This window comes from Thermobia domestica, chromosome 9 (assembly GCF_964235325.1).
Source record: "Thermobia domestica chromosome 9, izTheDome1.hap1.1, whole genome shotgun sequence".
NCBI classification, from domain to species: Eukaryota; Metazoa; Arthropoda; class Insecta; order Zygentoma; family Lepismatidae; genus Thermobia; species Thermobia domestica.
Genome location: NC_137462.1, coordinates 19,446,357 through 19,518,445, shown reverse-complemented (window position 1 = coordinate 19,518,445; position 72,089 = coordinate 19,446,357). Strand labels below are relative to the sequence as shown.

The window sequence follows — 72,089 nt, the reverse complement described above, 5'->3', positions numbered from 1 at the left end:
CTCGTGGCTACGCCCCTGAGCATTGCTAATTAGTCCCAAATTCAATGTGGCGTTCCTCATCATACAGTTTTATGTGGAAATTACCAAGAGTATAAAATATACTTATTTTATAAAAGAAATATGTTTATACTAAAATACTATCCACAGGGGGGGGGGGCTATTCTACATACTGACTTATTAATATTTGATTCACAAATTACTGTAGAAGAAGCCTTCATTATCAATATAAGCTAAGAATTAACTTGTAAATGTGGGTCTACTTTCATTTGTTTTCTCCTCTACTAGATATTTTCTTTCTTATTTTGTAATTTTGCAATCACTTTTTTTAATTGCCATTATATTGATTTACCTCAGTATGGTCCCGTAATTTAAAAATATGAATTCATAAAAACAAATTCCATTTGTTAATTGCTAGTGAAAGAAAATTCAGAAATCTTATTTAGCGTGAAAAACCTTCTCGTTCACTGGAAATCGTGCTGTGTTGCAGAAGCACTGCAACAACCAGTCCCTTTAACTTCTGAGATAGGGGAAAAGAGACTTAACATTTGCTCCAATCCCCGCGCTGAAGCAATCTGGTCGTTGCATGCTCGCTGCAACACAATGTAAATTAGAGACTCTGTGACGGATTATTTTTCGCTTTTTAAAATGGATTAACGGAACGGAGAGTTACAGAAGTAAAAAATATGTTATTTAAAGTGTATATATGCAAGTATTAAAAAGTATTTTTTCTGTTCTTTACTACTATTGATAATAATATTTTTTTCTTGAAATACTTTGGTCGTTGCGCAACGCTGCAACACTTACATTAGCCGCCACTGCTTATTACTAACTAAGATAGTCTTCCTATAGTAGTCTCTAGCTTATTTCATTCAACAAGCATATTCCATTTGTTTGGTGGACAAAACAATCACAAAAAGTTGACAAAAGTAAGTGTAAGAAAGAAAAATAATCTGCAGGCAGAAAAAGATTTGTCCCCGTGTTGCTCACGATGGACGTCGAGTGGTGTGGGGAACAGCGTTGCCACACCGAAGGCCGGGGCCTTCCTAAAGACGGCTATGATTCAACTCGAGAGCGTATCTACCTCAAACTGTTTTCCTTTTAACAGAAAGAAGGAAAGAAAAGGGATCATTGACAAAAATTTGGCAACAGTTTGGGTTCAGTTTATTGCCCGTCAGTCAGTTTTCAAGTGAGAGGAAAACCAAACAGGACAGTATGAAAAGAAACCGCACACGAGGGCGGCTTCCCTTTGTGAACAAGTGGCTACCTATAGAGTGAGGCTACTATACCACATCCAGCATAATGATGCTAGATCTAGCATAATTTACATGTCTTTAACATCTAGCATCTTGCTCTTAGCATCCTGCCCAAACCTAGCATAATTTCAGCAAGTTTATCAAAAAGCCGCAAAACCTGGAGATGAGAAAAAAGTTGGTCTTGGGGAAAAAAAGAACGGCAGAAATGTATCCTCTCCCATTGATTCATACAGTCGGTGAACCGTACAGACAGTCTTATTGTTCGAAGCAAGTTTGAAACGGTGGGAGGTCATCCCTTTTCCTATGCCTTTAGAGAAGGGGCGTGGGAGTAAAAACAATTTAGTGTTTCCGAAAATGAGTTAGAAAACAAGTATTATTGGAGACGGTAGCTTCTTGACGTTAAGGCGATGGATCACAGATAGGATTTCAGCACACTCTCTTGTGAGACATCTATCGACAAAAAAGGAAGTTAGACTGCACATGGGACGCACCGCTACTGATGAAATGGGAAGGATGCGCAAGAAAAAACTAGTACCTCCTACCGCTGTTCCTCCCATGTCAGTGGCCTTCAGTTCATTATTGAAAGCACATTCGGAAGCAAAGAAAGGGAGGGGGGAGAAGGAAAAGGGAAGGAGAACACATAAGATACAGCGGTGGAAAGGGACTTATTGCCTCGCCTATGGGGGTTGTTTCCTTTTTTTCCTTATGAAACATATAGCACACAAATGCAGGTGACTCAAAGGCCTTTCGCCATGTGTTTCACCAACTCCATCCCAGAGATGCATTTTTTTTTGTAGCTCCACCCAGGGTTTTTTAATCCTTACCTGTGAGGTCATTTTCTTTGAAAACATGTAAACAAACACTTCGCATTCATTTATACGACATATTTTTCTTTCTCCATTCTTCTTAGAAGCTAAGCTAACAAAACAGGAAAAAAAAAAAAAAGCTTTTCTACATCCTGAGTTGTTTTTAATTTTAGAGATTTGTTTTCTTTTGAAACTCCTGCATTAGTAATTATGAGGATCTAGCATAATTTGACCGAATCTAGTATAATTTCGATCAGGTTTTGGAATAATTCCAACCTGTGAGTCTGGCAACGCTGTTCTGCAACAAAGCGGCACGGTTTCCAGTCAACGTGAAGGTTCTTCGCGCTCAATAAGATTTCTGAATTTTATTTACTACCAATTACAAATGGAATTTATTTTTATGCATTTATATTTTTAAATTACAGGATTATACTGAAGCAAACTAATATGATGACAATTAAAAAGGTGATTGCAGAATTACAAAATAAGACAGAAAAGCAAAGCAGAAAACAAATGAAAATATAGGGCCTACACGCATTTACAAGTTACATCTTAGCTTATATAAATAATGAAGTCTTCTTGTACAGTAATTTGTGAACTAAATATTAATAAGTCAATATATAGAATTCCCCCCTCTGCGGATAGTATTTAGTATATACATACCGGTATTTGTTTTATAAAACAAGTGTAATTTATGCTCTTAATAACTTTCCACTTAAAACTGTATGATGGGAAACGCCACATTGAATTTGGGACTAGTTACCAATGCTCAGGGGCGTAGCCCCGAGGGGGGTCCACCGGGTCCGAACCTCCTCAAAATTTCGAAACTCGGCTAAAATTTGTAAAATTTGTTAACGAAATATACTTGTTTAACAGAGAAATGATTGATGTAGGCTAAATATTTTATTTTTCGCCTCATCATGTACTCTCTTTTTTCTTATAAAAATAATTGTTCTCTTTTTTTTAAAAAAAATACAAGGTGACAGTAATAAAATTACTTATCGTTTTTCGGGTGCCGAATAAGACAGGTTCGATATTGTGAAGAATGACGTCGTGATTGGGAAGTGAAATTACCCTTTTCTAGTTGTCGCCAACTTGAACTTCGATTGGCTAATTCAGCAAATAAACTTTTTTTTTTTTCATTTATGCTGTTCTACATATGTTTCATTATTAGTTATTTAATATCGGATTTCCGAAAAGAAATCTAATTGAATTTATTGACCGTGCTTATAGCGACAACTCCCAGTCACGGCTTTCTCTTCAGTTTTATTTAAAAGTAGGAAAGATTGAGAAAGAGATATATGAGTCAAGAAGGAAGATAGAAGAAAAGAAGAAGAGGCATAAAAATGATAGGAAGATGGTTGGAAAAGTTTCTAACGAAAGATATTATGTTGGAAGTAGGGAGAGACCAGAAGACGTTGCAGAAAAGGGATGTTTTATAGTCTATGATTAATATAGAAGAAGATAAAAGAGGAAGAGAAAGAAGAGATTAGAAATGAAGAAATACTGGATAATTACCGAAATATAGTAAGGAAGCTTAAATAGAAATTAAAAGGTGTTTCATATCCGGATTTTATTATTCGAAAATCAATTCTGAATTGTTCCTGATGAGACACATATTCCCTCATATTACTCCGACAATATACGATCAAATATTACCCGGACTATATATATATATATATATATATATATATATATATATATATATATATATATATATATATATATATATATATATATATATATATATAACCTTAACTGTAGCTGAAGGCTACAATTGGACCCCCTCAAATACTTTGGATCCCTCCCAGAATATATTTCTGGATGTAGAACTGGCAATGCTGTTTGTTTTGACGTTTTCGACTTTTGGCTTCTGTTACATGCTGATCCTACATCTGGCGGATTTCGAAGTCTGCTTTCCAGAACGTATCACATTGATAAGCATTGTTTCCTGTCGTCAAGGCTGCTTTTAACCTCTCTGACGGCCTAGGCATTTCAAATTGTTACGGCCCCCACTATTTCCAGAGCACCCTTTCCTTCAATTATTACCTTGCAAGTTTTGGTTCTGGACGGATTTTCCCTTAACTCTCTTACTTTTTTCTCTTTCTTTGTTTTTGCTCTTTGGAGAGTCTTTCCATTATCTACCACCTATGGACCCGCCGTGTCCTATGCATGTACAGGAGATTGACATTTATTGGGAGCGCTTTTAATAATAATACAATTGAACTCATCAAAAGTATATTATTATAATTCTTTCATCATGTTGATGTTCAGTTTATCATATTGAGTGGCAAGTTAGTAGTTTTAAATGGATGGGGGTTGCATTTGTAAGTTTCTCGTAAAAATTAAAAAGTGCACAAGGAATCATTTCTACAGTATCGGCTTTTGCCTGGAAATAGCAGAAAACACGTATCCCCCCCCCAATATTAGTACAGTTAATAGTTTGTTTTCATCCCCAGTTATCTTCACAAGGGACCATTCCGATTTGGTGAATTCAATTGCTGAAAATGGTTGTTAGTACTAGATTCAGCACCAAAAGAAACGGAGGGAAAAAATGGTGTTTAGTGGCAGACGGTAGGAGATAAATGAGGGCAAAGTACGAAGATAAAACGTAGAAAATGTCTAGAGATGTCATGTTAATAGTGAAACAAGTAGAGGGATTGAGGTCAAATATTGGTAATGAGGAATGCATGTAGAGCTCCACTGAATAGGCGTAATGTGAATCATAGTGGACACCTGAAAAGCCGCCATATTGGAATTAGCGCAAGAAGAATATACGGGAAAGGGGTCATGTGGCATATGGCTCTAGACGCATACCGTCTATTGAAATCAATAGTGGCCAATACAGTTTGAGAGCTCTGTTTAATTGTTACTGTTATGGACCTTAAGAATGATTGTGTGGTTGATACAAAAATGGAGACAATAGTGGGCACATTTGAAAAACGATAAAGATGGAAATCGGGCTCATCATAGCTGTCGCCAGTATTGAAATTGAAGCAAAAGTCGACAGGTGTGAATGCGCCAGGTGCTGTTTGGAAATATCCAGTTTTGTAGAAAGCATATCTGATCATAACTTTGTCCTGCCCTTCCTTCTGATGTTAACGCGCAACGGAAATAAATTTATTGCAGTAATGTATCCAAGTTCTCAATGTAGGGAGCCCGTACCCAAGGAATCGAATATAAACTAAAATTACTATTAGATATAACAGAAAATCAAAAATATCAAAAGTGTGATTATGATTCATTTTATTATTGAATTAATAGAAATTAGGTAACATAATACATGCATATACATATAGATATATAAACATAAATCAGTAAACATGAATCGATGACGTTGCTAAATCACATTTTCTGTACATGACATTAATACCAATTTTAGTCTTTTATAGATAGCAGCAGAATTCCACAATTCGTCCAAAGATATTGGAGATTACGATGTCGGTAAGTATCATATGTAAGTATCGTTTACTTTATTTTACTATTAGTAGTTTTAGAGTAGTCGTAGGATGTTCAATAAATTTTATGATCATATTATGTATAACTGTAGATTCTTTTCTTTTACGAGTATATGTACTTGGGATATGCTAGTATCAGTTTAATTGCTGTTAGTAATATATGATTATTTTTATTACAGTTGGCTGTACTGGTCCTACATTTGCTTAAGATAGCTTCAGATGAATATAATAGGTGACGTACAGCATATTGCTTTGGTAAAGAAGGTTGTATGTATATATTATTATTATTATCTTCTAAATATTATTATTTATATTCATAAAATTAATCATTAATGGTATTCTATATTTTGTACCATTATCATTAATAAAATTAATACATTATTTTACTATAATCTTGTTGCTTTTATATATATATATATATATATATATATATATATATATATATATATATATATATAATTAAACATACCTCAACACCCTTGTACCAAACAATTAATAATCTATAGCTCCAGTATAAAATAGTCAGAATGAATGTTTTAATTATAATTAAAATACCTCTACAGCATATCCTAGTAAACCTCAGACACCTCCACCAACACCAATGGTCCTTCAGCAGGCATACTTCCTTGGTTTTCATCGAAAATTATATGTGGAACTTCCAAAATCATTTGCTGATCCGTGGACAGATAATAGGTTATAATTACTAAAATTTAGACGAAGTCCCAAACAGAATTTAGATCATATTAAAAGACATCTGATTTTATTAGTGAGAGCCCGGAGTGGGTTCAACTATTAGCACTTCATTTCTTCAATTTCCATCTCGCTTAGATATGATAAATAAACTAGATATGGTTATGTGTAATTCTACGTTTAACTTTCAATCGTAATATTTTGGAACAATCTTGCAAACTTTTCCTATTCCACATTTTATTATTTGAAACAGTCAGCAAAAGATTTTTTTTGGGGGGGGGGGATTTCGTTATTATTATTTAATTTCCCTTGGAAGTAATATATTAGTCTTCTTTTCCTTGTGCCTTCTGTTAATTATTACGGGTTCACTGTGAGATTGTTGTTGGTTTTTTGGTTGTTTTATTTATTTATTTATTTATTCTCAAGGTTTGCACATTACTTCGTTGAATAATTTAGTTTGAAATGAAAAGAAGTTAAAAGGTAGATAATAAGTTTTTTTTAATTACAAGTCCTGATTTCACTATATATTGTATAATTGCTTTTATTCCTTTCCAGTTGTTAGATGCCAAAACCAGTTTGTAAGAAAAAGGTCCATGTCCCAGAGTAGAGTACAGTTGTTGGAGTAGATTAGTTCGGTGTGATTTAAATAGTTCGCATTCAAATATTAAGTGATTCAGGGTGCCTATACCTTTATCGCACCAATAATGATAAGTATCCTTTCTTTTTATTTGAAATAACTTAGACGGAGTTAGTGCGGTGTTAAATAACATGCGATAATATATTATTACTTCTCGTCTAGTCCAGGAAGATAGGTTTTTGGAGAAGACTGCAGTATTGTTTCCATGAATTTCCCAATAGAGTTTTCCAGATAGTGAAGACTTCTTTGATCTCCATTGCTTGATTTCTGATTTTTCGGACTCTGATATTATATGTTTGAAATTTTGTGGTGCTAATTTAATATTCATATTTTGCATATATTGACATGCGCTTTTGGCGGCTAGATCAATTATAGTTGAATTTGGATCGAGGTTGACATGTGCTTTACTGAATACAAATGATATTTGATATTTGATTTTTGACATATTTGCATAAAGATATTTGATGTTTAATATAGCCAGGTAGACTTTTTGTTCCAGTGTGTTGAGTTGAGAGACATTAATACACTTAAAAAGTCGGAACATCTTACTGTCTTTAGTATTTTATTTCTTTTTATGTACAGTAGAGACTGGGGTATCGCAAAAGCTTCTCCTTCAAATATGGATGTATATTGTGGTACTCTGTATTTAATAGTTTTGGATTTTTCAGGAATGAATATTGCGGCTCCGACTTTAGAATTTGGGAATTTAGAAGCATCAGTATATATAAATATAGAATCTTCGTCAAAGGAATGGATAATATCTTTCCAAATATTCTGGTAGATTGATTGTTTTAGATCTTCGTGGTAAATTTTTATATAATTTAGCATTATTGGATTGATCGTAATATTTACTTGATAATCACAGACGAAACAGCTTAGAGTGGGAACTTGCTGAATATGTGAATTAATGTTTTTTTAAATCCAAATATGCTTGAATGAACCATGGTTTGTTTTTCGAATAAGGAGTACTTCTTTTCTTCAGAATTAAATCTATTTGTTGTAATTTATTTGAGATTGAAGAATTTCATTTTCGAAGAACGTTTAAGATATATTGGTAAGCATATTTCGAAATAATTATATGAATTGGGTTACAACCAATTTCTGACAAAAGACCTCTTTTTGGGCAAAATGCCGGTTGTGAAAAAAATAATTTTGCTAGTGAGTAAAACATTTGATCCAGTTTGCTGATATGGGACTGAATATGATACATGAATATGATGATATGGGACTGAATATGATGCCGTAAAATACCTTTGATATAAAGCCTTGTTTAAGAATAGTAACCAGGGATATAGGATTAATTTCCCATTTTTTTATGCAAAGTAAATTTTGATATTTTATAAATTCAGTCATCAAGTATTGAATATGTTTCCTCCATATTAATTTCCAGTCGAGGTGCATTCCTAGGTATTTCATTTCACAAACAGGATTAATCTTGTTGTTCTGCATTTTTATACTATATTGTTGATAATTCCTCTTCCTATTAAAGATGATGAATTTAGTTTTTTTTTTTTCCATTGAGTTCTAAACCGTTCTGATTCATCCAATTGTTTATTTTGTTTACGTTCCTTTCTAGTGTAGAGAGACTACTTTTGATATTATTAGTTTACATGCTTATCAAAACATCATCTGCAAAGCGTATCAACTGGCATGGATGCCAGTTGTATTTCATTAAATCCGAGATGTATATGTTGAAAAGGATACGGCTTATTTTGCTTCCTTGTAATAGGCCAATGAAGTTTCCCTAGGAAGGGAATATGAATTGTTCCATTTAATATAAAGTTTCCTGTTAATTAAGGCGTTGTGGATGATTCTTATCATTTTTCCTGGTATTTTTAATTCATACATTTTTTGATAAGAGTATCGAATATAATATTGTCATGTGCACCCTTAATGTCCAGTGATATTGCTAGTAATGAACGCTTTAAGTAAAAAGATTTCTAGATATCTAATAACAGTAACGACAAAGCATCATGAGTTGATATGAGAAATTTTTCCTAAAGCCAGTTATACAGGGTTTGTATGATAAGTAATGAGACCAGGTCTGGAAACATTGTTTTATTGATCTGATCTGTACAGGGACTTAAAAGCTTTCGAAGTACTCTCCTCTTGCGTCGATGCACTTCTGCAATCGATGTTTCCACGCTGCAAACGCCCCCTGGAAGTCAGCAGCCGGCATGTCCTTTAGAAATGTGGTCACGGCTGCTTGGATGGCTGTGACGTCTGCAAAACGGGTTCCTTTCAAGCGTGGCTTCAGCTTCGGGAAGAGGAAGAAGTCGGCCGGGCTCACATCTGGGCTGTAGGGTGGTTGTGGAAGGACTTCCACCCCAATCCGGGTCAAAAAGGAGGTCACTAAGAAGGCGGTGTGGGCAGGGGCATTGTCGTGATGCAACTTCCACCGGCTAGCGATCGCCGGTCTTTTCCGCTTGACGCTCCTGTGCAGTCTCTCAAGGACTTGTTTGTAGAAGGCGGCGTTGACGGCTTGTCCTTGGGGTACAAACTCCTTGTGGACCACCCCCACATTGTCAAAAAAAACAATCAACATTGTTTTCACCTTTGACTTCGACATTCTGGCCTTCTTGGGGCGCGGGGACGCAGGAGTGTGCCACTCCGCGCTTTGACGTTTCGTTTCAGGGTCGTACTGGAACACCCACGACTCGTCACCTGTTATGACGTCATCTTCAAAGTTAGGGTCACTGTTCATGAGGTTCAACAGTTCCTGACAACAATCAACACGTCGTTGCTTTTGTTCGTCAGTCAACACTCACGGCACCAGTTTCGCACAGATTTTTCTCATTCCCAATTGTTCCGTCACAATCTTGTGCACTGTTGTGTGGTTCATATCGAGTTCATCAGCAATCAATCTCAACGATAATCGACGGTCTGAGTTCAGGAGATCCCTCACTTTTGCCACAGTTTCGTCCGTAGTCACTGTTGTCGGGCGTCCAGCCCTCTCCAGATCCTCAACGCTTTCCCGGCCGTTCCGGAACGCACTGTGCCAACGAAACACCTGGGCTTTGGATAGGGCTTCCTCTTTGTAGGCCTCCGTGATGAGAGAAAGCGTCTGAGTAGCCGTTTTCCCCAGGCGAACGCAAAATTTGATCGCATAACGCTGTTCGATGGAACCCTCCATGTTTGTTGATTTTCCGCCGTGACAAGAATGTTCACAAGGGCTTTGTCCAAGGCTTGTCCGCGCTCCACTAAGGCTCGGAGCCAACTGACGCGCGGTGCGTTGCTTTGCTCGGACCCCCCCCCTACATCCTCCATCACCGACAAACCCGCTCCAGCGACACGCGCGCCGCGGCGCGGCGAGTCTCATTACTTATCATACAGACCTTGTATTAGGAGGAAGAATTTGAAAATGTTCTATAAACCACATAAGACGATTTAGTAAAAGGTTTTCGAATATTTCCATTGAGCAATTTAGTAACGCTATAGGACGAAAGTTGTTTGAAGAATCATCCTGTTGTTTAGTTTTTGGAATTGGAGTGACTAAGATATTTTTCCATGTTGATGATATAATACCAGAGTTCCAAATGTTGTAGTAGTTTAGGTAGCAAGATATGGAGACCATCTGGTGGGAGATTTTTATAATGTTTGAATCCAATACCATCAATACCTGGGGATAAGTTTTTATGTAAATTTTTGAGGATGATTTCCAATTCTTTTCTTGTGAAGTATTTGTCTGAGAATTGGGGTTGTTAAACAAATGATTACTTAATAGTATTCTGTCGTTATTGACTGAACACGGTGTTAGTTTGCAATGAAATGATTCAATCCAACTGAAGTCGTTAATTGTGAAAGAGTTGCATTATTTGTATGATAGTTTCTGAATTTCTTCCAGAAGTTCCATATTCTATATGTTGACGTGCGGTCTGATAAAGAGTTACAGAAATTTTGCCAGTATTGTCTTTTTGTATTATTAATTATGATTTTAGTTAGGGCTTTCTTTTGTTGGTAGTTAGTAAAATTAGCAGGAGATTTTATTGTTATAAATTGTTTGAAGGCGTGTGTGCATTTGACATTCGGAGTTCCACCATATTGGTTTGTTGCGTGTATACTGCTTACAGTTTTTAATTCTGATCCGCTCTTGTTTTTGTCTCTCTGATAGTCTGGAGGCAGAGATTTTGATTAATTTAAACAAGTCTTGTTCTCTAGTTAAGCTTGAAATATTTTCTTGAATTATACTGCTAAATGCTGTCCAATTTAATTCCTTTGCCACATGCTGAAGTTTTGATTTAAAAGGTGCCTTGAAATTAACGTATGGCAAGATAGCCCCCCCACTTTAGAAAATTGAAACAATGTTTAGGTCATTCGTTTGTACTACGTTTGTACCGTTTGTACCGAAAAAAGTTTTGTTTGTACCCTGATAGTTTTCGAGAAACAGGGGATGACATTTGGGGGGGCTATCTTGGCGCCAAGATAGCCCTCCCGTATCACAGCACAAAAAATTGGAATACACCATTCGAAAGCAAATCGTTTGTACCGTTTGTACCGAACAAAGTTTTGTTTGTACCCTGATAGTTTTCGAGAAACAGGGGATGACATTTTGGGGAGCTATCTTGGCGCCAAGATAGTCCCCCCGTATCACAGCACAAAAAATTGGAATACACCATTCAAAAACAAATCGTTGGTACCGTTTGTACCGAAAAAACTTTTATTTGTACCCTGATAGTTTTCGAGAAACATGGGATGACATTTGGGGGGGCTATCTTGCCGCCAAGATAGCCCCCCCCGTATCACAGCACAAAAAATTGGAATACACCATTCGAAAGCAAATCGTTTGTACCGTAAAAAGTTTTGTTTGTACCCTGAGAGTTTTCGAGAAACAGGGGATGACATTTGGGGGGGCCTATCTTCGTGCCAAGATTGCCCCCCCCCCGTATCACAGCACAAATATTTAAAATACACTATTCGAAAGCAAATATTTTGTACCGTTTGTACCGAAAAATGTTTTGTTTGCACCCTGATAATTTTCAAGAAAGAATGGATGGCATTTGGGAGGCTATCTTGTACGCAAGATAGGCCCCCTAATATGTACTTTTTCCATACCCATTAATAAGTATTATGTGCCTATTCATGTGAATTTATGTGTATTTAGAACTCTTGTTGTACATATCCAAATAAAAAAAAAAGGACTTGTTGGGAATAACGCAACGTTAAAATTGAATCGGCGAGTGGGAAAACAGTGTGATTTCAAAATAAGCCATTTTGAGTTAAAGGCGAAAATAATACTAAAGATGTAGAACTACACGTTGTAGTGAAGAGCAGTACAATTTGGAAGACCTCGCACGTTATAGCAGATTGCTATAATGTCGACTGTACATTTGTTGCATTAACAAACGAAAGTTCTTTCTTCAAATATCTCAAAATGCGTTTTGTGGACTAGTACCGCTTTATGCAGAGTCGTTTTGACATATGATTAGTGTCATACTAAAAACCTGACTACTGCAGGAAACATATGTTAGTCGAACTCTTTAGCATGTCACTAATCACACGTCAAAACGACTCTGCATAAGGCCCGTAGTGTTTTTCCGCTCAACGATTCAATTAAATTTTCTCTATTTGTGCCCTTTTCCGTAAATAAATACCGTAAAAAGAATAACAAAGTGTGTACAAATTCAGAAAGAAACTGGATTTACAGAAATAATCTTAAACAAAGAAAACTAAAAGATGAAATGTTTGCTCACCTAAACTGCGTCTTTCCACGTTTCAGCTTTACACCAACTGAAAAAATTAATTGTTTATATCTGTCACATTAACGGCTCGAGAAGTTTGCCGCTTTCATAGACAATAGACGAAAGCAAATAGGCTATTGCTGAATAATACGTATTTTCTTAAGGAAAAGGGCAGAAATAAAGAAAATTTAATTGAATCGGTGAGTGGAAAACCACTACTAGTCCACAAAACGCATTTTGAGATATTTGAAAAAATAACTTTCTTTGTTAATGCCACAAATGTACAGTCGACATTATAGTATTCTGTTATAACGTGCAAAGTCTTGCAAATTGCACTGCTCTTCATTACAACTTGTAGTTCTATATCTTTAGTGTTATTTTTGCCTTTACTTCAAAATGGTTTACTTTGGACTCACACTGTTTTCCCACCCTCCGATTCAATTCTAACGTTGAGTTATTACTGAAAAACTCATTTTTTTAATTTTGATATGCACAACCAGAATTCTAAATACACATCAATTCACATGGATAAACATATAATACTTATTAATGGACATGGAAAAAGTACACATTAGGGGGCCTATCTTGTGTACAAGATAGCCCTCAAATTTCATCCCCTGCCTCTCGAAAACTATCAGGGTACAAACAAAACTTTTTTCGGTACAAACGGCACAAACAATTAGCCTTCGAATGGTGCATTTCAATTTTTTGTGCTGTGATACCTGGGGGCTATCTTGGCGCCAAGATAGACTCCCGCCCCAACATATTATCCCCTGTTTCTCGAAAACTGTCAGGGTACAAACAAAACTTTTTTCGGTACAAACGGTACAAACGATTTGCTTTCGAATGGTGTATTTCAAATTTTTGTGCTGTGATACGGAGGGGCTATCTTGGCGCCAAGATAGCCCCCCGCCCCAAATGTCATCCCATGTTTCTCGAAAACTATCAGGGTACAAACAAAACTTTTTTCGGTACAAACGGTACAAAATATTTGCTTTCGAATGGTGTATTCCAATTTTTAGTGCTGTGATACGGAGGGGCTATCTTGGCGCCAAGATAGCCCCCCGCCCCAAATGTCATCCCATGTTTCTCGAAAACTATCAGGGTACAAACAAAACTTTTTTCGGTACAAACGGTACAAACGATTTGTTTTTGAATGGTGTATTTCAAATTTTTGTGCTGTGATACGGGGTGGGCTATCTTGGCGCCAAGATAGGCCCCCGAATGTCATCCCCTGTTTCTCGAAAACTATCAGGGTACAAATAAAACTTTTTTCGGTACAAACGGTGCAAACGATTTGCTTTCGAATAGTGTATTTCAAATTTTTGTGCTGTGATACGGGGGGGCTATCTTGGCGCCAAGATAACCCCCCCAGTCGACCTCTCAAGTAACCCTATAAGGAAAATGGTACAAACGAAAATATTTTCGGTACAAACGGTACAAACGTAGTACAAACGAATGACCTAAACATTGTTTCAATTTTCTAAAGTGGGGGGGCTATCTTGCCACACGTTTGAAATTATGAGAGTTGGCCGGTAGCTGATTTATTATGTGATTTTTGAAAATGATAGGGTAATGATCACTCTGACACGTATGAAAGTATGTAGACCATTCTGCTTCAATATAATGATCTCTTTTAGTTAGGGTTAGGTCTGGAACACTAAAAGAGTTATTTTTAACTCTAGTTGGAGCCCCGTTGTTAATAAACGTAAATGGAGATTCTATAAGGATTTTAATAAATTTTCGTTCTTCTGAATCTGTTCTATTTGATCCCCATATGGTATGCAATACATTAAAATCTCCGCAAATGTAATCGAATTCTTGTTGATTTTGTAATAAAGATTTCCAAAAGGAATTATTAACTTTTGTTTTGGGTGGGATATAAAGGTTTATCAACTTTATATTATAAATTTGAATTCCAGTATATTGAATATGCTCATGTGATCAGCTAATTGTACGTTAAAAGTTCGATATTGTAAATTTGATTTTATACAGGTAGCGATTCCTCCATATGAGTCATGTCTCAACTGGTTGATGCAGTTGTAGCCCATAATTCTTAGTGGAATATTAGGTTTACACCATGTTTCTTGTAGGAAGACTATATCTGGAGAATATATATTAGTCAGTGATTTTAAGTAATAAAGTTTCCCATATATACTTTGTGCGTTCCATTGTAAAATAACCAATTTTCTATTAATTACATTATACATTAAAGTTTATCTTAATAAAGCTATGATTAAATTTTAATTTTTAATTTTTTTCAACTGTTTTTCTTTATTTTGGAAAACTTTTTTTTTTAAATCTAAGATTGAATATAGTTCTTGTATAATTGTATCCACTTTCAGTTGTGATTCGGTTTCACTAGAATCAGGTTGTGATATAGTCAGGTGACATTGAAGAATTTCTCTTAGTTTAAAGATTTTATATTGAGATTTTCTTGCAGGATCGATTTTACTATCTATATCGTGAATAGATGCCGCTGAGTCTGTGTTTTTGGGTATGGGGGATGTTAGATGATAGGTTTTGGTTCTATTAGGAAAGTCTTTTCCTTGAAGAAGAGCGTTGTTCAAAAGGATGTGTTGTGTGTGTGGTTGAAGAGGTATTTTCCTAAGTACTTCTTCTCTTGAACCCGAAAAAATTCTGCTACTGTCTTTCTTCACGCTATAGGAATTCTGGAGGAAACTTTTAGATGTAGTAGGTTGTTGATATTTAAAGTTTGGTTCAGGGTCATAGGTTGTTGATATTTAAAGTTTGGTTCAGGGTCAATGTTGAATTGAACCGTTTTTTTGGAGTTATTGTCACTCATAGTTTTTGGGGATTTAAGTTCCATTATATTTTTCCTTTTTTCCCTGGTGGACTTCCGAGTGCTTCTCCACGCTAGGATTCGATTGATGGAGTGGATTTGTTTGAAATAGCTTCCGAGTAAGTGAACTGCTTTACTCTAGAAGAGAATGGTGACAGAGAAGTTTGTGCTGTAATATCTCTGTGTATTTCAAAATGAAATGATGAGTTATCTAAAGCTGGAGGTCGTTTTATAATTGTGCTGGCTTCATTGAAAGATATTTTCTCTTTGGCCATTAGTTCCATGATTTTGGATTGTCTTATGCATTCTACGTATTGATTGTAGTCCGCTCTATGATTGCCTCTGCAGTTAAGCAATAGCTGGGTTAATGCAAGAGTCTAATTGATGGCATTGGCCGCACTTAACACAAGTGTTTTTTTACGCGACAGCTATTTTTTCTGTGACCAAATTTGTAACAGCTTGATATGCATTGTTTGATACGTGGTATATATAAATGTACATCTCGTTTCATATAATATAATCTGTAGGAAGTGTCTGTGCATCGAATGTTAAGATAACTGTTGACGTTGGTTGAAGATCTTTGTTTTCATTTCTACGGAAGATTCTGCGCGCTGAGGTGACTTGAACGTCACACTGTATGTCTGGTAAAAGTTCATCCTTGGTTATCTCTGGATCTATACCATAAATGACGCCAGTTGAGTATAATAGATGGTTAGGGATAAAGGCTTCCCATTGATTGTTAGTTAAATGGGATGTGTCATGAATTTGTTGGCTTCATCACCCGAACGAAATTTAATTTTTATCAAGTTACGACCTATTTTTTCAATATGCTCAATATCTGGTATGTCAGCGTAAAATATCTTGCGACTGATAGACATTATGTTTATGTGTGTGTGTGTTTTTTTTTTTTTTTTTTTTTTGCCTATGTCTTCGGATCGTGATTTAAGAAAGATTGAGTAAGGTGCTAGGTGGTGTGCTTGATACTTATTCTTAACTATGTAAGTTGCAATAGTTTCCAGATTTGTAAACATATTATCCATATTTCCATTGAACTTTGATTCCTTTTCCGTAATTGTTTTAGAGATTTTGTTTTCTGGACTATTTGAGGTTGTCAAAACTACCTCTGTTTGTTCTGTTTCCATAGTGATGTATTTTGACTTTTGCGTATCTATCGAGGAAGTATTGTCTTTTACTTGCATCATATTCTTATACAAACTTTAAACATCAAATTAACATAACACAAGAACTATATAACACCACAAAATGAAACAAATTAATAAATGAATAAATGCAAAAATATTTAAAGATAGACAAGAGAAGTGATTAAAATTGATCTCACCCGAATGTTCTAGAATTGTACTAGTCACTGTGGGTGGTGATAATACTTTTGGTGAATTCTGTGAATAACTTCAGAGTTGAAGAGAGCAACAAATTATCAATGCACTTATTAGTATCTTAGATTTCTGATAGTCTTTGTAGATTAATTAATCACTTGATAAACATATTTAAGCTATCACATTAATAATTATCTTCACCACATCAACAGTTCGTTGTATGCAAACCGCCATTTTCCATATTCTCAAAATCAATTTCACCAATAATTTATATCATCTATTTTTTGTTTTATTTACTTTCTTCTTTGGTTTTTTTTTTTTTTTTTGCATATTAAAATTTTATGGTCCAGAATTAAGTTCTGTTCTCCAATATATCAACTTGTAGTTATTTGTAAAAATATCAGTGAATCATTAACAGCTAACATTTATAAACAAATAAACTCAGAAACCAATTTTTTTAAAGCTTGTGAAGTCTTTGCAAAACGCGGGGCATTACAACTTATAACCTTGGTGCTGTAAACTGGAAGTGGGTGAATGATTACAGGATAATGAAGTTGTTCCGTTGCCATATTTTAAAGTCTGATGACAGAAGAATGGTGTATGTTACATATTTTATGAAATTCTTATACAAACGGAAGAAGAACACATCCAGAGATTGTATGAGTGACGTGCAACCATCAGAGATAAGGAGTCAGGTAAGTTCAACATTGTCCGGTTTCTGCACCAACTCTTCATCTTTTTTGGTTCTCCATAAATCAACGAGGAGCAGCAGTTTAATCTGCTCTATAGAATGCCAGAAAACGTCAGTAATAACACTTTCAGGTTGTTCTTGGTCATATTTGCACTTTTACCAGCATATGAAAATATTGGGTGGATCAGGATGTTTGTTGGCTGAAAAATGGTCACTTGACTCCGTGCAGAGAAGATACATGGGAGTCATTAATTTCCCATCTATGGAAACAATATCATATATCAATATACTGTATTGGTCACTATTAATTTCAATAGATCTAAATGGTGTGAGTATAGAGCTATATATCACATGACCCTTTTTTGTATATTCTTTCTGCGCTAATTTCAACATGGTGGCTCTTCAGATGTCCCCATAATTCACACTACGTCTATTTAGTGAAGATCTACATGCCTTCCTCAATCCAACATTTGGCCTCAATCCCTGTACTCGTTTCACAATGAACATGCCATTTCTAAACATTGTGTAAATTTAATCTTCGCACTGTGCCCTCATCTATCTCCCACCCTGTATACGGTCTGCCTACTAAACACCCTCTTTTAGTCTATTTCTTTTGGTGCTGAATCCAGTGCTAGCAATCATTTTCAGCAATTGAATTCATCACATCGGAATGTTTCCTTGTTAGGGAAACATAGTGTTTCGTAACTTTAAAATAGAGAGATAGTTGCTAATTAAATTAATGATTATAGGATATTGCTTATTGTTTATCCTCGGTAGAAAGACAATACTACTTTAGATGCATCTTGATTATTATTGAACAAATTACATAGAGAAGGTTACAAAATAATAAATATAGAAATTATAAATTTTAACAATTTACGCCTGTCATGGGAGAAGATCTCCATGCACGAACTTCTTATGTATTGCTTCTTAGCATAATTGATAATGTACTTACAGGAAAGTTTAATGGTATAGGCTGAGGTCCATTATTGACAAGGTTTTATCCTATTGGTCGACTAACTATGCTGTTCTGACTGATCCAAGAACTTATCCCTTGTTTATCATTTCCTTAGTTTATATACCCTGTTTTGGACTTTTCACCTTTATGCAGTTCCTTATTTTGTTTTTGTGTTTTAACATTTTCATTTTTAATTTTAAATTTCACTTCCTTGAAAGTGCGTTTACAAAACCTCAGCCTACTTGTTTCTTTTATTTTTAATCTTAAAAGTTTTTAATATACATTAATGAATTGAAATTACATTACAATAGATTTCACCATTGTATTTCTCGTAAAATTCTAGCCCAATTTTATATATTACATGACTCCCTTCCTACTTAAAAATGTCGAGCGAGATACAAGATGCCAATTTCAAGATGGCTGCCATAATAAGCATAAAATAGATACCCGGTATCTACTTCCTCCAGGTCTCTGTTAATGAGTTTTTGTTTTTGATTCCTTTACCTTCTGATCAATCAGGCTTTTGGCCGCTGCAGCCATCTTTATGGACGGGAGCGCTTCAAATTTTGCTTACGCTCGTTTCTTGATATTCCACACTTTTCCAGGGGGCGGATCCCGGACGGACTCTTGGGGGGCGGTGGGTTGTAATACTGCTACTTAGAGCTACTTTTAAGAGCTCCAAACTCAGGGATGGGTTTTATTTATATATAAATTAAAAAAAAAAAAAACTTTCCTCTACTGGGGGGATCGCCCCGATCGCCCCCTGGATCCGCCACTGCATTTCTCTGCCAAGTTTGGTCAAAAAAGGTGATTTCGACATGGATAGGTTTACTTGTAAGAGAAGAAAACTATGAAATACTGGGTCATTTGAATTATTTCTCTGAAAAATTAGCTACTATTGGCAATAAACTGGATGAGCGTTTTCCCCACAACATTTTGTGGATGGAAAAAATCTTATAAAGTGAAATGGGTATCAGGGGCGGACTGGCAACCATAGGGCCCACCCTGCTAAACTGAAATGTGGGCCCACCCTGCTAAACTGAAATGTGGGCCCACTGTATAAAAATGTAAAAAAAAATGTACTTGGCATTCTTCATATGTATTACATATAAAAGTCTATCTTCGAACCCATAAATAGTATCCCATATATTCATACAAAAGCAAAACATTAATTACAAAAAATCTGAAGTAGAAACATTTTAATAGTAACTCATACAGTGTGTAATTGGCATTATCATTTTTTATTATAAACACACACAATACCGGAATTGGTGCTTTCAGTTATTTATATAGTGCTATTTTTTTATGTAATGAATTTAAACCATTTATTTAAACAAATGAGTGTCATGTTTTAGAAAACCGAAAATATATACATGTGCAATAAGTAAAAACTAATCTGAAGTCAACTTTGAAACACTAAATAATTAAAGCACTGACAGAAATAAATGTTTCTTTCCTCATAAATCAGTTCTAATATCAAATTGGTTGAAATTTTCTACTGAATTGCATACTGTAACCTAATATAATATAATATTAATATGCATGCCAGAAATGTATCCTAATATTAATATCTTCATTATGCCTCAGTTACACTCACAATTTCAAATATCTACCTAATTCTTTGGAGCTAGATACAAGATCGTCAATTACTTCAAAAGCGTTCCGGCTCCACCTCCACTTTCCACAATAACAATATCTACGAAACTATTGTTTCTTTAAAACATCGCCACTCGCCGACTTGTAAAAGGACCGGAGTAGGCTATGGTATCCAAATCCAATAACAGCCTGAAATCTACTGTGTTTCTTATATTTAAAAAAGTAGTAGTTAAAGTGCTCGGTTTTAACAGCTGTTGTATCACAAACCCCGCAATGTTTTAGGGCTTGATTGTCTCATAGACGGAACCTTTTCAAGTCGATAAACGTGAAGAAGAATAAGGTCTGTTCATAAAAGTTTAACTTTACGTCTTTTTTATGCAAAACACAAGTTTGCGGGAGTTACCCTGCTATATTTTTGATGCTGGTAGGTTTAATTGAGCACATCTTTTTAAAATTGGTGGAGGGGGCCCACCTGTTTGGGGGGTCCACCCTGCATTTGCAGGGTAGCAGGGTGGGCCAGTCCGCCCCTGATGGGTATAACCACTAGACCAGCAGGGAGAGCGATATATATACTTTGGGACCCCGCAAAATGTTCCCAAATCGGGCCCTGCCCTTTACGTCTCATTGTCCATAAGTGGCAAGGTTTTTCCAATCTACTGTGTAATGCTCTAGTACAGAGACTCTCGGTAGATGGAAGCAGGTTTGAGGATGCGGTTGTTTCAAAAGAAACTGAAATGAATGTTACTGTTTTAAGTAAGTGCTTACGCAGTATGTTTTTCTTAAATTATTCTTTAGAACGCTATGTTTAAGTTTCATGTTGTTTGCTATGCCTCTGCATGCTAAGAGGAAAACTTAGAATACCTGCAGGGAAACACAGGCAGTAACCGAATCAGGTTTGAAATCGGCCATTTTACATTGATTTTCTATTAACGACCAATTGCTACGCCTAACTACTGTCCTTACTAACCAGTACAATAAGGCTCTTCCATCATGTCTAGTCCTTATGGATTTAGAAAAAGCATTTGATAAGGTATGGCACTATGGCTTGCTGCGCAAACTACAGTCACTCCAACTACCCACTTGTTACATCCGTCTCATTTACTCTTTTCTAAGTAATCGAATAGCGTATGTTTCAATAGGAAGTGCCCTCTCTAGACCTATTTTTCCTCATACAGGCGTACCTCAGGGCTCCGCACTTAGTCCATTATTATATATCTTGTATGCCTCAGATATGCCTAGACCACCGCCTAATGTCTATATTTTTCAATATGCTGACGACACAGCATTTTTATCACTTGGGAAAACTATGCTTCAGATCAGCAGAAGCCTACAATTGACACTCGACAATTTTCTTATCTGGTGCAGGAAGTGGAAATTAACTGTAAATTCGGAGAAAACACAAGCCCTTGTTTTCCTTGCACCTAAACGTAGAACTAAGGTACGCCGAAATCCTACTAATCTTTGCGTATCGGTTGACGGGCATTTTCTTCGACCAACCGCCTCTGCGACATATCTTGGTGTGGTATTCGATACCAAACTCACCTGGAAACCTCACTTTAAGAAACTGGCGCAAAAAGCATCAAGTCGATTAAATCTTCTACGCCGCCTTACGGGCACGACCTGGGGACTAAGTGCGGATGTCTTACTAAAAACATACAAAGTTTTTCTTCGACCTCTTCTCACATTTGGTCACATTGCCTGGTGTCATGCTTCACCTCAACTGTACGAGAAGTTAGCAATTATGGAACGCCATGTTATTCGCCTGGCATATCGGATTCGACTACCATATCCAAATTACATGACCTACGAACATATAGACTTTCCAACTATTTTCGAACATCTTGCTACACTTCGGACAAGATACATTCAATCCCGCGTTACAAACGCTCATCCGCTCTATCTTGATACGTTAAGAGTTGATGCCCGTACAGATGCTCCATTTCGATATCAGCACTCACCGCTCAACATCCTCACCACACTTTATGTTCAGACAACAAATTTGGACGCTGCAGAGAGAGCAATATTTGGCATTTACATCGTCAGAGATCATCTACCTCATATTTTTCCATCTTAGCACATGTTCTTCACTCATCACTAACATTGGGCTATCATTACGTCTTACATCAGTCTCGAGTCGCCCCGAGACAGAAGATCTAACCTTCATGTGTCTCAACTAATGTTCCCAATGTGATTGTGACGTCAATGCACTTCATATCATTATCATACTTGTTTATATATGATATATCCAATTTACGTTTATTCTTTAATTATATATATTTGCACCATTAATATGATACCTTGCACTATATTACATATTGTTCATTTCTCCAGACTAATTTTACGTTTTTTTCCTTTTTTTCAATTTCTTGTTTGTTTTTGCACTGCACTTAGACCACCTAATGTATATGTATTAGCACCACCAACGTGTTTTTTTGAAAACCTTCGCCAACGAGAGGGCGTAACCCTCTAATGGCTGGGGTTAGATTGTTTTAATATGAAACCAAATATGATGGAATAAACAGATGATTAAAGAAATTTCATAAACCTAATCCCTTACCTTAAAAAAAAAAAAAAATTTTACATTGATATCACCCGGATGTTAGTGTAAACTAGCCACGTCGTGCGCGTTTTCATTTCCTCTAAAATCGTGTTTTCCGCAAGGAAAAATAAACTTTTAGTGGAAAATAAACTTTTACTTACCATCATAAACATTCCTGCAACCATTTGTAAACTACAGTTCAGTGCACAGTGCTATGATAGTGCAGTGGAGTGCATAGTTAATATTCGGTAGGTCGTGTGTGCATGTCGTATGCTGCTTGCAACAAGGGACAAAGCACTCCCCACTACCTCGCCACGCACTGACGCTGAAAACGTAGTGATCAAAGAGCGCGGACGAAAACGAAAGCGCTTTCACCTGGCTGGCTGAACCAGCTCTAGCTCTCTCACATACCAGCAGATTCCACCGTATATCTGTGTATAGTGCGCTACGGGCACCCGGTAGGGTGCGTTCGAACAACATCGATGCTTGAACATTAACATATAGTGATCCCCATATGCCTAAAAACTGACTATATTAACTCAGGAATACAAGGCGAAAAGACACATTCTGCCAGTCCGAGCAGGTCTAATACGCTCGTGACCAGTGTTAGAACAATAGGAACCAACAAATTACCACCAACAATATCACTAGAGTACTGTTCATGTACCTATAATAATCACTTAGACCCTCACTACGCGGTCTTATTCTGAACCAATATATATTCTACCAGTGCATATAATGTCCACGCCATCCAACAAGTGCAGGAAAGTCCCTCCGGGCCAGACAAAGGACATTAAAAAGAAGTTCAAGGGACTGCGATACACAGCACTCGGCACCGGCCCCCGCCAGAGAGTACCCCTCCCCGCTAGCAAGCTAGACAAGTGCAGCCAAGAAGTGCTAGAAGACAGCCTCCAGAACACGGAGCTGTATGCTCCAGTTGATCCCACCGCACAAAAAGTTACCATAGCGCCCCCCCCTGAAGAGTCCTCTTCTGCTAGCGACCCCAGTTCCAGCTCCCCAGTGGACCTCTCGACACTGAACATCGACGACGTGGTGGTGGTGGTGGACATGGACGACGCCACAGGCCAGGCCCCAGATCCCCCCCCTGGATTTCAATATCCCAGAAAGACGGCGCGACCTCCAACAGAGGGCCCCATCTCCTCCCTAATGCAGTTTAGAAACATGTTTTCTCCCCTCAGTGCCAATGCCCAGAGTGATGACAATGCAGCCTCCACGTCGACAGCGCCCCCACCGGTAGCAGCAGCCAAAAAGATCCCCCCAATCTACATCTATAACATCACCAACAGGTTTGCCTTCGTGAAATCCATAGTCAAGACCCTATCTGCCCCTCCCAAACTGGAGCAGCGTCGCGACTATGTCAAGTTTCAATGCACTACACCGCGCGACTTCGAGAAGTTGGATGCCTTTTGCTCCAGCCAAGGCTACTCCTATTCCACGGAACTTCCAAAAGCATCCCGCCCAATGAAAGTGGTTATACGCAAGCTTCCCATAGACGCTGAACCCAAGGACATTTACGACGATCTAGTGGACCAAGAATTCCCGGTCATCTCGGTGACCCAGCTTCAAGGCAGACCTGATAGCACAGGGCAGCGTCCTCGCTTCCCTCTCTTTCTGGTGCATCTCACTAAGTCAAAGGAAGCGGAACAAATCTATGACCTCCGATATATCCTGTGCTATAGGGTGGAAGTTGAGCCCTACAAAGGCGCTGACATCTTACAGTGCTTCCGCTGCCAGCGCCTCGGTCACTCCCAACTGACGTGCCGAGCGGACGCCCGGTGCGTAAAATGCAGCGGCCAGCACCATACGTCGGAATGCCCCAAGAAGACCCGTGACTCGCCAGCGTCGTGTGTCAACTGCGGCGGCAATCACCCCGCCAACTACCAAGGATGTGAATATATCAAAACGGCTAAGAGCAGAAGAGCAGCCAACCAACAAGAGTCCAACACTTGCACAGAACAAACTGCTGCAGCACCCAATAAGCAAGCTCAAACTGATTCCAGCCCTTCAATGGCCCACAAAGCCAAATCCACACCTGCCAACAAGAACACCTCTCAACCATCCAAAACAGCCCCGCAGCAACCACATAAGAACAGTGACAGAAAAACTAGTGATAATGCAACCAGTGACAATGCTATGATTACGAAAAACACTCAGTCAGTACGCCCCACGGATGCCACCGCCAAGCACTCCCGCACTAACCAACAGACCACGCCTCCACCTGCAGAAACCAATACAGCCAACGAACCCTCGCTAGCAGCCTCTATCAAAGAAGTTCTAGATCTCTTCAAGGAACTGAATCTCACATCCATCATCGAGAAGCTGAAGCAAGGTTTAAGAAAGATAGTTGCAGCCACAGATCCCATCACCAAAATGACTACTATCCTGGAAGTAGCCGCAGACCTTTTGGATGATGGGACGAAATAAGTTTGCTATTACCCGCAATCTGATAGTGGCGTGCTGGAACGCTGCCGGCATAGCCGACCAACGTGAGGAACTACAGGATTTTCTCACCCGCGAAAAAATAGACGTGGCCCTCATCTGCGAAACTCACCTGAAGCCCGACAAGCAATTTACTGTCAGGAACTACACCACATATCGCTCAGACCGACAAGGACCCATGGGTGGTATGGCCATTCTCATAAAGTCGCACATTGCCCACGACCCTCTCCCCACGCCGGCACTAACCTCACTTGAAACAATAGGAGTCACGGTCCACTCCCCGGACGGCCCACTGCAGCTGATCTCCGCCTACAAACCTCATAATGGGCCTCTTCACCCGCCAGACCTCACTCTTCTCAGGAGGCTGGGACACCGAGTGCTGGTTGGTGGAGACTTAAACAGTAAACACCCACACTGGAACTCAAGAACCTCCAACCGAAATGGCCGCATTCTCTATCAGGCTCTCCGTGGCGTCGACTTTCTGCCTTCCGCGCCCACGGAACCCACGCACTTTCCCCGGAATGGCGGACAGCCCGATATCTTGGACATGGTGCTTAGCGCAAACATCGCCTTGACGGACGGCCCCATTGCCATTCCGGAACTCAGCTCAGACCATATCCCCATCAAGCTAACAGTGGCCCTCCGCACACATGTTCCTGCAAGGCAACTACCACCACTGCGACAGACCAACTGGCAGCAATACACGGACCTTCTGGCAGCGTTGGTGGACCCTCGTCTCCCTTTACGCACCCCCGAAGACATCAACGCAGCAGTAGCATCCTTAACCTCCACAATCCTCACTGCGATGGATGTGACCACCATCTCACCAGCAGCAATCCATCTCACCAGCAGCAACCAGACCCGGCAGAGGCTCGCACATCGGCACTCATCCACCTCAAACGAACAGCTCGAAAACTCTGGCAGCGAACACGACACCCAGAATACAAGCGCGTATGGAACTCCCTTTCTACAAGAATCAAGAAGAGGCTGCTACGCAGGCGTCTGCAGAAGTGGAATAACACCCTCCAGGAGATGGACACCCCTTCACGCGACTTTTGGCGACTAGTCAGAACACTTGCCCGACCAACTGGCCCACCACGTGCGCAACCCCTCCGAGGTCCACAAGGATTGGTATACAAACCGGAAGAGCAAGCCACCCTCTTTGCGGACTACCTGGAAGGTGCTTTTCGACCGAATGATATACAACCTGACGCCGAGACGCTGGTGGCAGTTCAGCACTCCATCCACACTGCCAATCACCTTCAACTGATGAACCACCCCCCACTGGTACGTCCAAGAGAAGTGGAACAAATTGTAAAGCATCTCCCGACCCACCGTGCCGCTGGACCGGATCGTATCCCACCCCAAGCGCTCAAACACGCACCAAGGAAAGTCATAGTGCTCCTTTGCCGCTTGATCAACGCCATCTTCAACACAGGCCACTTCCCCCCAGCCTGGAAGGACGCACGAGTCATACTCATCCCTAAGACGCTGGGGAACAGATCAGAACTCAAAAACCACCGCCCTATCAGTTTGTTATCTCACCTCAGCAAACTTGTGGAAAGGGTCATCCAACGACGCCTGCAGCAGCATATCACGACCCAGGACATCCTTCCGCCGCATCAATTTGGTTTTCGACCAGGACACGGCACGACAGTCCAACTAGTGCGAGTGGCAGATGACATCACTTTCAGATTTAACGAACGTGGGCACACTTTAGGCCTTTTCTTGGACATAGAAAAGGCCTTTGACAAAGTGTGGCACGAAGGTCTCATTCATAAACTCATGCAAGCGAGTTTCCCAACCTACCTCGTGAAACTGTTACACAACTATCTGCAAAACAGGAGTTTCCATGTACACCATGCAGGCCATACCACCACGTCAAGAAGCATTCGGGCGGGAGTTCCGCAGGGTTCCTGCCTCTCCCCCATTCTCTACAACGTATATACCAGCGACATCCCTCAGACCGTCAACACCACCACTGCCACATATGCCGATGACACCGCACTGTTTGCCAGCCATCTAAATCACCGGTATGCAGAAGTCTATTTGCAGCGACACATACACATGTTGGAAAACTGGACACGGAATTGGCGCATTAAGATAAATCCCAACAAGACCACCCTGGTGGACTTTACAAAAAACAGGAAGCAGAGACCCATCCATCTCTCCCTACAAGGAACTAATCTCCCACTCAGTCCCCAAGCAAAGTACCTCGGTGTCATTCTCGACAAGAAACTTTCCTTCATCCCCCACCTCTCCACGACAGCGAAGAAGGCGACACAACGCTTCCGAGCCCTCCTTCCGCTCTTCCTGAGCCCCCAACTCACCCATGAAACCAAGCTTCACGTCTACAAGATGTGCATCAGATCGGTACTGCTGTACGCCCACCAAGCTTGGGGCCACGTACCACACACACATCTCCGCCAGCTGCAAGTGGTTCAGAACAAAACTGCGAGAGCAATCACAGGACACTCGTGGGACACCAGAGTGGCTCAACTTCATGAAGATCTCAACTTGGCGACGCTGAATGAGGTCAGACAACAACAATCAGCTTCCTTCTGGCGCCAGGTCAGAAGTTCTGCATACCCACACATTGAGAACATCGCCACCAAAGAACCAGGAAGACATTTGTACAGGATGCCTCGCCCCTGAACACCCCAGATGACCAGCACGGAGCCAGCGACAGTTGCGGCCCCGAAGAACAGTTACGCCACTCAAAACAAGCCACGCCGCAACAAACATGGAAGGCAAGGGCTCAAGCCCGTCACTTCACCACTCAACAACAGCCACGACAATGACTGACTGACTGACTGACTTTACATTGATGATTGGAGATGTCTGGTTACATTGGGAGAGACTACTTTTTATAAATCAAATCTTTTGAGAAGCAAATATGGGTGATTTATACCCTTGCTTCAAATACATTCAGGTTAATACTGGTTTAGCAGAATAGTTAAAGGATATAGGGAAGATATATAGGAATGTCACAAAACTGTATTTTCGAGAAAATGGCATACAAAGTATAGGGCTATGAAATCTTTTGTTTTTTTTTTTTTTTTTTTTTTTTTTTACATATGGACATTTCTACATCTACGCATGCATGGCATATACAGTCAAATAGTATCAAGATAAACGAACAGGACAAACCACGCACATGGGCATTCCTTGTTTTTTCCCCTTACCCTTCAGTTATAAATCAGTGATGTCAACTTGTGGCGCTGGGGGTAATTAGACTTACTGGAGGCAAAAATGTCGTATGTAACATTCAGTCGTTTGTATTTAATGTATAAATGTTTCCGATGAAACGGAAAAACTCACTTGCAGTCTAGATTGTTAAACACCAAATTATTTTAGTGCTTGGAGCAATTAAATGTGATATGAACATGATTATTACAATATTTCATGGCAAAAGTGTAGTAAGCGACAAATTGAACTTGGTTCTGAGTCGCTTGAAACAATTTTGATGTAATGATATCAATGATTTCCAGTATTTGTTGCATATTTATTTACCTGCTAAGAACAAATACTTTTCCTTACAGCAATTTTACTATCTTAGAAATATTGTTATACCTACTTACTGCTGTTTTACTTGCAATAACGTCGAATAATACATTTTAAGGTTTCATATTTCGGTGCAGAAATTCTTCGCCGAAAACATGCGAGCTGCACGAGCGTCCACTTTACACTACTCCAGAGCGCCTATTAGGAAAAAAAAAAAATAAAATACTGTGTTGCAAGGGAGCAAGGGGAAGCTAAAAGGTTCTAAGCTTGGTGTTTAATACATTTTTCCCAGTAGACTGAAAGTAACAATATTATTGTATTTTAATCCATGCAAGAAGAAAACAATGGTAAGGTTTGAAGCACTTATAAGAAGTTTTCACAAGGATTGTTTGCGTTCTCTTTACCTTATGGTTTCAATTATCTAACATCATTTCACTAAATAGTAGGCTAATCAATAATTTCGTTTTCACTTATAATAAATTTAATAATTTCAAAACTTCTCAACAAAATGGGAACAGAAATTCCCTTAAGGGGGCTGATGTGAATTAAATAGTCGGTGTTATTTTAATGGTTTCAGGGAGAATGGTAAAATTATTGTACCTATGCGTCCTTTTCAATAATAGATGGGGGAAAGCAAATTTTTGTTTACTTATTTATAAACCTGTAATGCCCCGCTATTGTATAGCTGAGCGACGCATTACAAACTGTTCCTGAGAATGTTTAAGGGATATTGGTCCGTACCAGATGATCTGAAAATCATAAAATCTAAAAAGAAATTATTTTTTTCGAATCGTTTTTTGGATAAATAAACTGAAAAAAAAATATTATAGTAAAGAACGAGTAAAGAAGACATTTTATGAGTTAGTTAACATGCATTGTGTAGAAATGTATCTTTAAAATTTGTAAGCCTCGGATCAAACATCGACGCTATCCCAACTGTAAGTTTGTATACGATATTGTGATTTAATTTGAACTATCAGATAGTACAATGAGTAATTTTTATAACGCAGTATGATGGATAATTAGCTGGATGATGATGCCTACTTGTATATGTTGATATGTGATCCTAGTGTAGTATTACTAAATTCGGCATTCAACAGAATATAATTTGATATATCTATGATTGATATAATATGATATAATTTGATATAATATGTGAATAAATATTGAAAATAAATATAATGATAAGTGATAAGTGTATGTTAATAATAATAATAATAATAATAATAATAATAATGTTTAAATTGATGAAGAGGCTGATAAAGGAGTAACTGAATTAATCTCCAATAAAATATGTCTACACATATGTATACCAGTACGTCATTTATTGAATATCATCCAGTAAATAATACAAGGAATCATAGAATGAATGTACATCTGATATGGAGAGTAGAAATGATATACTCTTTACTGTGGAAGTCTCCATCAGCACGCAGAACCTAAAATGTAAAATCTACGAAGTGTAATAACCCTTCTGCACTGTGGTGAAAGTAGGGCAGTACAAACCTTAGCACAACAACGCTCCTGCGAGTTGAATTAAAATCCTAAACAACAAGCTATTCGCAGACAGTACATGCAACGGCATTCTTTCCGTAAATGTAAGCCTAGCGATGGTAATTGTGGTCGGGCAGAAAAAAAAACTTATAATCAGGTTTGTAAGCACTATTGCTGTAGTTTATTGCTCAGTTCTGCTGATTCTTCGTTTTTGTTCTCTGCCGGAAGCAGTAGTCAGTGGTGTCGTGAATCCGCCAGGTGCTGTTTGGAAATATCCAGTTTTGTAGAAAGCATTATCTGATCACAACTTATAAGCTTGTTGCTGTATACTGGAAGTGGGCGAATGATTGCAAGTTAATGAAGTTGTTCCGCTGCCATATTTTGAAGTCAGATGACAGAAGAATGGTGTATTTTACATATTTTATGAAATTCTTATACCGACGGAAGAACACATCCAGAGATTGTGTGAGTGACGTGCAACCTCAGGGATAAGGAGTCAGATAAATTCAACATTGTCCAGTTTCTGCATCAACTCCTCATCTTTATTGGTTCTCCATGAATCAACGAAGAGCAATAGTTTTATCTGCTCTATAGAATGCCAGAAAACGTCAGTCATGAACTTTCTCAGGTTGTTCTTGGTCATAAAGATGGTGATCAGAAAAATGGAAACACCTGTAGTTGGCAACACGTCAGATGTATGGGTTGGCAGTGGTGTCGTGGCGCCCGCAGCGCCGGACCGCTGTGGTGGTGTTAGGTCGGTCTCCATATACGTCAGGCGCAGTGGAACAGCAGTGTCCAGGGGCTGCAGCACACTGAGGTAGTGTAAAATGTTGGTGCGCGGTTATGCGGAGTGAGTGTGACGGCAGTGGCTACTGTGTTAGGTGTGTCGCGTGGGACAGTGTCGAAGGTGATGACGGCCTACACAACACACGGGAAAACCACATCGGGGAAGCGGAACAGTGGGCGGAAGAAAATCATGAGTAACAGGTCACGCCGGGTATTAAAGCGCATTGTCACGCAGAACCGTCGTGCCACTGCGGAGCAAGTGACGGAGGAACTCAATCAGCACCTTCCTCACCCTGTTGCGACAATCACAGTCCGCCGCGAATTACATGACATGAACTTACGGGGTCGTGTTGCACGGGCCAAAACGCTCATCAGGGACCATAACGCTTTCGCACGCCGCAAATGGTGCCACGACCATGCAACTTGGACCGTTGAGGACTGGAAACGTGTGATATGGTTGGATGAGTCATCCTTCACCCTATTCCCAACCACGGGCCGTGTTTATGTGTGGAGAACGCCCAAAGAGTCTTATGATCTGCAGTGTCTCCGCGCAACTGTGAAACATGGCGGTGGCTCGGTGATGCTGTGGTCCGCAATATCATGGTTTTCATTCGGTCCTGTGGTCGCACTTAGCGGATGAATCACTGTCAACGATTATGTCGCAATTTTAGGAGACCACTTGCATCCTATGGTCCGGATGTTGATCCCGGACAATGACGCCATCCTCCAGGATGATAATGCACCCATTCACACAGCTGGCGTTGTTGCAGCGTGGTTTGAGGAACATCGGGATGAAGTTCAACACCTCCCCTGGCACGCCCAATCCCCAGATCTCAACGTAATTGAACATATGTGGTCCGTCTTGGAAACACGACTCCGGCGACGATTTCCACTTCCATCCTCTCTCACAGAACTGGCCGATGCCCTGCACGAGGAATGGTGTAAAATTCCACTTGCTACCATTCACGACCTCTATGCCTCCATCCCACGTCGCATCAAGGCTGTTCTGAAGGCGAAAGGTGGCCCGACACCATATTAATCTGGTAAGTTGCAATTTCGTTCAGGTTTTTCCATTTTTCTGATCACCATCTGTATTTGCACTTTTACCAGCATATGAAAATATGTTATTGATCAGGATGTTTGTTGCCTGGAAAATGGTCACTTGACTCCGTGCAGAGAAGATACATGGGAGTCATTAATTTCCCATCTATGGAAACAATATCATATATCAATATACTGTATTGGTCACTATTAATTTCAATAGATCTAAATGGTGTGAGTATAGAGCTATATATCACATGACCTTTTTTTGTATATTCTTTCTGCGCTCATTTCAACACGGTGGCTTTTCAGATATCCCCATAATTCACACTACACCTATTTAGTGAAGATTTACATACATTCCTCAATCCAACATTTGACCTCAATCCCTCGTTTCACAATGAACATGCCATTTCTAAACATTGTGTAAATTTAATCTTCGCACTGTGCCCTCATCTATCTCCCACCCTGTATACGGTCTGCCTACTAAACACCCTCTTTTAGTCTGTTTCTTTTGGTGCTGAATCCAGTGCTAGCAATCATTTTCAGCAATTGAATTCATCACATCGGAATGTTTCCTTGTTAGGGAAACATAGTGTTTCGTAACTTTAAAATAGAGAGATTGTTCCTAATTGAATTAATGATTATAGGATATTGCTTATTGTTTATCCTCGGTAGAAAGACAATACTACTTTAGATGCATCTTGATTATTATTGAACAAATTACATAGAGAAGGTTACAAAATAATAAATATAGAAATTATAAATTTTAACAATTTACGCCTGTCATGGGAGAAGATCTCCATGCACGAACTTCTTATGTATTGCTTCTTAGCATAATTGATAATGTACTTACAGGAAAGTTTATTGGTATAAGCTGAGGTCCATTAATGACAAGGTTTTATCCTATTGGTCGACTAACTATGCTGTTCTGACTGATCCAATAACTGACCCCTTGTTTATCATTTCTTTAGTTTATATTCCCTGTTTTTGGCTTTTCACCTGTATGCAGTTCTTTATTTCGTTTCTGTGTTTTAACATTTTCACTTTTAATTTTGAATTTCACTTCCTTGAAAGTGCGTTTACAAAACCTCAGCCTATTTGTTTCTTTTATTTTTAATCTTAAAAGATTTTAATATACATTAATGAATTGAAATTACATTACAATAGATTTCACCATTGTATTTCTCGTAAAATTCTAGCCCAATTTTATATATTACATGACTCCCTTCCTACTTAAAAATGTCGAGCGAGATACAAGATGCCAATTTCAAGATGGCTGCCATAATAAGCATAAAATAGATACCCGGTATCTACTTCCTCCAGGTCTCTGTTAATGAGTTTTTGTTTTTGATTCCTTTACCTTCTGATCAATCAGGTTTTTGGCCGTTGCAGCCACCTTTATGGACGGGAGCGCTTTAAATTTTGCTTACGCTCGTTTCTTGATATAACACACTTTTCCAGGGGGTGGATCCAGGACGGACTCTTGGGGGCGGTGGGTTGTAATACTGCTACTTAGAGCTACTTTTAAGAGCTCCAAACTCAGGGATGGGTTTTATTTATATATAAATTAAAAAAAAAAAACTTTCCTCTACTGGGGGGATCGCCCTGATCGCCCCCTGGATCCGCCACTGCATTTCTCTGCCAAGTTTGGTCAAGAAAGGTGATTTCGACATACATAGGTTTACTTGTAAGAGAAGAAAACTATGAAATACTGGTACATTTGAGTTATTTCTCTGAAGAATTAGCTACTATTGGAAATGTACTGGATGAGCGTTTTCCCCACAACATTTTGCAGATGGAAAAATCTTATAAAGTAAAATGGGTATAACCACTAGACCAGCAGGGAGAGCGATATATATATACACTGCCGATCAAAAGTTTCCGGACACTCGCTTCAACTTACATTTTAATGAACTAATCAACATATACTCGATAGTGAAAGGCACCAATTTGAAATATTTTGTTTGTGTAGGTCTCAATAATGTCTCAGGAGGATAATAGACGTTTTTCGTTTTTCTAACATGTTTACATGTAGTAAAAAAGAAAGATTATTGAATTATTGTAAAGTCGGCGATTATTTTTATTAAAAATAACGTGATCACAATCATGAATATAACTTTACCTGATTGAAGTACAGTTAAACATCAGCAGTTAATTCCTTGATATACAGGCTCTATCAGACATAAATAATGTCAGGAGTTTATATTATTAGTGAGCAATATTATAAGATACAGTACAGTGACGTTTTGAACCGTGTTTGTGTGGATGTTCTTGCCTCTTCTGATATTTAGTTGCCGTTATTGTTAGAAATCACGCACAGAGGTAAGGTATTAAGTGAAGAGGGGCACGTTAGAATCATTGCGCGTCATAATGTGGGCTTACTGAAACAGACTCTATCTACTTTTCGTGATTCAATCAAGCGTTTTCAGCGAAGGCGAAAGAACGTTGACAAAAATCAAACTGGCAGGTCTCGTATTACGTCACGTACGAAAAATCGTACTATTGTATTGTTTAGCAGAAGAAATTTGAAACTTACTGAAGCGGAACTCCAATCAGAATTTAATCGTAGTCACCCTTCAAACATTTCAATTATTACTGGGAATCGACATTTGACAGTAGCAGCACTCTGGGTAAGAGTTGCTATGCAGAAACCATCACAAGTTCAGTGGAAACAAGTACCAGAGGCTCCAATGGATTCTGAAGAACAAAAATTGGACAACAAAGCAATAGAAACGCGTATTATGAACTGGTAGTCAAAATTTCAAGTTTTTGGGCAACGACATCGAGTTTATGTTCAAAGATCTGTTACAGAAAAGATGCGTCCTAACTGTGCAACCCCTATTATTAAACATGGAGGAGGTTCTGTAATACTTTCGAGGTGTTTCTCAAATTTAGGGGCGGATTGGATTCACAGAATACAAGGAAATCTGGACAAAAATGGTTATCATTCCATTTTAAGCAGCCATACTATTCTCACAGAACTTGATTTGATTGGTCGGAGAATCATTTTTATGCAAGATACTGATCCGAAAGGCACGTCCAAACTTTGTTTTAATTATTTTAAGAAGAAACAAGCCAAAAGAGATATTTGTATCATGTAATGGCCTCCTCAGTCTCCAGATTCTACCCCGTCGAACTTCTCTGGTAAGAGCTTGGGAGAAGTGTACGAAAAGACTGTCTAACATCCGCTGATGATGTGTTTGATATTCTGCAGACCGCCTAGAATAATAATTCAGATGAAAATATTCGAAAACTTGTAAGCCACATGCCCCAATTGGTGAAACGAGTGATAGCGGCGAAGGGCAGTTTCTTTGACGAGAAGAACACTTAAAGAATTTGCCAATTTCCTTTGTTGGATAACGTTATCATGTTATTCTGATGTTAAAATTATCACTGTGTTCCTAAACTACCAAGTATGTTGTCCAAAATTGCACCGTATTACAAGCCAAACTTAATATTTCCCTGTTCTTTAGTCTGTCCGGAAACCTTTGACCGGCAGTGTATATATATATATATATATATATATATATATATATATATATATATATATACAGTGTGCGAAGTAGATAATTTATATTGGGGGGGGGATAAAATTAGGCCAACAGGACGTAGAGTCTGAATGTACAACATATCAAAATGAGACAATAATGCCTTACCCCCACACATAAATATGATATGGCTTTGGTAATAAATAAGGGATTTATTAATTCAATAAATCTACCGACAATATATATACGCATATATTTTGACATGCACACACGACACACCACACCTAACCTTTCTGAATAAGCTATTGCGTCACAAAGGGTGAACATTTGGCACTACAACATGTTTTCTCTGTTCCAGGTGATGTAAGATGTCGCTAACAATCCCAGAACGAATCGAGATTGTGGAGAAGAATGGTGGACGATCTACCAGGTTGATTGCGGCTGAGTTTAAAGCATCCATCCAGAGAGAGAGAACAGTACATCTCACACGTAGCTCTCCAAGGTTTATTTACTTAATAATTCGGCAAAGTGATAGCCATGGTCACAAGCATATGTTAATTTTTCTACTCATATTGAAATCTTCCACTGTGCATTATTATACACAGCCTTGCGGAAGAAAACCTACAGACTGAAGCATAAGTCGGTTAATACCCCTGTAGCACACGAACGGATTGGTGTTCAACTTGGTTCATGGTATATGTTGTTCGGGTAGGTAATGGACCATATTGCACGACATGGTTGCCATGGCGACCATCTTGGAAGCCGCCATCTTGGATCCAACTTTGTATTTTTAAATGTGAAGGGTGACATGTGGGGTATCATTTAGCACGAGCTCGATCTCAGGCAGCTATGTGCTGTCGTTCTTGAGGAAGACACTGCACGGCGCCTCTACCAATCCGCATGGACTCGCAACAGTATGTCAGGGTCAACGGTTTCACAACATTGCAGAATTTGTTGCATCAGATGGTGGATATTACAGATGGGTTCCTGATAAAACAGGTTCTTCAGATGGCCCCATAGGAAGAAGTCAAGTGGCGGAAGACCTGGGGATTGTGGTAGCCACTCTATCGGTCTCCATCGCCCTTCCCAATGTTCCGGAAATTGTCTATCGAGCCATTGACATGAACATAACGCATAATGAGGTAGAGCCCTGTCTTTCTGGGAAAAGGATGGAAAATCACCATTCTCATTCAAAAGAGCAGGGAATACATCATCCTCGAGCAGATCACGATATTTCTCGCCAGTCAGGATGAAGTACGTTCCAATGCGCGTCCCCCAGATTAGACACCACACTATCACGGTTTCCCAACCCATCTCTTTGCTGTCTTGGCGCCAACCTGGGTTTGTGTCACTCCAGTATAGGTGATTTTGTTTATTGACCTCTCCGTGGACGAAAAATAATGCCTTATTACTGAAAAGAACACGTTGTGCGAACATGGGGTACTCCTCACACCTTTGTGTGGCCCATTCATCAAACTCCATTCTCCTGTCTGGATCATCCTCTGTTAACCGCTGCTGGAGTTGCAGCTTGTATTTGTGCCACTTATTCACATGCAGCACCCGTACCACTGATAGCTGACTGATTCCTGTTATGGATGCCACAAGACCAGAACTGCGTTTTGGACTTTTCACAAGAGCAGCCAACACTTCTGTTGCATTGTCGTCGGCAGTAGGGGTCCGTGGGCGTCCAGGCAAATCGTTGTCCTGCACCGAGACCGTCTCATGGAACTTTTTTCAGCAACTTGAACACTCAACGTGTGAGATGTACTGTTCTCTCTCTCTGGATGGGATGCATTAAACTCAGCCGCAATCAACCTGGTAGATCGTCCACCATTCTTCTCCACAATCTCGATTCGTTCTCGTATTGTTAGCAACATCTTACATCACCTGGAACAGAGAAAAAATGTTGTAGTGCCAAATGTTCACCCTTTGTGACGCAATAGCTTATTAACCAATAGTGGTAGGTGAAAATGGACTGCATGACTACTTTCTTGAGATTGAGCTAGAGTCAAATGATACCCCACATACCCTTTCACATTTAAAAATCCAAAGTTGAATCCAAGATGGCCGCCATGGCAACTATCTCGTGAAATATGGTCCATTACCCACCCGAACACCATATACCATGAACCGAGTGTGAATACCAAGCCGTTCGTGTACACAGGAGTGTTAACCGACTTATGCCTCACCCTGTATTTTAGTATTATGAAAACACTTAAATTATCAGTTAAACCGGACTTACTTTTTTCAAATCTACCTCTTAGCCTATCAAACGAGAAATGGATTATTGCTGGTTCCAATTTCTGACATCAAAGTCAATTCGAAGGTCTAATGTTTAAAAATTTTAAACTTGCATTTCTACTCCTCGCTAATGCTCCACTCTCCACGATTTTTTTTTTTCAAATATCGATTTCGTGACGGAGCTCAGGAAGTCAACACATATAATTACTTTACTGTTAGGTTACAGCTAAGTTGATTCACTATGTGCTACGTTATCAAACGAAGTATAAATATTACATTGAAGTTCTCCAGACAGCATTATTGGCGTGGACAGCAAACTGTACAGCGAAAGGAAAGATGGAAAACTGAAGGGTTAACTTTAAAAAGCCCGCTCCACTTGAAGTGTTTATACAGACATGGACAATGACACGGAGAATAAGTCGTATCAGTAAATGCTGAAACAAATCTTCAATTATATGCTTATCTTCACAAACGTGTCTGCTCACTCCGGACGCATTCCCAGCATGTACGTTAACATTAGCCGATAGAGAATATATAACTCAGATTTTGAGTGCAGTTTCCAAAGTTCATTTCTGTAAACTGTAAAAGGCAGTAATGCCCAGGCAATAATAGTTCGCTTAAGTTCTATTAAGTTTACTTGTATTTATTGAATATTATGAATATTTTGCAAACTTGCAAATTAAAATTAAATACAACAAAAATTAAAACAAGATTATAATCGATACAAATGTAGGCCTACGGGACAGGGGCGTCATTTCAGCCTTCGCTTGAGGGGGGCAAGAGCACCACCGACATAAGACTTTAACGTTTTGTACTAGTATATTAGTAGACAATCGATTAAAGTATATGTATTCCTCAAACTCTTGGGGGGGGGGCAATTGCCCCCTCCTGCCCTCCCTAAATGACGCCCCTGCTACGGGATGAATATGACACGTGCGACCTTCGCAAAGTATAGTGGAAGAACCTATTTGTTTAGTTCTTCTTGGCCAACCACTAAGAGCATTTATAATCCATATGTGATTTTATTATGCTCAATTAGTATATTGAGATTCACAAACAACGACGAACTGAACGATACGAGGATACGGTTGCAAGTAACAACTGTAGTCGTAATAATATAATTCAACTAAGCAAGGACGAAAATGATGGGGAAATTAGAAATAACCCAAACTGAATGGTTTACATCGCTCATTTCGAAATACGAATATCAGATTAAACTTATAAGAAATGACAAAAATCAGTGAAATTTGGCACTGTACTAAGCATGGTTTGGGGGGGAAAGCAAGCATCCCCGGTGGGGATACTTCAGTTGATTTCTTTGGCGGGAAACAAAATGTGATTGAGGGGAAAAATCCCCCTCATCGCCCCCCGGTAATTCGCACCCTATATATATATATATATATATATATACATGGGCGGCGATTAGGGGGGCAGGAGGGGGAAGTTGCCTCCCCACTTTTTTGAAGTAACACTCTAACTTATATAATTTCATTTGGAAATGTAAACAGGGTGTCCACACAATTTGGAGAAAAGATCTCTGACTTTTCCCTGACTTTCCACGACGAAAGTTCCAGATTTCCCTGACCCCTGAATAAGTTAAAATATAGAAAAAAGAAAGAAGCTCCAGCCTCCACACTCCCCATAATTGGCCTTGTTCTCTTCCGCTTCTGTTTCTTTCTTTTTTCAATTTCTTTCCAAAGGAATGTAAATTTACAAACATATGCATTAGGCCGATATTGATTACGCCTAAATATTACACAAAATGTAAAGTTACAAATGAAAGTGTGCTATATACAGAGTACTTTAGATATGAAAAAAATACACATTATAATACCGATTACACAGCATTATAATATTGCCTATAGTAATAAACAGTTCATACATGATTTTACTGATTATTAAAAAAAATAAAAGAAATAACACACACACACACACACACATTATGTAACACATACTTTTGCTGGTGCAGTTGTTAAATGCAATCCATTTAGAAATGTGATTTAATCCTTTCTCGCATAGTTTTCTTCTCATTGATCTGATTATCCTTGTTGTTGTCTCCGCAGTTTAATTTTCTTTTCTTCTTCCTCCAGCTGCTTTAGTTGTTGCTGAATCTTCCGTTTCTCCCTCCTCTTCTCGTCTCCAGCAGTTATTTCTCTTTTCTTTTCCAAATACACCTGATATTGTCTCACTGAATTTATCATACCTCTTGTAATTATTAATCCTGATGATCCACCTATTGTCATCACAGAATCATATGATCCTTGAGCCACCAGAGATTCTTCTTGTAAGTTGTCAACAGTGAGAACTTTATTTATTGTGAAACCAATTTCAAAAAATGCGTTTCCGTGAAAGAAGTTAAAACACAATTTCATAACTGACAAGAAGTCTACGAAGTTCTTCCCATTTCCTAAAACTAAGTAAAAAACTCATCAAGTCCAATACCATCTCTGTCATTGGCTATGAATTCATTCGAGTGTTCTTTAAATTCTTCAGTCTGAGCTTTCACTGTGAGCTGGAGATACTATTTCCTCGCGTTCTCAGCCACTTGTCCAGATATCCTCTTGGCACCATGCAATTCTTCTAAAACAGCGTCTATCCTTTTAAGCAAATATGCCAGGATGCAGTTAGATATGTGTTTTTCGCAGAAAATTAGTTTCAACAACTATATTAGAGAACACTGCCTCCCTCAATATCATCATTGAGAACACTAGACCCCTACATTTAGCATCCAGTAACAGTAAATAAATCAACCCTATTTCATAAATTCAGTAATTGAACAATGGACCAAAATCGATTTTTCCCTGACTTTCCCTGACCAATCTGCCATTTCACTGACTTCACCTGATACATTTTTACTTCCCTGACCTTTCCCTGACTTTCACTTATTTTCCAGAATGTGGACACCCTCGTAAAGGGTTTGTATGTATTACTGTTTCATAGAAAAAATGGTGTCATGTGATATTTGCTGTTGCGTAAGTACGTATTGATTATTTGTCTTCCCATAGAGTTAAGAAAGCTACAGGAATTACGTTTTAATTGCAATTCAAAGCAATTAATATTGCAATTGCATATTTCCTTAAATGTTATAGCATATGCTTGCAGTACTTACTGTATTTTATTTTCTAAGAGTAAAAACATTCATTTAATGGCATTTGTGGAATTAAAAGTATAAGTTGTTCATTAATTTCCAGTTTCAATATAACTTCTGCAAAACAAGTGTCATTATTCATTACTATGATTAATATTATCCCTTCTATTTTTTTGTTTTGAAAATTTATTAAATAATCTGATCACACAATTTTCCAGACAGAATTTTAAGATGTTCATGAGCAAGAACTCAAATCTCTTCTTACACCTTCGTTGTTTAAGAGTATAAAGGGCCAGGCCGGTAGCCAGCCCAAAAATTTAGGGGGGCCCGGCTAAAGTTAGGGGGGCCGGATCCAACCATTTATAGTTCATCACCATATTATAGTGCATTTGCAAGCCTATCGTGAAGATTTTAGGGGGGCCAGCGAAAATTTAGGGGGGGAGCCCTAGACCCCCTGGATACGGGCTTGTAAAGGGCTAGTACCTACCTGTATTGCTCTTACGAATTTACTTTATAAAATAGAAATACGATAAATGGCATTTTAAGTGAAAAAAGATAATATCCTATTAGTTATACAACCTTTCATCAAACAGTGTTAGAAACAATCAGGAAATCTAACATTGATATACGATTGTTAAGATCATGTCTTGCCCCCCCCCCACTTTTAACGTCCAACCGCCGCCACTATATATATATATATATATATATATATATACAGGGTGGTTCAGTAATGTTGGACAGCCCTGAATAAATCGGAAACCAGAAGAGATATTAGCAAGAGTGTGGTGGATCCAGATACTTGTGGAAGGGGGACGTTTTTTGACGTACCACACAATGTTACCAGGTCAACAGTGTTGCCAGCTCAGTACAAAGTTGTATTTTTTTAAAATGGAACATATAGAAGTTTATGCCATCAAAAGAATTAGTACAGAATGTGAATACCAACAAACGAAAGCGCATCTGTCAGTGTTGGCAAATAAGGAAGTTATAAAGCTTCAAAGAACAAGAAATTAAAGTGTCCGTAGGGCAAAACTAGCAAAAAGGCAAGAAAAATAATACTACGAAATGAAAAGAAGTAACCGAAAGAGTAAACCAAAGAACGCACAGCATCCAGTGAGTAACAGGGTTGCCAAAGCAAAGGGGGAAAAAATTGAAAATTTTGCAGTTGCTATAGGAGGAAAAGTGCCCATATGACATAATGCTGGAAACACCATAGAAAGTCTATGTAAGAGTCAGGAATCCTAATCGCGTTTGTTCGAAAGCGATATCTCTAACCGTTTTCGAGATACACCAAAAGTAGCGGGGTTTGCAACACTGCATAATTGATTTGACGATTAGACCCGTGTAGTTCTTACATTTTGTTGGGCGTATCATTTTCATTACTCGTTCCTGAGGGCGAGGGAATTATTATGCAGTGTTGCAAACTCCGCACAGCTTTGGTGTATCTCGGAAACGGTTAGAGATATTGCTTTCGAACAAACGCTATTAGGATTCCTGAATCTTACATAGACTTTCTATGGTGTTTCCAGCATTATGTCATATGGGCACTTTTCCTCCTATAGCAACTGCAAAATTTTCAATTTTTCCCCCTTTGCTGTGGCAACCCTGTTACTCACTGGATGCTGTGCGTTCTTTGGTTTACTCTTTCGGTTACTTCTTTTCATTCCGTAGTATTATTTTTCTTGCCTTTTTGCTAGTTTTGCTCTACGGACACTTTAATTTATTGATCTTTGAAGCTTTATAACTTCCTTATTTGGCAACACTGACAGGTGCGGTTTCGCTTGTTGGTATTCACATTCTGTACTAATTCTTTTGATGGCATAAACTTCTATATGTTCCATTTAAAAAAATACAACTTTGTACTGAGCTGGCAACACTGTTGACCTGGTAACATTGTGTGGTACCTCAAAGGACGTCCCCCTTTCACAAGTATCTGGATCCACCACACTCTTGCTAATATCTCTTCTGGTTTCCGATTTATTCAGGGCTGTCCAACATTACTGAATCACTCTGTATATATATATATATATATATATATATATATATATATATATATATTGATTCCACAGACCTTTGTATAACTTAGTTGTAAATTTTGGGACCCGCAAAATGTTTCCAAATCGGGCCCTGCCCCATTGTCCACAAGTGGTAAGATTTTTCCAATCTACTTTATCATGCTCTAGTACAAAGACTCTCGGCAGATGGTAGCAGGTTTGAGCTTGCAGTGCTTTCAAAAGAAACTGAAACGAATGTTACTGTTTTCAGTGATTCCTTACACAGTATGTTTTGGCTTAAATTATTCTTTAGAACGCTATGTTTAACTTTCATGTTGTTTGCTATGCCTCTGCATGCTAAGCGAGAAACTTAGAATACCTGCAGGGAAAGAGAGGCAGTAAACAAATCAGCTTTGCAGTCAGGCCATTTTACTGACCCTCCGCCGATTCAATCGCCACGTTTTGACAAAGCTAACTGGGATCATTATCGTACCTATCTTACAACTGCCATAGCACATCTACACCCTCCCACTACATCAGAGGAGCTCTACGCCCATGTTGCAACCATCACTTCAGAAATTACACATGCATCAGAGCTGTATATCCCTACTACTAGTTCCACACCATATAAGCCTAAATTACCTCCGAATTACCTTGCTCAAGTCAAACGCTCGCGACAAGCTTATCGAGATTACGTCAGAACACAAAATCCTGAAGCTCTTAGTCTTCACCGTCAGCTGCAACGATCAGTCAAAAATTACATCCAAGCATACAAACGCCGTCAATGGATCAAAACTTGCAATAACCTTGCTGAAACTGCACATCCTTCACGTTATTGGAAACGTCTTAACGCACTCTGTGGCAAGTACAGCAAAACCTCATACCCTATCATCATCAACAACAGCCACGCGCCTTCTGATCAAGATAAAGCCAACGCCTTTGCCGATTATCTGCAAGACATTTTCACACCATCCTCTCATACCCACATCTTTGGTCATCCAGTCGACAATGTCAACACTGCAAATCCTACCTTCCAACCAAATCATAATCATCTTTTGCCGCCACATGAACTCACATCTCCCATCTCCGTTACTGACATAACAACAGTTGTTCAACATAAACGTAACTCTGCTCCTGGCTTTGATTCCATCACATATCGCCATATTAAAGAAAGTCCTCTATCTCTACTTCTTCTCCTTGCCGCTATTTACACCTTTATTCTTAGAACTGGCTTCTTTCCTGCTGAGTGGAAAATGTCCAAAACCCTCATGTTTCCGAAACCAAATAAACCTCCCAGCGACGTCTCTTCATATCGACCTATACAACTTACTTCCACTTTCAGCAAAATTCTTGAACGTATCCTTGTCAACAGACTTCATCCATATCTCCGTGCCCGCCATCTCATACCAACTTTTCAAGCTGGATTTCGCCCGTCATATTCCATTAACGATCAGCTTCAACGTCTAACTACCCTCATTACCAATCACTATAATTCAGTCCGCCCCTCCTGCCTTGTTCTATTCGACCTAGAAAAAGCATTTGATAAAGTCTGGCATCTTGCACTCATTTTCAAACTCATCAAATGTAGATTGCCCATGTCCTACATACGCTTTATTTTTCACTTTTTGGCCTGCCGTATCACATATGTTAATATCAACAATCATCTATCACATCCCGTCTTTCTGAACTCTGGCGTCCCTCAAGGCTCAGCTCTGTCCCCTTTGCTATATTTACTGTTTGTTTCCGACTTCCCGTCTCTTCCGGACGATGTATATCCTTTTCAATATGCAGATGATACAGCCTTCCTTGCCCTTGGTCGCACCATCAGCCATATCAACATCATCTTACAGGAATCAATAAATCGTTTCTCGCACTGGTGTAGCAAATGGAACCTCAATATCAATGCTTCCAAGACACAGGCCATAGTATTCCTACCACCACGCAAACGTTCCAAGACTCACCGGAATCCTTCGCTTCTTTCTCTGTCAGTTCAAGGTACACCGATCCGTCCATCTAAAACAGTCACTTATCTAGGTATTGTTTATGACCATCATCTCACCTGGCTTCCTCATCTCAATTCCATTAAAACCAAAGTTTACAACCGTCTAAATCTTCTCAAACGTCTCACTGGCACTACATGGGGTCCCAGCTCCAAAATTATCCTCAACACGTACAAAGCTTTTCTCCGCCCCGTCCTTACATACGGTTTCACTGCTTGGGTATCAGCTCCCGCCTCCTACTACTACAAACTTGCCACCTTTGAACGCCATGCCTTCCGCATTGCTCATCGCATTTCTCTTCCCAGCCCTACCCGACACTTATACTCACTCATTACTTTTCCTACACTCCTTTATCACCTTGAATCGCTTCGCCTCAAGTTCATCACTGTCCGCTATATGCAACAACAACCAATCCTGTTAGCCACCATGCACTACCTTGCACTTTCATCGGCACGCCCTCGATATTACCATCTCCCTCTAAATTTATTGTTTACATTGTATTGTTATACCTTGCCGCCCAATCATCCCGACTTAGAACTCTTGCAGGACCATCGATTGCATGCTCATCTTCCGCATATATATCCATCGCATCAAGCACAGTGATAAACCTCCGTCTCTAACAGGGCTTCCCCCCGTCTTCATTGGCCTAGCGTCGCCCCTAGGCAGAAGATAACCAGCATTTGTCCTTGCTAACATCTCCTATGTGTTGTGACGTTATCTGCACCTCATTCCATCCCTCATCTTCATCCTTGCCCACATACAATTTATAATCAAACTATCCTGCATTCTTTAATGTTCTTATATTTTGTTTTGTATTTATATGATTTTTATAGTTATGATTAATAATATGTTCATATATATGTTATGTATTACCTACCTCGATAATGATTATGGACGCAAAGCCCATAATGACCTTCCAACTGCAGTATTTATTAATAAAGGAACATCCCATAGCCCAACGCCAGTCCTACCACATCCAAAATAGTTTCCTTGCACCACTTCCCTCCAAGAGGGTGTAGCCCTCTACAGGGTAGCTAGCCTGCGGGCTAGCAAAAAAAAAAAATGCGGCACTTAAAGAAAGCCCGCTTATATTGAAAAAAAAAACATTTTACTGACACTTTTTTACCAGCTTGACGTACCATACGTCACAAGCTGTATTTTGTGCGAAGCCTAGCCTAGCTGAGTATCGTTAACGTGCTTTCGAGGACATTGTGTTGCACACGCACAATAGAGACCAGCACGCATACGTGGTCCCAATTCTCAAAAACGAACAGGTGAAACACTACAATCACAAAATCAGAACAAGCAACCTCGATCAAGATCTCCTGTCAGTCAGGCCTCCGAAAGTGACCTCTATAATCTAGCTATGGACATCGCTTCAAACCAACCTCCAGCAACCTTCAATTATCTTCTCACAAATGCTGACAACAAATATTCTAATCCTAAACACATTCTAATTCAACTTATGAAATACTATCCGCGAGCTAATGTATCAGAAATCATCTTCACTAGGAACGGAATAATTATCAAATCTCCAGACGAAAACTTCCTTACTACAATCAGAAATAAAGCTGGCTTTCACATTTTTGGCGATAAAGCTAACATCCAAGCTCTTTCTCAAACCAGAAAAAAGCAACCACCACCACCTCGACGCCAACCCATGTTTTCAGTGGTGATAAAAGGCGTTCCACCAGCATATTCTGATGAAGAAATCCTGGACGAATTAAGACTCGAATGCTATGAAGTACACAAATGCATTCGCATCAAGTGTCAGTCAGGTCCCACCTATCTCGTTCGAGTTCTTACAGCATCCAAGGAAACAGTAGACGATCTACTGCAAAATGGTGCTTATATCTATCGCAGACGCCATAGAGTAGAACCATCCCGTACTTCACCACCACTTCCGATCCGCTGTGAAAGATGCCAAACATATGCCTCACATCTGACTAAAAACTGTCCAAACTCACCCCGCTGTGGACATTGCAATGAGGACCATTCCACTAACAACTGTCCTAACCTGCAAAAACCACCTCTCTGCAATACCTGCCATCAACAACACCCAACCTATAGTTATAAATGCCATCAAAAACCTGCTCCACCAACTGATAAACCGGAACTATCCGTTCCCATCCGCACCACCGATTCCGCTACACCACCTGCTAACTCCTTACGAGAACCCATCACAACTGAAGACTTGCTCCGTTTCACCACTCTTGTTCTTCAAAATATCCACCCCTTCTTACGCCCACACATTCTTATGCAGGTCGATCACATAGCCCAACAATTATTTGGCCTACAACTTTCTGCTACTTACACCGGTCCACATGCCCACTTTTCCATCACATCTACTAAAACAGATCCAGAATGGCCATCTCTATAATTTACAACCATCGCCCAGCAACTTCTAAAACAGTTTCAATCTTCATGGCAGTCACTTTCCTCTTCATTAATATCCGATCTCTTCTCACTCATAAAGCAGTTTTTGAACAACTCCTAAGGGAGAAACAAATACAGGCTTTTGCGTTGAACGAAACCTATCTGAAACCTACACATCATGTCCGTTTTCCACAGTTTCAACTACACCGTCATGATTGCTCTAGACCATACCAAAGAGCAAATGGAGGCACTGCAATTGGAACATATCACAATATCCCGGTACGCACTCACTATTTTCCAAAGCCACATAACCTTCCCGAGTATTCCATAGTCACACTATATTTTCGCACCAAAATCATCACTCTATGCACTATCTACATTCGACCAGGCCACCCCATACCATATGAATTTTTTCAATACATTGACAATACTTTTAGGCATTACATCATCATGGCAGACATAAATATTCATTGCCGCCCGCAGGCTGAGAAACAACAGTTTCACAACTACATCTCTAATATCATTGCCGCCGATTTTCATCATCTCCCATCGCCATCTCGCCCCATCAGCAACACCTCCCCAGACATAGTTATCAGCTCTGCGTCTCTGAATATTCAAAATCTTAGGGTTCTCCCACCTTTCGGCAGCGATCATGCTCCGATACTACTCGATATTATTCTCACCCACTCAGCTCAAACACAACCACCGCCCATTCACTACTTTGATTATAATCATGCAAATTGGGCTAATTTCCAAGCGGATCTTACAAATTCGATACAACATCTTCAAGAGCCTACATCAGAGCACAACCTCTATGACCTTGTTGACCAACTCACATCATCTCTTGACACAGCCACCCACAATAACATACCCCTACGTATACGTCATCCACACAAACCTCCGATCCCTCCACAATATCATTCCATCCTTGCTGCTTCTCGCCGTTCTTTCCGTGACTTTCAACGTACTCATAATCCTATATCCTTAGCACAGCATCGTCGTTGGACTCGCATGCTTCATAATTACCTTACTGCCTATAAAAGAAAACGTTGGATCTCCACCTGCAACTCCCTCTCGACTACATCACATCCTACGAAATTCTGGCAAAAATTCCATCAGTTAACTGGTCAAACTCGACATACATCATACCCTATCATTTCACATCATCATCCTCTCCAAACCGATACTGATAAAGCAAATGCTTTTGCCTCCTTCTTCCAAGAAATATTTACCCCTACCGTACAACTACCACATCCAACTATCACCCGACGTGTCGAACGCCTTGCAAATCCGCACTCCCCCCTCCTACAACCCAACATTCACCATCAACTCACCGATTCACCTCTTAATGATCCCATTACTCCTGCAGATATCTCAGCCTCCATCAAATCGAAACGTACCACGGCGCCTGGCTTTGACCATATAACTTATAAACTCATAAAAGCCTCTCCTCCCGTCTTATATACACTTCTTGCAGCCATATACAACTTCATTCTCCGCACCGGCTTTTATCCTCCACAATGGAAAATCTCAAAAACTCTGCTTTTCACCAAACCCAATAAATCTCCTACAGAACTCTCATCATACCGTCCTATACAACTGACATCAGTACTCAGCAAAATCTTTGAACGCATTCTTGTCAATCGCCTTCATACCCATCTTTCTGAGCGAAACCTCATTCCTCTTCATCAAGCTGGTTTTCGCCCAAACATCAGTATTTCCGATCAACTCTTACGCCTCACGACTGCCATAACTAATCATTACAATACCTCCAAACCTTCCTGCCTGTTATTGTTCGATCTTGAAAAGGCTTTTGACAAAGTTTGGCATGCCGGCCTCATCGCTAAACTTCTCTCTTTTCATCTTCCTTTCTCCTACATCAGATGTATCCATTGTTTCCTTTCAAATCGTATGACTTACATTACCATCAACCAATCACTTTCACATCCGATCTTTCTTCACTGTGGTGTTCCTCAAGGCTCTGTTCTTTCACCCCTTCTTTATGTATTATACGTAGCAGACATGCCCCCTCTACCCCAAAATGTCTCATTATATCAATATGCCGACGATACCGCTTTTTTCGCCACAGCCAACACTGTTCAACAGATAAATCGAACACTCCAACAAGCAATTGATGCCTTCACTTCCTGGTGTGACAAGTGGCGCCTAACCATAAATCCCCTCAAAACGCAGGCTATCATTTTTCTTCCACCTCGCTGTCGATCACGAATTTATCGCAATCCTGCTCTTCTTCATATTCACGTCAATGGCACTTTCATACGCCCATCATCAACAGTAACATACCTCGGAATCATCTTTGACTCCAAACTCAGCTGGAAACCTCACTTACAGAAAATCCGATCACAGGCTACAAATCGATTAAACCTTCTCCGGCGGCTAGTGGGCACCACTTGGGGCTTACATACTGACACTGTTATTAAGACTTATAAGGTTTTCCTTCGACCTGCTCTCACACATGGCCATATATGCTGGATCTCTGCCCCTGACACACTATATACTAGACTTGCAATATCCGAACGTCATGCTCTCCGCCTTGCTTATCGCATAAGACTACCAGCACCAACTGCCGATCTCTATCGCCGTATCAACTTTCCTACCATCTTACAACACTTAGAAACACTCCGCACAAAATACATAACAAAAGTCATTGCCGAAGGTAATCCGCTCTTCCTCGACACCTTTCACCAGGACATCATTCATGATACCCCTCCTCAACATCAAGCCACACCTCTTCAACATCTTCTTACTCTTTACCATACGACTTTAGACGATAATGACCCCCACAAGGCCGATTTTGCTATATACCGTCCACCTCACCTTAGTCCATGCATTTATCCATCTCTGCACTAGTGTTTTCATCAATGTTGTTAGCAGCGGGCTTCATCTGTCATCATCAGCCCTGTGACGCCCCAGGGCAGAAGATAACCATTCATTTGTCTACACTAACCATATCCCTGTGTTTTGTTGTGGCGTCTATCAGCACTTCACCTCATCTCTCATTTCACAACCATAGCCCGGCCTACTAAATGCAATAGTGAATAATAAATAACCCTACGTATACTGATGCCTTCCCTATGGAAATTGATGCCTCCAAAGCCATTTTGAAGAAAGAAGACGAAAAAAAAGATGACCAGAAAAAGAATAAAATAAATAAATGCTCCTCAAACTCTCAATGCCCAACTATCAATAAAAGTAAAACCCTATACCTAGTTTTTCCTCCTACCGAAGAAAGGGCGTAACCCTTTGATCGGGTTAACCTAAAAAAAAAACATTTTACTGTGAATTGCTGGTTAATAATAAAAATGCTTCTTTAACTACCCATAGCCTATCTATTGTTTTCCAATATATTGCAATAGTACATCTACCTCTCTTCCCCTACAGAGGGCGTAACCCTCTTCGGGTAGTTGCTAGCAATTGCTAGCAGGCAAAAAAAAATTACTGTGATTATTGCATAGTTCGCAAGGATTATTTTTCCGTTAAATCTTTTGAGAAGCAAATATGGGTGACTTATACCCTTGCTTCAAGTACTTTAAGGTTAAAAGTGGTTTAGCAGAATAGTTAAAGTAGCGTATCCCAACCTTTTTCAACTTGCGGCACACTACATATGTAACTTGAATTCTCGCAGCACACCCATATACAGTAGATATTATTATTATTATTATGATTATTATTTGTAAATATAAAATATAGTGGTATTTTTTTCCTTTGATTACTGATCATCTTCTCACAGAGAAGAAAGCTCGATCACTGATTTCCTCCCGTGGTAAGTCATTATGCTTATTTTTTCATTCTAATTTAAAAATAAAAAACCACTGCAATGAGATATGGGACCAACGCTTTTAAAAATATACTTTTTCTTGAAAACTGTATCCAACCTTTCACTAAGAAGGAAGATCACTAAATAACGAATGGACAAACAAATCTCTTTTACTTTTAAAACACAAATGTAGGTAATTTGTATGCATGTTTGCTTTGTCGATAGAACTGGATGTATTTTAAAATTTCAAGTTACGAAATAGTCTGCAACAATAAAGAAGCAATAATGGTCATAACAATGATAACAAATACTATTTTCAACATTAAAAATGTAACAGTGTGAAACTCGAAATTGTAGATTCATAGTAAATGTTAATGTTAAATACAAATATACATTTTTCCCTGTCTTGCAATTTGATTGCTATAGAATTAATAATTTTGTTTCGATTTCCTCGCGGCACACTAGCGGCCCATTCGCGGCACACCGGTTGGGAAACGCTGAGTTAAAGGATATAGGGAATGTCACAAAACTGTATTTTCGAGAAAATGGCGCACAAAGTATAGGGCTATGAAATCTTTTGTTCCTTTTTACATATGGACATTTCTACATCTACGGATGTATGGCATATACAGTCAAATAGTATCAAGATAAACGAACAGGACAAACCACGCACATGGGCATTCCTTGTTTTTTCCCCTTACCCTTCAGTTATAAATCAGTGATGTCAACTTGTGGCGCTGGGGGTAATTAGACTTACTGGAGGCAAAAATGTCGTATGTAACACTAAGTCGTTTGTATTTACTGTATAAATGTTTCCTAGATGAAACGGAGAGTCTGACTTGCAGTCTAGATTGTTTCAAACACCAAATTATTTTAGTGCTTGGACCAAATAAATGTGATATGAACATGATTATTACAATATTTCATGGCAAAAGTGTAGAAAGCGACAAATTGAAGTTGGTTGTGAGTCGCTTGAAACAATTTTGATGTAATGATATCAATGATTTCCAGTATTTGTTGCATATTTATTTACCTGCTAATTCCTTACAGCAATTTTGCTATCTTAAAAACATACGTAAGAGGCTCTCAGCCTCACTTCTGAAGTAAAGGTAATATTGCTATAGCTACTTACTGCTGTTTTACTTGCAATAACAGTGTGTAACGTCGAACAATACATTTTAAGGTTTCATATTTCGGTGCAGAAATTCTTTGGCGAAAACTTGCGAGCTGCACGAGCGTCCACTTTACACTACTCCAGAGCGCCTATTAGGAAAAAAAATTCTGTGTTGCGAGGGAGCAAGAGCGAGCTAAGAGGTTCTACGCTTCCGTTTAATACATTTTTCCCAGTAGACTGAAAGTTGACAATGTATTTTAGTCCATGCAAGAGGATAACAATGGTAAGGTTTGAAGCAATTTTTAGGAAGTTTTCACAAGGATTGTTTGCCTTCTCTTTACTGTATGGTTTCACATATCAATTATCTAACTTCATTTCACTAAATAGTAGACTAAAATCAACAATTTCGCTTTCATTTATAATAAATTTAATAATTTCAAAACTTGTCAACAAAATGGGAACAGAAATTCCCTTATGGGGCTGGTGTGAATTAAATAGTCGGTGTTATTTTAATGGTTTCAGGGAGAATGGTAAAATTATTGTACCTATGCGTCCTTTTCAACAATAGGTGGGGGAAAGCAATTTTTGTTTACTTATTTATAAATCTTAGCATAACGTTTCTGCGAGTTGAATTAAAATCCTAAACAACAAGATATTCGCAGACAGTACATGCAACGGCATTCTTTCCGTAAATGTAAGCCTAGCGATGGTAATTGTTGTCGGGCAGAAAAAGACTTATAATCAGGTTTGTAAGAACTATTGCTGTAGTTTATTGGTCAATTATGCTGATTCTTCGTTTTTGTTCTCTGCCGGAAGCAGTAGTCACAGGTGTCGTGAATGCGCCAGGTGCTGTTTGGAATTAGGGGTGGTATCGAGACGAGACGAGACTTTGTACAATCTCGTCTCGTCTCGGTTGATAAATAGCTGTCTCGGTCTCGTCTCGAGTCAAAAACGCCGTCTCGGTCTCGGTCTCGTCTCGGTCAACAGATGCTTGTCTCGATCTCGGTCTCGGTCTCGAGGACCAAATCTCGGTCTCGTCTCGAAAGTCTCGAAGTAAATAGTGTGAAATTAAAATTGTGAAAGTATTATTATTGTAGTCTTTCGTTTCCGCTTCTTATTTTTTGCCTTCATTCTTGATAATTATGGTACGCTGAACCTCTTCATAGCTAATTTGCTAGCGCTAATGCTTTCCATGCGTATATTCCAGGTTCAATCATCAGTGGGTATATCATACTTGGGATAAAACCTTAATAGTAACCCATATTTCACTTTTTAGCAATAGACTTTGTCTCATATAGCCTCAGTTCTGCCTATACAATTAAACTCGATTAAATTAGCTCCAGTACTATACAGTAGTTTATTTCCTTCCTTTGAATCAGAATTGATTAATACCTCCTAACGGATAACGCAACACAGTAGCACGAAAGTATTAAATCGGACCGAAATTGAAATTTTACAATATCTCGTTTATTATCCAATACATTCTGCTTTGACTGTCATTTTAAAAACAGAATATAGGTCTAACATTCATGATGTTAACAATTAGGGTAAATTATTACTACAATATATTTTGTTTCTAATTGATCAAATGCTTTATTAGCGTTTCACGTCTCCGTGTTTAATTTACATAACACGAACACGAACTTCCTGAACCTTGTGGTGGGAGCTAAGGCACTCACCTTTGCTATGTGTGGTCTTGGGTTGGATCACCAAACAAGTTAGATTCAAAGTCCGATATTTCGCATAGTTCGCGTCTCAATTTAAGTACATTCTGTTTCTTATACAAGTTCATAATGTCTTAATGCATTACATAAGCATATATCCAGAGCCGTAACTAGGCAGGAGCAACTGGGACAGTGTCTCGGGGTCCTCATCCATAAGGGCGTCGAAAAACCCAGTCAGGCTTACAAAATTTCTACTCTGAGAAATAAAGAAAGGATAATAGATAAGAAATTGAAGAATTTAGTGCTATAATTTAAATAAATTGTCATGGATACTGCAGATCTATCTCTTTGTACGCTAGGAAAAATGTCGCCCCTCGGTGGCGATGAAATCAGCTTTGGGGGCCCACAGAGTTATTGTTACTCATCTAAGTAGGACAAAACAATAAATTTGTTTGCTTTTGGAAATATCTAGTTTTACTCTTCGTACTACTCTTCGCAGTAGCTTATGTGAAGTATAAAAAGTTTTAAAAATTATTTGTTTATTTTTATTTTATTTTATATAATTTTTGCTCTGATTAACCATAGAATTTCAATGATGTCACGCAGAGACGTAAGCAGACTACAGCACGCTTGAGTACAGCAGAGCCGTAAGCAGCATGCTTGACTACTATTCGCGTGCTCCCAAGTTCGATTCCCGGTGTAAGTACAGTTGAACGACAGAAGTGGTTCCACTATAATCAGTAGATCCACGTCTCCTTTAGCCGCCCTAGCATAGCTGTGGGACGTTAAACTAAAAACAAACCAACCCAAAAATCAACACAATGAGTATTACTGACTGTAAGTCTTTGAATAATTGCATATACACTGAAAAAAAAAGCCAAGTCCAGATTTCAGAAGAAAACGAGGATAATATGCTTTCTGTTGGGAACACCATGACAAGACAGTGGTGTCAATCGTAATACTGGGTGAAACACTCTCATTTCTATGGCGACATAGTCAGTAAGTGAGAGCGGTCCTTACTGTTTCCACAGGAGTAATTGGTGCTCTCACTTACTGACTGTGTCGCCATAGAAATGAGAATGTTTCACCCAGTATAACGATTGACACCACTCTCTTTTCATGGTGTTCCCAACAGAAAGCATTTTATCCTCGCTTTCTCCTTATATCTGGGCTTGGCTTTTCTCAGTGTAGCTAAATGGTATGAATCGAGTTTGAGGCGGTCGATGGTCAAACTAAAACAAGTGAAATGTAATTAGGGTGTAATTAGAACTTTTAATTAAGCACGGTTTTAATCTAAAGTGTATACTAGGTTTAACAAGTAAAGGTTCTCTCATAAGAATCGGGGATCCGGAAACTGCGCATATATTTAGATAGAGGGCCGTGAAGGAATACTGGTGAAATATGCCGGGCCGACAGCAAAGGATAAATCCAATATGGTCGCCCGAAGGTCATGCCAATCGGCTTTTGCAAGCAATTTCTTATCCACTTCCCATGGGCAGATTGACCTAATGTTTTGCAGATTGATATATGTAAGAACACTACACATCTATTGGTTTGAAATTTCGCGGACGTTGACGTATTGAATCGAATATGGCCGATCAAAATGTCAATGTGTCAACGACTCGTGTCTGGAAAACGAATTGTACTATGGAAGTACAGTATCACTAGAGTCTATATATATACACTAGCTGAAATACCCATTCTTTGCACGGGTCAGATAAAATATCTATGTAAACAAACAGAACAACGGAAGAAAAATGTTACATATCCTGGTAAACACCCCCTGAGACCCCTGGTTCCCAGCCGATGGGGACTGTATTTGAAAGTCAACGCCTGTGGGAGTATTACCATTCATTTTAGCGACCTCCAAAGCTATGAATTTGACATTAATATCGGTCATTTTGGATTATTTTTACATTTCTTGGTATTATCCCGGTGACCCCCGGCCCAAAGTTGAATGGGATGAATTTGGAAATTAATGCGCTCCGAGTTTCACCATTAACCTCAGCAGCCGCGAAAACTGAATTCGACACCAATATCAGTCAATACTACTTTTACATGTCCCCGTAAACGCCCCCTGAGACCCCTTGGTTCCCAGGCGATGGGGGCTGTATTTGGAACTCAACGCTTGTGGGAGTATCACCATTGATCTCAGCGACCGCAAAAACTATGAATTCGACATTAATATCGTTCATTCTACTACTTTTACCTATATCGGTAACCACCCCGCAAGTGCTCCTAACAGCACAAGATTTGCTAGGCATGTGCCAGAGATGGAGTGAGTCAGTGGGTCAAGTGGGTCAAGTTTTCTGGGTGGGTCAGTGGGTCGTGGGTCAACAGCATATAACCGTGACCCACCACCCACCGTAACCCACTGCGACCCACCACCCACCGTGACCCACTGCGACCCACCGTAACCCACTGCAATCCACCACCCACCATGACCCACTGCGACCCACCGACTCAGTGTGACCTACCGACTCACTCTGCTTACTGCATTGTAGACGGTATCTTCTGAAGACTGGTAAATTTGTCTTCATTTTACTTTCAAGACCTTCATTTCCCTTCCTTTTCCATTTGTTTCCGTCTACTTACCTAAGGTGAGTATGCTATATCTAAGTGAAAAAAAAGAACTTCAGGCACTTTTGGATTTGATATTTGTAATTGTAGTAATAGCAATAGGACTTATACTACTACTTGGCTTTCGAGGCCTGTCAGTTTTTAGAGAAGCTAACTACTGGAAAAATACATTTTTGAATCACAGTAATGCATAAATTATTATTTAAAAAAATGAATGTAACTATGTGTGCCTGATCATAACGGCCAAATTACAAGTCAAATGAAATGACTTTTGGTATATAGTTATAGTGCGTCCAGTAAGAGAACGTCTCTGACAGCTCGCAGTGACATTGCCACTACTCGCGTGTCAAGGTTTTTTTCGGTGCAACTGTTGTGGCAATTTAATGGTATAAGACAGAGTGATCGTGGTTGCTAACACTGGTATCAAAGTAGGGGCTGCAATGTCCCACCGCATGTGGTAAGAAACGTCAGAGCCGTGCTATAGGCCTTAATCCAAACTGGGATGTTATATTGCTTTCATTATAATACACATCCCAAACAGGTAGTGAGGATCCGAATTTTTGCGGGAAAAAATAGTATCTCGCAAGCGTTAAACTTACGAAGCTAAAGTTCAGTGTATTAACTCTTTATTAAAAATAAACAGAATCTGTCCTAGCATTTTTTTTTAATTATCCTTTATGGAGGTGGGGGGCACTTTCTATATTTGGAAAATTGGAAGTGATTTGGTTTGTAAAAATAATCAAAAATGATCTATATTAGTTAAGAAAAAAATTCAGAAACAAAACATACAGTACTTCGCTTCATATACCCATTGCTTTCTACTATAATAATTGCTGAAGCTTATGTTTATTATATGGAGCGCTTGCAGCACAGGGCAATCAATCCATAAAGTTGTGAGAAAAATAGACATAAAATTTATACTGTAAGCTTAAGTACACGGAAATTTTAGTTTGTATTGTATACATAATTATATGGAAAATTCTACACTTTTTTTCCTTTACGTGTCTACTTACCTTGATTTGGGACTTTCAAATTTCATCCCTTTTTCCACTGAAAAGTATATATAATTGAACAAGGAAATAATTATACTATGATAATTTAATTGGAATTCATCGTAATTTGGCTCATAACAAACAGCAGTGTGGTAATTGAAGGGGAAGAAGGGGCAAAATTCTCAGACACCTCTGAACACTTCTCTGAAACCTCGTTTCCTTTTGCCTTCTAGGGGGGAGGGAACTCGGTAATGACATCAAACTTTGATGTGTAATTACAAAAACTAAATTTATAAACAAATAGGAAAACATCAGTTTATCAGGTTTTAATTGATAATTTATGCACAAGATTTCCTATCGAAGATGTGGTAGATGAAGTTTCTGTTCTCCATGAGTCGAAATTGCCAACTGACATGGTCGATATGGAAAAGATGTTGTATGGTGATAGAGAGGTGATACTTCTTGCGGAGTATTTCAAAACTGACCAAGAAAAATCTTTATCAGATTTAAGTGTAGCAAGCAGATTGTTGAGTATTACAAATTTCCACGACTGAGTGCGAACGGGAATTTCCCCTTATGAATTTATAGATGACTAACATTAGAAATAGACTAAGTGCTCAAACATTGTCTAACTTGTTGTTCATCAATGTTAATGGCCCACCGCTAGACAAGTTCAAAGTAGACGAGCTAGTTATTTCCTGTCTGCAGGGTGGACATCATTGCGCTGCGGATGATTTACCACGAAAAAGTTCTGGAGGCCAACAGGAAATAAACCCGATTTCAGATTTGTTTTAAGGTGGCAAATTACGAGTTATGGAAAATGTATACGTGTATTACTAATGGCTTATTTGTGTTTTTTAGGGATGGGCATGAGTCGCGCTAAAACTCGACTCAACTCGAAACACGACTCGAATTCGAGTCGAGTTAGAGTCGAGTCAAAGGTAATTTTCTCGAGTCGAGTTCCCAGTCGAGTCACTGTTTTGAGGTCGAGTTTCGAGTCGAGTCGAGTTTGGTACATGGCTCGCTCGTTCATCTCGTTTTAGCTCGTTTTAAAATCGTGACCTGACTAGACTGGGAAGCGAAAGCCGTGAGAAATATAAGTAGTAAAGTGGATTACTTTTAATGTTGCTCACGAGAGGGGACATTGTTCGCGTCTCGTCTCGTCTTGATAACGAGACAATAGATTTTTATAACGAGACACTCTCAAATGTTATGAGCACCAATAACGTTGTGTGCCTATGCTACTGAGGCTTACACTAAACGCTTTTTTTTTAGATGAGGTTTTTATACCTACAAATTTAGAACGTATTTTTATGTTTATTTTATGAGGGAGATTATTAGAGTAAATGAAAGGTACACAAATTTTGTGGAGGAAATTGTGAGCAAAAGGAAATATTCCTTAATAGCAAAGGTAGTGTGTGAGGCTCAATGCGAGTACCTTTGTTTTTAAAAAATGAATCTAATTTGGAATTTAGTTTCCAGAAAAAATTTGATTAGTGTTGGGCTGAAAACAACACTTAACCTTAAAACAGACATTTAGACGGGAGAGCAGAGTTATAGGTATTTGTAAAGAAACTGCAATAGATTTAGATTTATGTTAATGAATGCTTACTACTTATGGACTTAAAGTTTTTTTATTTTAGTTTGTTGTAATTGGCACCAACACTCACACAAACACTTTACTATTACACAGTTTGTAGAAGTTGTTTGGTAGCACTTGTTTAGTTCATAAAGATGAATGGTAAGTTTTTTTTAATTTATTGGACATCAAAATTGCTAGAAGTTTAATTTTGTGCGGTGACCAATAAGGAGTCGGGGTCCCAGCATTGTAGTTGGCAGGCAATTTTTTTTTGGGGGGGGAGAACGTTGAAGGTATTTTTTAAATACTCTGAAGTATTTAAAGAATTGTAAAAATAGGTTTTTTACGTATTGGATATTTTTTTATATTAAATTTGTTTTTTGATTATTAAGTTAAACAAAATAGGATGAGCTCGCACACGGAGATTTTGCGCGATAGAGTTTTGGAGGCAGAAGTTATTATGTTATAAATTGTTGGTTATATTTGTAGTTTTGTATGGTGTTTTTTGAGCGATGAAGCGTTTATATTTTAGCAAATTGATTTTTTGGCGATGAGAACGGTTTTTTAAATGAATTTTTATTTTAGGTTTGCAGTTTCGTTGATTTTTTTTAATTTTATGCTTTGTTTGCATGTTTGTTTTTTGGTTAATGTTAAAGGCCGATTTAATGAAGTAAGAAAAGTAATTGTTTTTATGTAATGAAAATTAATTTGGAATAGTTGAGTTTTTCCGATTTTTTTTATTCGTTTTTATTTATTTTTGCTTTTTTTTATAAATTACAAATTAAATGTGTTTTACGATAAAGTATGTATACTGTGTAGATCTTATTATCAAGACTGAGACTTGTATGGTCGAATTTTTTAGCCCAAGCAGATGCCCAACCCAGGCACTGATGTCAACAGGCTCAGCTCGATTCAACTGAGAGAACAGCTCGATCCGGCTCGGTTGGGATGCTCGATCGGCACGGCTCAATTGAACTGATAGCTTAAGCCAGTTTGGTTGGGATGAGCCATCGACTCTACTCAATTGAGCGAAGGCTCGAGCCGACTTGGTTGAGGTGAGTCACCAACTTGGCTCAAGTGAGCCGATGGCTCGAGCCGGCTCGGTTGGGATGAGCCATCAGCTCGAGCCGGCTCGCTCGAGGTGAGCCATCGGCTCAGTAGACATGACATGCAAACGTATTTTCTGAGATCGACTCTGTGGTGAACGAGTCGTGAGCCGACCCATTTAAACCAATTACACCATTAGAGTCGGCACAGATGATTCAACATGATCAAATGGATCGAGTTTGTTTGTTCACTAGAAGTCAGTTGTCGTTTTATTGAAGTGACTGTATATCTGGATCAATGGATCTTGTATCTGGGCCCTAGTTTAAAAAAAATCTTGGTTCGGATATGAGGAAGACTATTACAAAACTAAATTCTTGTACAATCAGGTGTAAATTTCCAACTCGATAAATTTCTTGTGAGCTACACTAAGAAAAAAATGCAGGTAGCGAACTTAAAAAGGTAGGTTACATGCGTAATTTCTGTAGTTTTTGAACTTAACTTACACCAGACATAACTGAAAATGGATGTTTTATAATACTTTCCGTATAAGTGTTCCATCTATACGTACTTTTCTTATGAACCAATATAGGCGGTCAGGATCTCACATACAAATGGACGTATATAACATATATGGTAACATAAATATATGCATGTGATATACGGAAAAACAGTTAATGTCAAACATCCTGCAACGGCATGATATAACATCTAAGGGCAGTATGTATGTAGCATATGGATAACGTATGCTCCATACTCATTTCTGTAGTAAGCAAGAGGATTCTGTGTATTTGTACAATATACCGCTGTCCGGATAACGGATTTTTCTCAGTGTATCTTGAAGAATTAATGGATAGAAGCAGTGATTAGTAGTTTTCGTTGATTCAAGTTGGTGAGGCCATGGTAGAGGCGGATCTAGGAGGTAAAAACTGGGGGGGCGCAGTTGGAACCAAGATTATGAGGAGTATACCTTGTTTATTATAAACTTTAAAAGTTATATAAATAATAGCTTAAATTATTTTTGTCACTCAAAAAACTGGGGGCCTAGGCGCCCCTGACCCCCGCCTAGATCCGCCATTGCGCCATGGGTCCCTAGCGCTCCATTTCTGTATGACTCTGGTACTCTAAATTGTCTCCTTAACTTTGAGAGCTTTTTGCTCATACAGAATATCAACCGGAAAAGAATAATAAACTTGCTTCTACCTCCTGTTCAAACCGAAGCAAGTAAACTTGTCGAGAATAGAGCCGGGACCGCAAACATAGAAGGCAAGCATATTCGCCATTTGACAGGAAAGAGGTAGGAAAAATGACCACTGTTCCCAGTTAAAGTTTCCTTAACGTAACAATTAATTTTCACTTTAGACTATATACAATACTCAATAGATACAAACGCATACATAGGTAGCAAATGCATTCATCAAGAAATTACGTGAATGCAATAATAATAGAGAAACCTATAGGAGAGACTCGATATATCTTAGGTTTAATTGTTTATCACTCATCTGCTAACAACAATGCTTCGTGCAGCAATGTGATAGTATTAGAATAGCGGCAAGTTCAACAGTTGACATCTACTTAAGGTGAAACAAAGGTCGAGTTTGTTTGTTCTATGGTCATTATTTTTTTTATTTATGACAGACCTCTTGTAGGATAGAGGAAATCTAAAACGGAAGGGGGAAAAGGAAGGTGAAGACAGCGAAACATTCTTTTGACAATTTTCAGTCCTCGCATTTTCTCCCTAGTAAGATACCTTCAACGAGTAAAATATAGGCCTTGTATAGTTCATTGACCTCACTGAAAAAAAACTATGTGCCACACAATATTTTTGAGTATATTCTCCTATACTATAGAAAATCTACAGACCACACTTTTAAAAAATCTCGTTTTCCGTATTGTGACGAAAAATCCCTAGATCTAAAAATAAATATGTAGATCTGGCAACCTGTTATATCCGCATCTGCAAATAGCGGTTATACTTTATCTGTGTTCCTGAGTCTTTTACGGTTGGGAGGGAAAAATATACTTTTTCTCTGGAGACCGACTGGTTATGATTTACAACATGCTGTTTGGAACAATGTATTTACTCATATGTTTCGTATTTTGTGAATCTACCGTCGGCAAATCGGACAAAATGTTCTTTCTTTTTTGTGTCCTGTACGTTTGTTTGAAGCGGTAAAACCTCCAAACTTCTAGATAGTGAGAGGATTGGTCCACAAAAAATCAACAGAAAGATGCGGAAAGAAAATACTTACAGTGAAACCTGTCTATGTTGGCCACCATCGGTTCCATCGAAAAGTGGCCAACTTACAGAAAATAAGTGTGATTTGTGTATTTTTAGAATAGGATTTCTAGTATTACTTGACTGTAAAATTTTAATAAGCAGTGGCAAGACAGATACTTATAAATAATGTATATAGAGTAATCAAAAATATACAGTACTAGAAAATATTACTATAGTATGCAAGAGCGCCGATTTCTCTGTACATTTGGGGAGCCCATTCAGATGCAGAAGGTATATATATGAAGATTTTAAGACAAATTGCACTCAAATTATACCAAATATTGTATACTCATAAATAAAATAGGGGCCACATGAGCTTTGGGAGCCCGGTCCCCCTCGGCCCCCCAGAATCGGCGCCCTTCATAGTATGTTTAATCCCACCCAACACAAGTACATACTGGTCATGTGTAAAGAATGTTCCTCGAGGTACATTGGAATGTACATGATAGGTACGTGAATAGAGCAATCATGTGAAATACACATGTAAGGAATAAGGTTACTTCCGCCCAAAAGTACGTGCATGACACATACCGAGGAATGTACCTATTATGTGTATATCACGTACCGTGTATGTACTACGCATGTCAGTAATGTTCCTTAGGGCAGTGCTATGCAACTGGGGGTGCGAGTACTTAAATACTAAAACCTTAACGCTTCATTTTTACGTTCGAATGTAGAAGCTTGTACTTTTAAAAAAAGCCAAGCAACTAACTCTGAAAATAGATGCCCTCCTCCGGCATCTGTGTGGCAATTTAACTATCTATTAAAATACTACAGTAACATTTACAAGCGATTTTTTTTACAAGCGTTTTTTTTAACCAGCTAGCCTACGCTAGCTACTACCCGAAGAGGGTTACGCCCTCTGTAGGGGAAGAGATGTTTAGTATATTCTGCTATTCAGAAAGCAATGGTTGGGCTATGGGTAGGTACAGAAAACTTTATTATTCAAACTTTCACAGTCATTATGGCCTTTAACCATAATCATGAGGAAAGGTAAATACATAAACTGCAGTGAGGGAAAACCATAACTGTAAGTGATATGATGTGGAATGATGAAATGAAGTGCGAAACTCACTACAACACATAGGTTTTGTTAGTTGAACTAATGCTGGTTATCTTTAGGGGCTGCGCTAGGCATCAATGAGGACAGAGGAGCCCTGTTAGTACACAAGGTGTCACTGTGCATGTGATGGCCATATGTGAGGTAGATGAGCGGCTGTAGTGTATGGCTCGTAGTAGACGGCGTCTGGGTGGTCTGGAGGTAGAGTGTAATGGTACAAAGTGAATAGTAATGAGAGCGGAGGGAACAAAGCGGCAACGGGAGAGGTACTTCGGGCATGATCGTCAAAAGTTTGCTGAAGAAGTGGATGATTGTTGTGCAGGCGCTGGGTAATATATTTAGTGCGTAATGTTTCTAAATGATATAAGATATGCGGAAATGTAAGTCTATGATAGAGATCTTGAGTGGGACTTGGTAATTTGATACGATAAGCAATTCGCAAGGCATGACGTTCCAAGATGCATAATTTCTCATAGTATGAGGTCGGAGCAGATATCCAAGCTGTAAATCCGTACGTCAAAATCGGGCGGAGGAAAACTTTGTACGTGTTAAGAAGTGTATGAGTATGGAGTCCCCAGGTAGTTCCAGCAAGACCTTTCAGAAGATTGAGGCGAGAGTACGCCTTCTTGGAGATATCTTTCAGATGTGGTGTCCAGGTTAGTTGATGATCGAAGGTTACTCCTAGATATTTGACACTGCGAGTAGGTTTTAAAGGTACATCTTGTACAGAGAGGTGTAAGAGTGTTGGGTTGCGGTGTACACGTGAACGATGCTTCGGGGCAAGAAATACAATACATTGAGTTTTTGCTGGGTTTATTAGCAGTCTCCAGTGGGAGCACCAATCAACAAAGACATTGATAGCATCCTGGAGAGCCAGATTAAGCTGATGAATTGTTTTGCCCGTCGCAAAAAGTGCAGTGTCATCGGCATACTGAAAGAGCTTAACATTATCTGGGACTGCTGGGAAGTCGGAAACGAATAGAATATATAGTAAGGGCGACAAAGCCGATCCTTGGGGAACTCCAGAATGAAGAAAAATAGGAAATGAAAAACTAGTGTTGATACAGACATAAGCCAATCGACAGCTAAGAAAATTAAAGATGAATCTAAGGTAAGCAATAGGCAGGCGGAGCTGTTTGAGTTTATAGATGAGAGCGGGATGCCAGACCTTGTCGAAAGCCTTCTCGAGATCAAACAGGACCAAGCAGGACGGGTTGCCTGTGTTAAAGTGAGTATAGATGGAATTTGAGAGGCGGAGCAATTGGTCATTAATGCTGAAAGAAGGTCTGAAACCAGCTTGCTCGAGTGGAATGACGTGGTGATGTGCCAGGTATGAATGAAGACGTTTGACAATGATGCGTTCCAGTATTTTACTGAAGGTCGATGTTAGTTGAATAGGACGGTATGAGCTAACAGAAGCAACAGGTTTATGTGGTTTGAGAAACATAAGAGTTTTCGAAGTTTTCCAGTCAGCAGGTACAAAGCCAGTGCGAAGGATAAAAGTAAAGATGTGACAAAGCAGATATAATACTACGTACGGACTTTCTTTAATGTGTCTATATGTAATAGAATCCATGCCAGGGGCTGTGTTACGTCTGTGAGCTACAACTGAATTGATGTCAGATATAGAGATCGGTGTAGTAAGAGGATTGTTTTCAGGCAGAGTGTGATTAACATTAGGCTGTAGATGAGGAGAATCCAGATTGAGTTTGTCGACTGGATGAGAACGATGTGGAATTTCAGGTGCAAGAGGCGTAAAGATGTCCTGGAGATATCTTGCAAATGCATTGGCCTTGTCTGTATCAGTGTGCAGCGGAGTATTATTGTCGATAAGAGGATATGTTGTACGAGTATTTCGACCTGTAAGCTGTCGGAATCTTTTCCAATACTGAGTGGGATGTGAAAGTGAGCCGAGATTGTTGCAAGCTTTGACCCAGCATCGCAATTTGTAAGCCTTAAGATAGTTGTGCACCGTTCGTTGCAACTGCCTGTAATGATGAAGAGAGTCAAGGTTGCCAGTGGCAGCAAAATCTCTATAAAACTGTCGGGACCGTTTGATCAATGGTAAGTATTGAGGAGGTAAAGAGGGTCGAAAAGTCGAAACTGTTGACTTAGGGATATGTTTGTCTGTGGCGTTATGGATAGCATTAACTAGAGAATCCAAAGTTTCAGAAAGTTCTGATTCTGTAGCTGGTGGCTGTAAATGATGAAGATGATCCTGAAGATACGATCTGTAAGCTGTCCAATTTGCTTTATCGTAACGATAGACAGTACGGGGAGAAGAAGACTGAGAAGTGGTAGTTACACGAGTCTGAATGTCTAGCTTGATTGGAGCATGATCGCTACCAATGAGATCAAGAACGTTAACACAGCTACGATGTGACATGTTGTTCGAAACAATAACTATATCTGGAGTAGTCTGACTCGCGGGACGAGTCGGTTTTGGAAGTGGCAGAGTCACTCCAGTAGTATGACTGGTGATGTAGTTGAGGAAACGATCCCGTTGAGTATGTGTCCGGCTATGTAAATTCACATCTGCCATAATGATGTAGGTACGGAAGGTATTGGAGATATACTGAAAGAAGCTGAACGGAATATCATGCCCAGGACGGATGTATATAGTTGCTACAGTCACATACAATTCCTGATAATATAATGATGTGATAAGGTATTCAGGAAGATTAGGCAGAGTCGGAGAGTGACTACGAAATGGAATAGACGGTGAAAACCCAATCGCTACTCCCCCGTTGGCTCGCCTAGCAGGGAAAGTGCTATCTTGGCGTAACAGTTGGAAGCGAGGTATGCGGCATGACAATCTGGGTGTGAGATGTGTCTCATTAAGGATAAAGGCATGGATTTTTTCTTCGAGTAAAAGTGCTTCGAAGAGCGGCTTATGCTGTGGTAAAGAACGGATGTTTAAGAACAAAAAGGAGAGCGCCATAATGCAGAGAATGATGACAGGATAGCTGTTAAACCTCCGTTTCGAGTACATTTGAGTGATAATAGACGACATTGCCGGAATATGTTGGATAGATATTGGCGTGGAAAATTGCCTTAGCCGCGATTTGAATTTGTTGGGCGATGTGATCTCGAAGGAATGGATGGATATTTTGTAGCGAGAAGGTAAGAAATGTGAGAAGCTGATGGACAGTTACAGGTTGCTGTAAAGCTGGATTGGCGGGTGGTTGGATTTGGTCCGGTATGCGTAATGGTGCCACAGTCTCTGGCTTTGTTGGTTCAGGAGCTGGTTTGGATCGGCATTTGTAACTGTATGTAGGGTGAGAATGATCTTGACATGTGGAGCAGGTTGGAGGTGATTGTAAATTTGTACAGCTTCTTGTAGGGTGAGGGCCGGAACAATAACCACATTTGAATGGATTTTTACATTGGGAAGTGGAGTGCTGACCGTAGACCTGACACCGTTCACAGCGAATGGGTAAAGGAGCGGAGGTGCGTGATGGTTCAACACGATGGCGTTGTTTATAGATATAGGCGCCACGGGTGAGTAACTCATCGATAGTCTGTTGAGAGTTTGTGAGAACCCGCACCATGTAGGTCAACCCATGATCGTTTTTGATTCGGATACATTTTATGATATTGTGCCCTTCCAGTTTAAGTTCTTCAAAGACCTCCTCGTCACTATAGCTCGGATCTACCCCTCGTATAACTACAGACAATGTTGGTGATTTCCTCGGTGGTGGTGGCTGTTTCGGGCGTTGGTCGCTAAGCTTGGTCATGGTTGATTTGGAGCCAAAAATCTCAAAGCTGCACTTGTTCCGTGTCGTACGGAGAAACTCCGGGTCAGGCGTCTTAATAATCATGCCGTTCCTAGTCTTGACTATTTGAGTGATGTTCGCCCGAGGCATGTATTTTGTGATCTGTACTAAAAGTAGCTTTGGATTTGAAAATTTTGGATCAAAGTTCTGAAGCAGGAAAGAATGGATGGCTGGTCGACTAGGAGGAGGCAGGTTTGGAAACTGACGATCATCCTGAATGTCAATGATCATGGATGTCTCAGAGCTGGCATCGCTTAGCTTATGTTGACGTTTAGCGGGTGGTAGTTTTGTGGATGCAACAGGAGAACGTTGACGAGCTGATGAACCCTGACTGCTACAAATCCTTTCCAGAGAATGGCAACGTCGTCTAAGCGGTTTCCCAGATGAGCAAGAAGGTTCCGGTGCTATAGGTGGTAAGCCAGAATGTTGTCCAATGACAGGTTGGGACGCCATGAGTCACGGTGTAGGTAATGAGTGAAAAGGTGTGACGAAATGAAAAGATGAAATGAATGAATGATGAAGCTAAGCTTCCAAAAATATGTACACTAATGTGTACGGTAACGCAGTCTCTACTCGAATGAAACCCTTAATCTCTCCCACTAGAGATTATCAAAATAAATCGTAAGCCTAGAGAATAGCAAGGTTGTCGACAGTTAAGATCAAATCAAAGTGTCAACCTCCGTGGAGGTATGAAATACAATTCGACGGTTGTTTCCTAAACCCCAAAGAGGCAAGTATTCCAACCGTATGTACGAAGATCGCGAATAAAATCAACAATTGGGGATGGACACACTAAGTGACTTGGTTATTTTTCTTCGCCAGCAACGAATACCCTATTTTTTTTACCTGGTTAGAGAATCCAGGTGGCCAGTTCCTTTTACAAGCGACCGAGCTCTAACCTATAATCTTAGCATTCAAACCTTTCATTTACGGTTATTTGTGATTTCACGTTTATAACAAAGACAAATATTTTTAAAAGAGTGTAGTTTAAATAAATTACTGAAAGAAATATTTTTCACAAAGTTTATCCTTTTAAATTATTGTTCAAAGGCCTTTGCCTTTAGTAAGCCTTCTCCGAAATAAATGCAAATGAATTGTGCTGCCATCTTTGGAGCTCTTTTAAAATACGCATATATGTTTCTCGACAATGAGATCTCAGAAACTACAGGCTCTAGAAAGATGACGTTTTCACTGATCGATTGCAAATTTCATGTAGATTGTCCAGTTCTAATTGAATATTTAAAAAACATGGGCACTATTTCTTTAGTAAATTTTTACGGGTACATTGGAAGTGTTGAAATTTCAAAAAAATAAAATAAAACATCACATCCTAATCATTACACATTCCAACACCACACTATTGTATATAGGGGTTGTATATGTCTCCGGCATTTGTTTCATAGCCAAATAATAATGGAAAAGGAAGGATAACCATTTCTCCAGTCTAAGATGAATTTTTTGGGGGAGTGTTTTTCCCAATAAGCACCATATATAACAGACAATATATTAATTTTGTATGTAATGTATTTGCTTATTACATACTGCATGCAAGAAGAAAGAAAACACTGGTCGTACATGAATTAGAAACTCCAACCGGAAGTAGGCTCAAATCTTGCAAACGGTGCGAGATATTCAGAAAAATAATCGAAAAATCTCCCCTTTATGATACCCCTTGGCTATTTTTAAATCAATACGTCTTTAACTTGTGTCTGTAAAGAGACATGTACAGATGTTGTAAGGAATGATAAGGCGATTTATGCTCATATGCGAATAATGCGCTGTGTAGAGAGCGCAGGTTCAGCTAGTTTCTTGCAAAAATTCTTCAATCGAAGATTTATAATCGCCACTGATTTTCAATTTTGTCGATATTATCTTCAAATTCCACAGAAGGTGAAAGAAGAAGCTAAATCAGTAAAAGATGTTTCACCGGTTTCAAGCTTATTGCCACTGAAAAGCGACATTTCCTGAAGGATGTCTATATTATCAGGCTGAATTTCTTTAAGGAGTTAGTTTATACTTAAACTTACGTCTTCCCGAAAATTTTATTTAACGTCTAGTTTTAACGTACAGGTTTTGAACTAATTCTCTGCTGTGTAACGTCACAATATAACCATCAATGCTAATTTTATGAGGACAATTCTGACAGTGGGGTTTAGAATGTTACAACCTAGAGAACGCATCAAACGTCAGAAAATTGCAAAATGACACACACAATATATTACAATGTGGCTAAACTCAGAAAGTGGCTATAGAAGTGAAAAGCATATGGCTAAAAAGCCACTATTGGCTCTTTGGAAATTATGTGACTAACGACGTTCTCAAAATGGCCAGATCTCGTCACAAAGTGGCTAAATTGGCAACCCTAGTCGCAATACGAAGCAACTTACGCACAACCATGCCATGGTACATGGGGTATGTGCCATTCACATTCCTCACATTCCAGTGAAGTATGTAAAAGTACCTTTCAAGTGTCAGAAATTCCTCGAAAGGCACGTACCTCGCGACACATGCTATGCATATGAAATGTACATTTCTAAAGTACCAGGTACGTAAACGATACATATGGAACTTAAATGGCACGTTCCTAGAATGTACCTGGTTGGGTGGGATATATGTGCATACCTTTCTCTTCCTGAAAACTAGTCTGGTACATTGGATTATTCGGATTGAAAACACAATAACACAAACAACCATGAAATAGAAGTGTATGTACGCAGTTTATTGAAATTGATATTATAGCACACTGAGTTATTCAGATTGAAAACAAGAAAATCTAAGTTATAAATTGAGAAATTCATATGCAATTTATATTTCTTTTCAGTTGTTACTGAATGGTGGTTCATTCTAGACGTATTTGTTTTATTTTTTTTGGCAGATATGCATATTCTAATATTGTAGTTAACTACCTCTTGTTAATGAGCTAGAAGTGTTTCCCTCGGAGCAAAAGATGTTTTGAGAAAATCTTGAGGGAATTCATATTTCAAAAACTCCGCTATCTTTTGACAAGCCGACAGGTGCCAATAGTTGACAATTGAGATGGTTAGTTTTAACCTTGAGAATTTTCCGGAATTACAAAAGCTCCCCACTGATGAGAGGAGTTGATATAACTAATGGTTTTACCAAAACAGACAGGGTAAACAAATACGTACAACCATTTCCTGAATTCCTGTACGTGCTTTTTCTTATTCACATCTTTCTTTACCACCCTTTTATGAGGGCAGTATTCTGGCCATTGACCTCCAAGAACAAATCTTGCGAATCTATGCTTCTTTGTGTCCAGTCACAAATACAGAACATCTGCCTCTCATATGGGAATTCGAAAGAGTTAAGAAAAATAACAAAACTGTATTTTTCGTGGCCAAGATACGCAGGTAAATTTATCATTATCATCATAGGGTAAACATTGCTTCAGTGTGGCCAACTTCCAAGATAGACAGGTGGCCAACTTATAGAGTAGTAAGTAACGAATGTCTTATGGGAAAATGCAGGTTCAAAACGAACTAGGCCAAAATAAACAGCTGGCCAACTTAGAGAGGTGGCCAAGTTGACAGGTTTCACTGCATAAGCTTGTCTAAGTAGCGGCCTAGCTGATTTGAAAGAAAATGAAATTAAATATTTAAGTTTTACCTTCCTCGATTATGCCAATTAGGCTAAAGAAGACGGTGTTAATGAGAAATGAAAGAAATCGTGGAATGAAGAAAGTGGGAGGAAACGGGAGAACACCGAGAAAACTCACGCACACAGTGTTTGTCCACCACAAAGTTAACTTGGCACGAACTGGGATCGATCCAAGGACCCCATGCACCAGAGGTGAACGCTCTACCACTGAGCCACTGCGGTCCACCTAGGTGATTTGTCCAAAGGACATGCCTATAATATTTTGTGGTAATAATACGTAGCGTTTGCCACGAACATTAAAATATTGAATATTTCAATAGATCATGTGGAATGAGTGAGCTAATCTTTTTCAGGACTAAGGATGTAAGAATATCTAGAATACTATGGGAAAAAATTATAGTTTATGACACAAAAGGAGACCAGAAGTGTATTTTATTTAAGTTTTCCAAATTTTGCCCCGAAATAGTGGTTGCCCTGAGTGACTCTTCGCATCCCCAGTTCTTTCGAGGGAGATGCCATTGAAGTTATAAATTAAGTGAAGATCAAAAGCATCACAAATTGTAGTTCTGAAATTAGAAGGTAACTTCCAATTGTCTTACGCAGAGAAATCTCGTCTAATAGATTTGTCATGATCTAGACCTATCAGCCTTTTCAATGCTTCTCGATGAAATTTCAATCAGTGTGTGTTGTGGAAGTAGGGAGGGGAGCGCAGAACAATAGTCCACATGACATTAGGTCTCTTTAAACAATAAAACGTTCTTTTATTTTAAGTGTGTTCTGCTATCTAAGCTATTAGTATAAGGGAGAGTGAACAGCTAGGAACAGAAAAGGTGCTATAATTTTCATTGTGGATGGATTTTAAATTTCTGGGCGGTCGCCACCTATGGCCATTTAGCCCGTCACGTTTGAGGGATGACATGCCTCGACGAGCACAGTCTCCGGGGAAAGGGAAGGAAGAAAGGATTGGGGAAGGAAGGAAGCGGCCTGGGACTTATATATTAGGTACCACACCGGCATTGGGCTGGTGTAAATGAGAATAACCTAATTCAGGATCATTGGCCTAAAATAGCTTTTTACACATTTTCGACCGAGTGCCCCCAGCGGGAAGCAAACCCGGAACCGCTAGCACCGAAGTGAATTTTCACTGTGTAATACTATACTGTTTTCAATCATTACGCAGGAAATTAAGCTGATCCGAGGTCTACCAGCTTCTGGTAGAGATGCCAAGGAATGCACTTTCCCTGGGAATGTACTTTATGTCTTAGGACAATTAATTTGGTGGGTCCTATAAACGTATGACCCCATGCCTACCATCACCTTCCTCCGAAATATAAACCCGGAACCTTGTGAACGAAGTCCTTGCATCTTAGACTTCACGAGTACCGAGATTGGCAGTTAACTAGTTTTTAGTACTCAGATACAAACCACTTCATATTTTTACATGATGTTATAATAATAATAATAATAATAATAATAATAATAATAATAATAATAATAATAATAATAATAATAATAATAATAATAATAATAATGCGTTATAGTAGTATCATTGATAATAATTATATTGTCTATGTAGGATACTTGAAGAGAGTATCTAGAACTACACACAGGATTTGGCTCGTTTTGGCTCGACTCGACTCGACTCGAAACAAATTAGAGTCGAGTTGGAGGAAAGTTTTCGAGTC

At 39.1% G+C, this 72,089-nt stretch overlaps 1 protein-coding gene across 1 annotated transcript; it reads right to left on the bottom strand.

Moving 5' to 3' along the window:
- Positions 1-46,957: 46,957 nt before the first annotated feature.
- On the bottom strand, positions 46,958-65,951 carry LOC145660761 (uncharacterized). The gene is made up of 2 exons (XM_081726168.1): positions 64,542-65,951; positions 46,958-47,035 (listed from the first exon to the last, which is right to left on the bottom strand). The coding sequence occupies exons 1-2, from the start codon at positions 65,949-65,951 to the stop codon at positions 46,958-46,960; spliced, it is 1,488 nt and encodes a 495-aa protein (XP_081582294.1).
- Positions 65,952-72,089: the final 6,138 nt, after the last annotated feature.

Coding starts and splice junctions, on each gene's coding strand:
- LOC145660761 (XM_081726168.1), bottom strand. CDS start 65,951: ATGGCGCTCTCCTTTTTGTTCTTAAACATCCGTTCTTTACCACAGCAT. Junction 47,036..64,541: donor TTAAAGAAAGTCCGTACGTA/GTATTATATCTG, acceptor TTTCTCCCTTAG/GAGTTGTTCAAAAACTGCTT.